Here is a 71,211-nt window from a genome sequence, read left to right on the forward strand (position 1 = left end):
CTGGGCTTGAACTCACTCATTGAGAACCACCCGCCTCTGCCTCCCAAGTGCAGAAGTAAAGATGTGCACCACCACTGCCTCGCTGGCTAAAACATACATCTTTAATCCCAGTAGTTGGAAGGCTGAGGCAGGAGGATCTTATATTTGAGACTAACCTGGGCTACACAGTGGGATTTTTGTCTCAAAAACAAAGAAAAAAATTGCAAAAGAGCTGAGGAAGTGCTCAGTTGGTAGAGTGCTTGCCTGAACAGAAAGCCCTGAGTTCTGTCCCCAGCAGGACATAAAGCAGGTGTGGTAGCCCTCCCCTATAATCGCAGTACTAGGGAGATGGAGAAAGGATGGGAAACTCAAGACTGCATATTGAGGTGCAAGCCAGCTGAGCTATGTGAGACCTTGTCTCAAAACAATAAATAAGTAAAGTTAAAAACAAAGAAAACACCGGCGGTGGTGGGTGGCTCACGCCTGTAATCCCATCACTCAGGAGGCAGAGGCAGGCGGATCTCTGAATTTGAGGCCAGCCTGGTCTACAAAGAGAGTCCAGGACTGCCAGGGCTACACAGAGAAACCCTGTCTTGAAAATCAAAACAAAACAAAACAAAAAAAGACTTGAGAGTAGAGAGCAGTGGATGGGGGAAGGGGTGCTTGATGGACAGGTGAGAGAGGTAGACAGGACTACCAGGCAGGGGCACAGCATAGAGGCAGGCGGAGAAATGAAGAAAAGCTAGGCGTTCGTTGAGAGGCGTGTTCCGTGGTGGGAGGGAGAAGTTGGATTGGAATTGGAGAGGTGGACCCGATAAGGTCAGAAGGAAGTTGTCAGGTTTATGTCAGGCATCCGGAAGCCTCAAGGAAAAGTGAGCAGGGTGGGGCACAGTGACAGTCACCATTTTGGAGGATCAAGGATGTTTGTTTGGCGAGTGACTCACGGGTAAGAACGGGGTAAGAACATCTTTTGCTGTTTTTAGAGACAGGGTTTCACTTTTTCACTTTGTAGCTCAGGCTGGCCTGGAACTTGCTATGTCGACCAGGCTGGCCTGGAACTCAGAGATCTGCCTGCCTCCACCTCGCTAGTGCTGGGATTAAATGAGCCAATACTGCCTAGCTGAGTGCTGGGATTTAAGAAGGTAGGCACCACCGCTCCCAGCTTGTTTCCGGTCCTTAAATTCCCAGGTGTGATTCTAATTCGAGAGTGCTGGTCTCCAGAAGTTACAAAAGAGAACAAACCTGGACTCCTGATAGAGGAAGGAGCGGTCCACGCGCTTTCTTTCATTGCCTGAGAACCCAAGGTTCTTCATTTGCGTGGCAGATGTAAAGTGTGGTCTTCCAAGCGTCTGACAGGGCCTGGGGATGGCCAGGGTGGTGGGGTGATGGTCCGACAGGGCGGGGAGGGGCATTAATTGAGGACTATATACTGGGCAGAAATGTGTTTCCCTCAGAACCTCTTCACAGATGCAGAAACTCGGGCTCCTGCAGATATGACACTTGCCCAAGCATCTCTGGAGAGTGCCTGGTCTGCTCTACTTGATTGGGAAGCCAGGGTCATCCATCAGACATCTTGTCCGCGTTCACTGGGGAGAGCTCACTGGCCCCTCTCCGGGGGTCCCTTGTACGGAGTGACAGTGAGCCTGTTCCGGAGGGGCAGGCAGAGTCCTGGCTGTCTTGGTGGGTGAGTGCGGGGCAGGCTGGGCTCCAGCCACGTAAAGAGTGGGGACAGAGGCTGGTGTGTGTCCGCCAGAGCTGCGGCGGGTGCCGCCCGCACTTTGGAGGGTGCGGGGTCCGGGGGAGAGTTTGCGCGGGGGGCGGGGGGAGGAAATGCGTGGGGCGCCCTCGCTCGGCCGCACAGGTGTGCCGGGTGCCATGGAGACGGCGCCGCGCCAGCCCCCTCCTTCCCTCTGGCCCCGGAGGAGCTGGGCTGGCGGCAGAGTCCGGTGGACCGCTCAACTGCGAGGGCGCTGCACCCCGGACCCCAGGGAGTAAGCGCCCCCATCACGCCCGCCAGCAACCGAAAAGAGGGACGAGGGTAGGCCCCCCAGACCACTTTGCCCCAGCTCACCTACCCGAACGTGCCCGCCTCCATTGAAGAGTGTCCCGAAGCAGACAGTATGGAAGGTGAGTGACACTGGAGTCGGGGGTCAGGGTGGGGTGGGCTATAGACCCAGGAGCGGGGCCAGGGGTGGGGGTGGTTAGGCAAGAAGAAGAAAGAGGCATTGACTATTGACTACCTTGGCGGCCAGAGACCCAGCGTGTGTGTGTGTGTGTGTGTGTGTGTGTGTGTGTGTGTGTGTGTGTGTGTGTGTGACAGAGAGACAGGCAAACAGACAGACACACAACACACAGATGCAAATATCCTGAGAGAGGGACAGAGATAGATCTGAGGGTGCCTCTGTGTTCACGGGTTTCAGAGAGGGGAAAGACCTGTGTGTGTGAGAGAGAGACAGAGACACTGAGAGAGACAGACAGAGAGACTGATAGAATGATGTGGGGGTGCCTCTGTGCCCAGGGTGTGTGGGGCGTGTGAAGAGGCGCTGACATCTCTGTGTCCATGGTGTATGTGTGTGCATATACCATGGATACCATCTCTCAGCCGGAAACGAGGGGTTTTTGTGACCAGGTGAGGATAGTTTAGGTACTAGCTTTAGAGAACTGTTGCCAACTTAGCTGGCCGGCTGGGCCAGGGAGAGGAATGGAATCCGAGAGGAGGTGGTCTCCGTGATGCCCCTAGGAAAGGACCCAAACTCCCAGCCTAGGAGGAAGGATAGCCCAAGGCTTAGGAAACTTCTGGCTTCGGCTGCACCAGGCGAGGGTCCAGACCCCTCTCGGTCCACGTGAACAAAGGGAGCTATATTTAGTTTAAGAAACTAGAGGCCTCAGAGCTGGTCCACTGGCTTGCTGGGTGTCTCTGAGATGGTGTCGAAGCCTTTCTGTACCAATGACCACCCAGCCGAGTGAATAGAGGAACTTAGACGCAGTAGGGGCCTCTCAGGCTGGGGTGGGGGAATGAGACAGGATGTATTGAACAGACTCATACCAGTCATGGAGAGCTGTTGAAAGTGAGTAACTGCGAGGGTCACCGTCAGAAATACAAAAGGGGGTTTTAATAGGAAAGCTTGTGAGGTGCACTGGCAGCCTTCCAGTGAGCTCGGGTTTGAAAAGCACACATGGACAGGAGATGCCGGGAGGGATGCGCAATCCAGAAGGAAGCTGGAAGACTGGTGGGAGCTGTGAGAATGATCGTTCTCAAAGCGCTGAACCCTCAGTGAGCAGAGAGAGCAGAGTGTTCTGACAAGTCTCCTCAGGGGTAGGGGCTTGCGGCAGGGGACAAACAGTTTTGCTTCTGCCTCAGCTGAGCAGAAGACCAAAACCCCAGAAGGGTGTAGTGGAAAGAAAGCACTGAGCCACCTGCCAGTGAGCTCACCCTTCCAAACCTGGACGCATAACATCCCAGGGACCTAAAGGCAGTTGCAGATATAATCGCTGCTGGAGAGGAAATTACAGCAAATGAACGAAAAGAAAAGAAAAAGCCCTGAAGATGGGCACATGTCCTGATTTCCAAAAAGTGCGAAAAGATAATTTCTGAAACCCACTAAACTGCAAAATGAAATTCTGACCTCTTAGTGTGCCAGAGAAAATTATTGAACGCGGAGTGAACGTTTGAGAGAACACGGCTCGGGTGCCGCTTTGCAGAGAAAGCCATCCCACGCTCCTACAAAGACCCAAGTATGACCGTGTTCACTTAGACACTGGAGACTGAATTAACTGAAAGATAAGGCACACTGGCAGTGATGTACTTTAAAGAAGACACTTAGGGGCCTGGGTGGGCTGAATGATCCAAGAGTGAAGATGTGAGTTCAGTCCCCAGCATGGGAAGAAGGAGAGGTAGACCGACTGTTCAGGACTGTATTTATTGACATGGAGATGTGTCATCGACAGTGGACTGATTATGCTATGTGAATCTATATTAAGAAGACATTAAATGAGTATTAAAAGGCAGATTTAGAATGCATGCAGAATAATCCCTTCATGCAGTTACGTAGTTTTATTACTGGCTATCTATCTATCTAATCTATCTATCTATCTATCTATCTATCTATCTATCCATCCATCTATCATCTATCTATGAATGAAACTCATATCCAATGATGAATCTGATGAGAGTCACTAGTGTCTCCTTTGGATTCTCTGGTTTCAGAGGCATCCCCTAAGACAAGGATTTAGGAATAGAGAGCTCATTTGGGAACTGCCTCAGAGAAGCAGAGGTGAGAGAGCAAAAAGAAAAAAGGAGGAGGGCTGGGAGTGTAGGCCAGGTGGAAGAGTACTTACCTAACATTCAGGAAGCCCTGGGTTCTATCCCCGGCAACTCATAAAGTGGACTTGCTAGTGACTAGCTGTAATTAATAGCTATAACCCCAGCACTTGCAGGGCAGAGGCTACATAGCAGGTTCAAGGCCAGCCTGGACTACAGGAGAAGGAGCTCCGGCTGCTGCTTGTCCCTCTCTGCTGGTTGAAGGTTAGTCTGCTTTATAAATCTGAGTTGTTTCTGCTTTGGCTTCAAAAAGCAAAGCAGAGAGAGATCCTGGGTACAGACAGGATGGGACCACTGGCTATTCAGCTGACGTTCCAGTTGACGTCTCCAGGGTAAGGGGTTATAGTAGAAAGCAAGCAAACACATTATACCTGCAGGTGTACCCCAGGGCGTTCCCATTTAGAGCTGGGGCTGGAACTCAGCAGGCAGGCAGTTGCCTGGCATGCCTCATGCTCGGGGTTTGAGCTCTAGCTCAGCAAAACACACACTGAGTTCCAGAAAGAAAGAAAGAAAAAATAAAAAAGAATCTAGTGTTCATTAGGGGCCTATGTAAGAGCAAAGTACTCTAAATTTCCTGTCTCGGGCTAGGTTTTTGGGAGGTAAACAGATGAATTATAGCACTTTTACGTGAACTTTCATGCAACACTTAGCATTGATAAGAGGACTTCAGGGTGACAGCAAGAGGCGTCATTAAAGCTTGACAGCAATCTCTGGGTGCCGGAAGGAAGGAGGGAAAGAAAAAGCATGCCTATCACATCTGCAGCTAGGGGCTCAAACAGCCTGAAGGAAACACACTCAGGATTTAAGGACCTGGGCAAATGGCTCAGTGGGTAAAGGGCTATGGCACAAGCCTGCACTCTTGAGTTCAGACTCTCCTCACCCACCACCCACGTCAAAGCCAGAGCAGGAGGTGTCTGTAATCTCAGTGCCTGGAGGAGGGAGGGAGGGAGGCAGGAAAGGGAAGCCATGGTGTGGTGATGCATGCCTTTATTCACAGCACTGAGGAAACAAAAACAGGCAGATCTCTGGTTCCAGTCCAGCCTTATCTACATACATAGCAAGTGCCAAACCAGCCAAGGCTACACAATGAAATTCTGTCTCAAAAATAAAAGAAAATTGATAGCTAAAGGAAGATACCCAAAGTTGAACTCTCATCTCCAAGTGTGTGTGTATAGAGGGTAGAAAGAGAATTTTTTTAATGTATTGTGTCTGTGTGTGTGTGTCTCTCTGTGTGTGTGCATGCTTGTACACGTGGGATGCATGTCATAGCTGTATGTGGAGGTCAAAGGACAACTTTGCCAAGTTAGTTCTCACTGTCCACTTCTTCTTTATTCCTTCCTTTCCTTTTTTTGTTTTGTTTTTTTTTTTTAAGAGGGTTTCTCTGTGTAGCGCTGACTCCTAGACTCACTTTGCAGACCAGGCTGGCCTCAAACTCGCAGCAATCTGCCTGCCTCTGTCTCCCTGAGTGCTGGGATTACAGGCGTGCGCCACCTGGTTGCTTTTTCTTTCTTTTTAACAGTCTCTCTCTATAAAGCCCTGGCTGTCCTAGAACTTGCTGTGTAGAGCAGGGTGGCCTCACACTCACAGAGATCTGCCTGCTTCTGTTCCCCAAGCACTGGGATTAAGGGTGTGGACGGCCACAGTTCGCTCTCACTGTCCTCCTTTACCCGGGTTCCAGAGATCAACTCAGGTTGCCAGAGTTCTGTGCAAATGCCTTTACCAGCTTTCAAGCCTCAGAGGTGGAATTCTTGAGTAGCCAGATCAGAACTGTGCTGAGGAAGGGCACTCTGGGGCCTCAGAACCCTCCTACCAACCCCTGAAGACAGATACTGCAACTTGGAGAGCCTCTGCCTCAGTCCTGGAGGATGCATGAAAGGCTGCTCCCACCCCAGAACAGTGGCTTTTCCTGGCAGACCGTGGCAGCCTTCACAGCTAGCCTGAATGAGTTGAGATACTGAGGGCTGTAGTTCAGTTGTTAGAGTGCTCACATAGCATTCAGGAAGACCTGGGTTCAGTCCCCAGCACTGACTAAAACTGGGCTGCACAGCACATACCCACAATCCCAGCACTAGGAGCAGGAAGATCAGAAGTTCAAGGTTATTTCTTCACTGCACATAGAGTTTGAAGCTAACCTGGGCAACATGAGACTGTCAGAGACGGACAGAGAGACAGACAGACACATACACACACACACACTATTTTCACTTTGCCAATTGTCTTGGCTCCAAAACAAACCAGCAAACAACTCAGAAAGGTCTGGGCTCTGGGTGCCTGGGGGGTCCTGTGTCGGCAGCTGTTCAGTGCTGAGTGAGGGAACAGAAAACTGAGCATTTTGTCAGTGGAACATGGTTAGTCTCCACCAGTTCTTCTCTGACACAAACATGAAAGACGCAAGTTCAACCTCTGCTCCTCTAGTCTTTTGCTGCTCTCATTAGCAACAGAGATGGTGCTGGGAGTTAAGGTCTGGCCTCTTTTGAAATGCAAATGCTTCGGGGACTCAGCCTGGAGAACTGTCCTGAGTCATTTCCTCAACCAGAGAACAAGTTTATTGAAGTCATTTTTTTTTTCCCCAAGACAGGGTTTCTTTGTGTAGCCCTGGCTCTCCTGGAACTCATTTTGTAGACTAGGCTGGCCTCGAACTCACATAGAACCGCCTGCTTCTGCCTTCCCCTGGTGCTAGGACTAAGGGCATGCACCACCATGCTCTGCTTGTGTTCCCTCTCTCTTAAGTGGGACATACTGTAGCTTCTATGATGAGATGTTCTCTATGCTTTGTTTTTGGGGTTTTGTTTGTTTGCTTTTATATGTGTGTTTTTTACTTTGGGGGAGTTGCAAGGGATATGAGGGGATAGGGAGATGAGTGGGACTCAGGTGCATGATGTGAAACTCACAAAGAATCAATAAAAAGTTAAAAAAAAAATATATTTACAGAGTTCCAGGACAGCCAAGGCTATACAGAGAAACCCTGTCTCAAACCCCTTGCTCCACCCCAAAAAAATCAAGCCACATTTAATTATGTGTGTCTATGCATGGGTATCTACATATAAGGGCAAGTTCCCCCCACCTGGGGCCAAAAGAGAGTGTCAGATTCCCTGCAGCTGCAGCTCCAGACAGCTGTGACACACACACACACACACACACACACACACACACACACACACACACACACCACACAACCCCGTGTGGGTGCTGGGAGCCCAACTCACACTTCTGCCCTCTGCTGAGCCCATCGAAGATCCTAAACAAGATCCAGCTGACAAGTGAGAGAAGAAACCCACTTGGGACAGGGGCACTGAAGCTCTGGGTGCTGGAGTGTGGTGCAGGAGAATAGATCCCAAAAAGCTAGGCTGTCTTCATTGCTCCTTAGCTGAGCCCAGGGTAGCTCTGCTCCTGCTTCTGACCAGGCTGTGCTTTCTTTTGTATGCTTTGAAACAAGGTTTCCTGTAGCCCAGACTGGCCTCAAACTCACTATGTAGCTGAGGATGACCTTGAGCTCTGGACCCTCCTACCTTCACCTACACTGTGAGATTACAGGGATGAACCCACATACCTGCCTCCCGGTGATATTAAACGATTCTTATAGTATTCATGATATCAGACATACTCGGGCATCAGAGGCCCTCTCCTAATTAATCAGGGAGTCCTGATTGGACACTGGAGGGCTCTACGGGTAGCCTAATGGACTCAAAGAGGACAAGAAACCGGGAGATGGCAGAGCTGGAGCAAAGGCTCAAACTCACAACATGTCCCCCAGCTCATCTGATGGATCATGAGTCCGGAGGGGCAAAATCAGTGTAGCACCCTGGATTCTGAGACCAAATCTCTTTGGCTTTGAGCTTTGATGTTCCTGTGAAATAAAAGAATTTTTCTTTCTTGGTCAGAGGTAGTTTGATCCTGCATAAGATACGTGTCAAAAACTGGCAGAGTGATGCACACCTGTAATTCCAGCACTTAAGATTCGGAGGAAGAAGGATCAAGGGCAGCCAGGTGGCATGAGAGCAGCAACATTCACTCACCATCTCTGTGTCCTAGGCCACCCACTAGACAGCACTAGTGTTTGAAGCAGAACAAGGCACAGCTCCAGCCCTAAGATGTGTCCAGTGTAGAGGAAGGACGCAGCCTTCTCTATGGAGCTGCACTAGGAAGTGGACTAGGGTAAGCAGTGTGGCTGGCGTTGAGAGATTGAGCAGGCTGACCCAGACGCAGCGGTCACCACAGAGTCTAGACAGGAAACTGGAGCATGCTCAGCCTGACCTAGAGCAGCACGGAGGATGGCAACCTCTGTCCCCTTTAAGTCTCTTCCACTTCCACGGACCTTATGAAAAAAGAAGTTATTTTATATGACTGTCTGCATGTATGTGTGCCTGGTGCCCACGGACGCCAGAAGAGGACAACAGATGCCCTGGAACTAGAGTTGCAGATGCTTGTGAACCCACTTGTGCATGTGCTGGGAACCAAACCCAGATCCACACTGAGAACAGCAAGTGCTCCTAACCACTGAGATACGCACTTTCTAAAGTTTGGAGCGCCTTTCAATGGGCTGAGGGAATATGCTTAATCTGTCAGATATGAGCAACTCAGGTTCCAGAAGTAAAGGACTTGAAAGGATATAAATGTTGATGGGTGAAACAGCACGAGTGCACACACACACACCAAGGAGTTTGTTTGTTTTTTGTCTTTTTTTTGGGTGGGGGGCAGAAACAAGGAATGAAAAGCCAGGTTAGCCAGGTGGTGGTGGCACACACCTTTAATCTCAGAACTCAGGAGTCAGGGGCCAGAGGATCTCCGAGTTCGAGACCAGCCTGATCTACAGGGATAGTTCAAGGACTGTAAGGGCTACACAAAGAAGCCTGCAGGTTTAGCTTTGTCGCCAAACCTACTTTATTTAGGGTTCTTAAGCACCTTTCCCTTCCTTCCAAACTCCCTGTACCCCCAACCTTAGGTAGGAGATTAATTAGTAGGGAAAAGGGCTGTAGACCTCTTTTATCTTCTTCCTGATGATCAGGGTCATGGATCCTTAGGGGATTACCAGACTTAGTTTTCCGGACACCAGCAGTCTAGTCCAAGGGCCAACATGAAGCAGTAAAAGCCAAAAGACTCAGTTGGGTTGCCTGGAGAAGCTCTCTGGAACGCTTCTCTCTGCAAAACCAAGTGTCAGAGCACAAATATCAGCGCAGCGATATTGATCCAAAAAGCCATGGCTCGCTCTGCCTGGGCCTCTATGTATGTCCTCTCCTCAAAGTCCACCCACGGATATTCTCAACTGGCCAAAGTCACGCCCCTTGCACATGAGAGGTCACAGCAAAACATCACGTGCCCTCTTACAAGCCAGCCTGGGCAAAACATCATGTGCCCAGTTTGCAGCAGAACATCACATGACAAAACTCTGTCTAGAAAGAAACCAGAAATTTCCGCTTCAGAAACCCTGTCTTAGAAAAGCAACACCAAAAACAAAAGAAAAAATGGAAGGAAAGGAAGGGAGGAAGGAAGAAAAGAAAGAAGGAAGGAAGATCCGGTGTTTTTAGCCAGAAAGCAGGGAAGAAACAGCTGCTTGAGAGTTCTGCCAAGCCCATTTCAGAAGGAGTGGGTTCATTATTCAGTTGAACCACTAGATGGGGACTGGGCTCTGGGAAAGTGTGTACCCAGGGGACCCAAGGTAAGCCCTTTCTTATATAACTTTTCGGGAGGGTCAGGTGTCCTAGAATGACATATGGCTTTGCTATGGGGAAATGCATGATTTGGGGGCACTGGAACTTGGGAAAGCTGGCTCACTTGCTCTCACTTAACCAAGATGGACAAGGGATTGCAAAGACCGGAAGTGAGGAACTGGATTGCAGCGGGGAGAGCTGGAGAATGTGGGCTTGGGAGAGCAGCGGAATTATAACACACCCTCTTGCCAGCGGCTCTTGACTTCCTTGAGAACAGTTCCAAGCAAACTGCTCCTCACTGTGGCCCTCTGTGCTTCCTGCCAGGCAGTGAATGCCATCAAGAAGCAAGCCATAGCTGGGCAGTGGTGGCACATGCAGAGGCAGGCAGCTCTCTGTGAGTTCGAGGCCAGCCTGGTCTACACAGGTAGTTTCAGGCCAGCCAGAGCTACATAGTGAGACCCTGACTTAAACAAACAAACAATAAAAAGAAGCAAGTCTGAAGGGTGTAGTTGGCAGAGAGCCCACCTAGCCTGCTTAGAACCCTGGGTTTGATTTTCCACCCCCCCCCCCCCCCCCCCCCCATAAACCGGGCAGGTAGAACATCAAGTTTAAAAGTTCAAGGCCATCCTTGACCACATAGGGGTTCAAGGCTAGCCTGGCTACTTCACAAAGCAACTATGAGCTGGTGACTTATTTAGGGTCTCTATTGCTGCAACAAAATACCATGACCTAAAAGCAGGTTGGGGGAAGGAAAGGGTTTATTTAGAGTATACTTCTGCACTGTAGTCCATCATGAAGGGAGCCGGAACAGGAATCGGGCAGGATGCTGGAGGCAGGAGCTGATACAGAGGCTGTGGAAGAGGTCTGCTTACTGGGTTACTCCTCAAGATTTGCTCAGCCTGCTTTCTTATAGAAACCAGGGCCACCAAGCTAGGGATGACACCACCCACAATGGGCTGGGCCCTCCCCCATCAATCACTAGCTAAGAAAATACTTTACGGCAGGATCTTATGAAGGCATTTTCTCAATCAAGGTTCCCTCATTTCAGATAACTGTAACACAGTTACAGCTGGTGAAGGGCTTTGCTACCAGACCTAATGCCCTGTAGTGGATTCCCCAAACCTACACAGTGGAAGGAGAGAGCTGTTGTCTGACCTCCAGAAGTGCACACAGCACTGGAGTATATACACACTAACTAAACATAAGAAGCATTTTTAGTTAGCTGTAAGTTATAGTCCCAAGCCACCTCTTCAAACCAGGCTGCCGTCCCCAAGTCCTCTTACAATGGATGAGTGACAGTCACTGGCTACCAGCTCCTAGGCCAAGTTCTTTGACCCCTAAAAAGTGCCCTTACCTGTTGAGAGGCAGTGGGTTGTGAAGACAGAAACAACAAGGCCTACTCTGCTCTTCCTGCCCTGTCCCTATCTTTGGAGTGCTGAATTTGGACTCTGCAGACCCCTCCTCAGAGGCCCAGGATGACCCTCCTCAGTCCCCTTTTCTTAGCCAAGATGCTGAGGTTACAAGCAACAGACGCCGGTGCCAGCTAACTTGACCAATTAGAAACCTGTAGGAAGGGGCTTGAGTGGTCATCCAGTGGACAGAAAAGCTGGGTTTGCTAGGACCCACAGTCAGAGCCAAAGCAGCCAACCAACCAACCAACCAACCTTTCATTGGCTGTCATTTGGCTAGGGTTGGGTGCACACTTTCGGTTGACAGTCCCTCAAATGCTACCTGTAGGGAGAAGGGCTGGCTGCTCCAGGGAAAACTCGCTGCTCCAGGAAGAGAGGGGGTTAACGAATACAGAGTGGCCAGCGCCGCCTGTGCTCACTGCTCCCCTGAAAGTGAGTGCTCTGTTTAGTGAGGATCCAACACATTCAAAGGCCATAATTGCCTTCTGGACAGGAATCATTTCATGCCGGATCAAGAGAAAGCCCCAGAAAGCCTTAGAAAGCCTCTGCAAGAATGCATCAAAATACATCAAAGGCATGACCCCTGAATGTTTAAGCTTGGCACTGAAGGGCAAAGTCAGTGACTCTCAAATCACTAGGGACTCATCAGCGGAGCTTTTAAAGAGAGAGAGTATTCCCAAATGCCATCTCCAGATCTGGGTCCTCAGGGAGTAAAGGGGATGTAAAATCAGGGTGATTGTGCTGTGAGTAGGAAAGCCACTGACACCAGTATTTTATCCCATGCTGCCATTTCCCTGAGATCAGAAAAGTCAACGTGAAAAGTTAAATGAGCGCCCCCTCCCAAATCATCAGAGGAAATACTACCCCGATGGACAAATACCGTCATTAAAAAAAAAATATCATTCGCAATTTGCATAAACACACTTTATACGGAGTAGAGATACACAGTTCACGTTTATACTGTTTTGTGATAATCGGAACCCGAGGTCAGTGTTTCCCCCATGCCACCAGACCGTCTACACATCATGAAAAACTGAAGTAGAGGCAAAGGCCGGTTGTGCCTCCATCTGAAGTCTCCCTGACTGGTGCGCCGCCCCGCTGTGCGCAGCCGCACTCCAAGCTGCTGGAGCACCGCTGTCTTTGCCAGTCTGGCTGATGGAAAGGTTATACCGAGTTATTTTTAAAGGGCATCTCTCACATTGCCAATGAGTTTGAACTTTTTGTTTCGTGTGGCTATTAGCCATCTGCCCTGTGCTGTCTCTCTGCCTTTGGCAGCCGATAGCGTGGCGTTCTTCGGGATTCCAGGGTCGGGGTCCACCAGTCGGCTCACAGAGGGTTGTATTGAATGGGTATGGGGCCCGAACTCCTATGTGTTACCAGGACAAACCAGAAGGTGGCGCCAACGATCCTGTCGCGAACTCCGGAGCACACCTAGACCTGCATTTTGCTTCTTGTTCACAGGTCTTTGAGGCTTGCAGGCGGGCACGCTGAAAGTATTAAACACGCTTACAGCCAATGTATGACCTAGTATTCTCCAAACTGCTGCTTCTAGGCTGCCATTAGAGTACCCCGCACCAATGTGAACTTGACCTGTCTTTTGCAGTAAGAGGAATCTCTGGTTCCCAGAAGTGACATAATCAACCCTAAGCCATAGTCAGGAAATGCTTTGCTTTTTTGTTTTGGCAGTGCCCCCTGTGCACAATGCGCAATTAATTACTCTACCATCGAACACACCCCTAGCTAATGCTTTAAAATCTAAAACAGATGGCTGTAAGCTCGGACTCTGTGATAGAGCCCTTGCCTAGCAAGTCTGAGGCCCTGGGTTCAATCCCTGGCACTGAAAAAAAAAAAAAAAAGGAAATAAAAAGTTATGGTTGGCGAGATGGTTCTATAGGAAAGTGCTTGCTGCAAGCAGGAGGGGGACCAGACCCCTAGAATCCACATCAAAAAGCCAGGGGTTGTGGCATACTGTGACTCAAACCTGTATATCCCCTCAGTGCTGGGGAGCCAAGGACAGGAGGCTGCCTGGGATTGCTGGTCAGCCAGTCCTGCCAAATTGGCAAGCGTAGGGTTCAGTGCAAGCAGATAACAATGGATGAGGACACCTGGCATTGAGCACTGGCCTTCTAACTCAGTGGCTAAGAGCACCTGATATTCTTGCAGAGGACCCTGACCCAGTTCCTAACCCCACATCTTAGGCAGGTCACTACCACCTGTAACTGCAGCTCCAGGGGACCTGGCACCCTCTTCTGGCCTCCTCAGGCACCAGGCACACACGTGGTACACACAAACACGAGCAAGCTCAATACTTGTACACATAAAACAAAAACAAAGCTTTTCTTGAGATGAATAAGTAATAAAAAATTGTTGATCCCCTCCCCCCTCCCATCAGGGTTTCTGATTCTCTGGGTCAGAGATCAGGCAAGAGGCTCTCTGAGGAGTTTTATGTGATGGGGATGCTAGTAGCTAAGAGCCGCACTTTGAGAGACACTGTGCTCCTACCTGTCTAGCCCAGCTTCTGATGGCACAGGTGTGACCTAAGCTCGTTAGGGTACCCTAGAGGCAGCCATCATTATATCCTGAAGCCCCTGGGAAAGCCGTCCAATCGGGGAATGTAATTGGGTTGGGCAGATGAGAAGTTCACAGGCTGTAATAAGGGCAGCTGGCAGATCCCAGAAAATCAAAGTAAAGGGTGTTAATGAGGTTCTGGAAACTGGCATGGGGCTGAGGCTGGTGGAGGGCCAGGGCTCCAGGTCAGATGAAATGGATAGGAATAGGAGTGTGTTCCTCTGGGGCTATGCAGGACAGGGAGCTGGGCTAAGTCTTGAAATGGATGCCTAAGCGTTTAGAGCTAGAGAGGGACAAGGTCACTCCAGATACCTCACAGAGACAGACTTTGGATAATGAGCTTGTTTGAGATCTGAGCAAAGGAAGCAGGGTCAGCAGGCTAGAATCCAGTCTGAAAGGTATCTGGCAACTTTTTCTACCTGTTTATTTATCCCATAATTATTGACTGTTTATTGAATCATTTACTACGACCTGGCACTGACAAGATACCAGGGACGCTGCCACCACTAAGACAGGGGAGAACCCTACAATCTAGGAGATGACTCTTAACACTCTTAAGGAGAAAAGACAGTAATCTTAAAAAAAAAAAAAAGATTTATTTATTTACTATGTATACAATGTTCTTTCTGCATGTAACACCTGCAAGCCAGAAGAGGACACCAAATCTCATTACAGATGGTTGTGAGCCACCTTGTGGTTGCTGAGAATTGAACTCAGGACCTCTGGAAGAGCAGACAGTGCTCTTAACCTCTGAGCCATCTCTCCAGCCCCGACAGTAAATCTTAAATTATTGGCAGATTCAAGCACACAAACAAGACCCAATGAGAGGTGTGGTCAGACACCTACTTTAAACAGAGTCAACAGATTCAATTCTCTAGGAAGACATTAGAGTTGAGATGGGAAGGAGGCACAGAGCAAAGGCCCCGGGGTTGGAAAATGCAAGAAAGGATGTGGATCTGTTCAAGACCAGGGAGAGGTCAACAGGAGTAAGAGCCTCCTGTGTGTTGCAGGCTGAGTGAAAGAGAGCTGAGCCTAGTGCTGCAGGCTTGGAATGTGGGGGCAGGAAGATCAAGAGTTCAAGGCAAAGAACTAGAGAGATGGATGGCTCAGTGGTTAAGAGCACTTACTGCTTGTGTTAGATTCCCAGCACCCACATGGCGGCTCACAGCCATCTGTGACTCCTGTTCCAGGTGATTTGACACCCTTTTCTGGACTCTGGGGGAACTGTATGCATATAGTACACATACACAAATGCAATCAAAACAGTCATGCACGTTAACTTAAAATAATAAATCTTAAAAAAAAAAAACTGGGTGCAGTAGTTCATGCCTGTAATCCCAGCACTCAGGGAGGCAGAGGCAGGTGGATGTCTGAGAGTTTGAGGCTAGCCTAGTCTACAAAGTGGAGAGTCAAGGCAGAAGAAGAAGAAGAAGAAGAAGAAGAAGAAGAAGAAGAAGAAGAAGAAGAAGAAGAAAAGAAGGAGGAGAAGAAAGAAGGGTTCAACCCCAGTCTCAGCTACATGGTGTGTTCATGGCCATCATCGGTGACACGAGACACCAAAATAAATAAATAAATAGAGGTCACACCAGGAGGTGGTGACACATGGTTTTGGGAGGCAGAGGCAGGGTGACCTCTGAGCTTGAGGATAGCCTGGTCTACATAGTGAGTTCCAGGACAGCCAGGGCTACCCAGGGAAACCCTGTTTCAAAAAACAAACAACAAACAAAAACAAAAAAGACAGAAGAGAGAGCTCAAGGGAGACCAGCAAGCAGACACACCCTCGCCACACCTTCAGCTGCAACTGCAGACTCCAAGAAGGTCAGGACACAGAGAGTGGCTTCAGGAAATGAGACCATGACAGAGCAGTCTGCAACACCTAGCCTGCCGGAAAACTCACAGACAAGCCATGTCATCTTTAGGACAAATGAGTAGCAGGCGTTGCTGGGTGACAGTCAAGAGACAGCGAAACCTGTGAACTGAGAGGCAGAGGAGTGACACTAACCAAGTGTGGTCAATATTTTATCTAAACTTTTACTTATTATGTGTATGTGTGGTGCATATGTGTGGACATATTACAACATGTGAGCAGAGGTCAGAGGACAACGTGTGCGGGTTTTCCTTCTACCAGGTGGGATCCAGGGATCAAACTCAGGTCATCAGGTTTGGCATCAGGCACCTTACCTGTGGAGCCATCTCCATGGCCTGGTTTTGTGAAAAGGTTTCATGTAGTCCAGGCTGGCCTCAAACTCAATATATAGCCAAGGATGACCTTCAACCTCTTCCCCTCCTGACTCTAGAGTTCCAGGTTTGCGGGTGTACACTGGGGATAGAACCTGGGGCTTTGCAGATGTTAGTCAAGCTTTTTACAAACTGAGGTACATCCCTAGCTCCTGGACCACGAGTTTAAAACAAACAAACAAACAAACAAACAAACAAACAAACCTCCTTTATTTTAAAGATACAAAACTATTTTTCAATGACAAGAAATGTTGGCTGACACTTGCTTCAGAATAACTGGAAAGGAGAGTCAGTGGTTGTTGAAGGTGGACAGTAGTTATGTGGGAGTCCTTTTTACCATTCCATTTCTAATGGTTTGTTAAACTTTATACTCCCACGTCTGCTCACCATCATAGCTTCTCTTGTAGGTATCTGATTTTTTTTCTATATTATAGTAAAGGTGTTTGAGCACCGTTGGAGCCCTTGAGAGGCCTGAGTGGGGGGGAGTGCCACCCCCTCTCATTTCTTCTCCGTCAGTAGGCCCTCACTCCTGCCACCTCCTCCTACAGCCCTCCCTGTCCCCTGGTGCACTAGTCTGCTGCGCCCTGGCTTCTCCTGCTCCCGGGCGCCTCATCGCCAGTGGCTGAGCTCTGGGCTCCTCAGAGATACTTCATGCTCCAGAATGGGCCCCAGTCAGTCCCAGAGGAAGACATGAGGAGAATTTTTGAGACAACACCATGACTCACCACAGCTAATGACTTCCCAGAAGAGCGATGGTTGGACACTGGGTTGCTTTCTCCAAAGCAGAACTAGGGAAACTCATCCTTTGCCTGATGCTCATGAGGAACATGCAGGGTCTCTCCATGCATACTCACTGCAGAATGCTGTTGCAGCCAGCAGAGTCGTTGGTGAAAAGAGAAAGAACAGGTTGCTCCCATTGCCTAGAAAGCTAGACCCATGGAAAAGGGTCTTAGTCCATTTTTCTATTGCTATAATAAAATCTCTAAGGTTGAGTCCTTTATAAAGAGTAGTAATTTAGCTCCTGACTCTGGAAGTCCAAATGCCCGGCCCATCTGGTCAGGGCCTTTCCCCTGCGTCCTAGCATGGTGGCAGCATTGCAGGAGTGTTGCATAGCTAACTAGAGCAGGCACAGGGGTTGGAGAGAGGCCTCAGCCATTACGTGCACTTGCTGCTCTTGCAGAGGATAGTTCAATTCCCAGCACCCATGTCCCACAACTCACGTATAACTCTTGTTCCAGAGGAATCTGGTGTCCTCTTCTGGCCTCCAAGGGTATTTACACACACACACACACACACACACACACACACACAGAGAGAGAGAGAGAGAGAGAGAGAGAGAATTATTTTACTTATTTATTTTATTTCATGTGCATTGGTGTTTTGCCTGCATGCATGTCTGTGGGAGGGGAAAGGACCCTCTGAAACTGGAGTCACATGGTAGGTGTGAGCTGCCATGGGGTTGCTGAGACTTGAAACTGGGTCCTCTAGAAGAGCAGCCAGTGCTCTTAACTGCTGAACCATCTCTCCAGCCCCACTCTTTTTTTGCATTGGTGTTTGGCCTGCATGTATGTCTGTGAGTGTCAAATCTTGCAGTTACAAACAGTTATGAGCTGTCATGTGGGTGCTGGGAATTGAACCTGGGTCCTCTGGAAGAGCATTCAGTGCTCCTAACTCTGAGCTGGGCCATGGCACCACAAGCCACCTTTAATCTCAGCCCTTGCGTGGCAGAGGCAGGTGGATCTCTGAGTTGGAGGCCAGCCTGGTCTACAGAGTGAGTTTCAGGACAATCAGAGCTGCACAGAGAAACCCTGTCTCAAAAAAACAAAACAAAACAAATATCAAGACATAAGGCTCCATTGAAAGTACAATAAGGAATGGCCCTACAGGAAAAGAGCTGTGTCTGCTGATAGCATTGGGCCAGGCAGGAAGGAAGCCAGGAAGCAAGTACTGACTCTTCCTCCCTTGCCATCTCCTTCAGGGCCTCCTGTTAGCTGAGTCTACCCGGAAACCGATGTGATGGGGTCCCATAGGAGTTAGACTCTTGGGCCTGGGGATGTAGCTCAGTCGGCAGTGTGCCTAACACGCACAAAGCCTCGGGTTCTGTCATGTAAACTGGGCATGCTGACACACATACTCTCAGCACTCAGGAGGTAGAGGCAGGGGGATGAGAACTTGGGGTCACCCGTGCCTACCTGGTGAATTTAAAGCCAGCTTGACACATAAGATCTTGTCTCCCACACACGCTAAAAGGGGGCTTCCGATCCCCAAAAGATGAACTGAAGGCAGGTGGAAGGTGTTGACGGAGAATAACAGCGCGGCTGGAGAACCAGTGTTGAGCAGTGTTGAGTGTGTGCGGGGGCAAATGGACATAATGGCGAGAGAATGGCTGAATGATTAAGAGCGCTTGCTGCTCTTGCTGAGAACCCCAGTATGGTCCCTGGTACCCACACTGACTCACACCCACCCTTAGCTCTACCTCTAGCGAAGCCAACGCCCTCTTCTGACTTCCACGGGCAGCGGGCACACGCACAGCACGTCTACATGTGCACACACATAAATGTGTGCAGGAAAAACACAAATCTAAAAATTTTTAAAAACGAGGAAATCCTCACTGTGTCCAGTTGTCTTTGGAACAGTGGACATCAGTGGGTAGCCTCAGGGGACCCAAAGGAACACGAACTTTTTCTTCCTTTTCTGTGAGGGTCTCATTTGACTGAGGATGGTCTCAAAATCTCTAAGTAGATGAGGATGACCTCGAACTTCTGATCCTCTGGCCTCCACCTCCCAAGTGCTTGGACGAAAAGCATGTACCACTCTACCTACTTTATGTGGTGCTGAGGATCAGCGCAGAGCTTCCTGCGTGGCAGGCGGCACTCTGAGCTACGTCCCAGCCAAGGGTCGGCTTCTTGGTGGGGAAAGCTCATTCAGTCCTGTGCTCCTTTGGTCCCAGGGGAGCCCTCACAGCCTCGCAACGGCAGCTGGCCCTTAAGTGAGAACGGGAGTGACGCTGACACTGCCCTGGCTGCCGGCCTCACCTTCTCCTCCTACTACCAGCACTCCTCGCCTGTGGCAGCCGTGCTCATCGTGGCCTATGTGCTCATTTTCCTCCTCTGCGTGGTGGGCAATACCCTGGTCTGCTCCATCGTGCTCAAGAACCGGCACATGCGCACTGTCACCAACATGTTCATCCTCAACCTGGCTGTCAGCGACCTGCTGGTGGGCATATTCTGCATGCCCACCACCCTTGTGGACAACCTCATCACTGGTGAGTATGACCCCGGGCAGCAGGAAGGTCTTCACCCTTCGCTTCCACTTCCCAGCTAATGACAGAGGCTGGAGAGATGGCTCAGTGGTTAAGAGCACTGGCTGCTCTTCCTGAGGAGCCGGGTTCAGTTTCCATGCACCCACATGGCAGCTTACAACTGTCCGTGACTCCAGTTCCAGGTGATCGGACACCCTCCTACAGACGTACATGCAGGCAAACTACCAATGCACATAAGTAAAAAATTAAAAAAAAAAAAATGGAGATTGCTGAGCTGGCCTTTTGGCCAAGGAGCCATTGTCTCAAACTCTGACAGTTGGGGATGAGAAAGTAACCCAAGAACAACAAGTCTAATAGGCTAATAATTATCTTTGTGCCAGGCATGATGGGACGTATGATCTGTATGTTATCTTAATTAATCCCAGAATTATCCAATCAGGCATGCTTTGTTATTATCCTCATTTCACGGGTGAGGAAACAAACTCAGAGCAGTTAACTCGGACTGGTCTGTAATTACTTAACTTGTCAGTGTCAAGGCCAGTGTTCTCACACTCCTTTGTCTAATCACATCTGCTCTGGCTGCACTCTTGGACAGAGCTCTCATGGGCAGAGGTAGACGGGGTAGAAATAGGAGGTGGGTGACTTTCTTCTGCATGAAGACCTGGAAATTCATTTCCTTCATATCTTCTCCTACGGAAGGTAGTCTTGTCCTATCGGTCATGAGCTCCCAGTGGCTGGGAGGGTCTGTGTAGGGACTGGCTGGCCGCTGAGCCGAGATTGGATAGGAGGTCTTTAAATCAAACTAGACCATCTGCCTCTAAATTCCTGCAGCTGTCAGAATGTCACACAGACATCTTTGATGAGCAGCATTTCTTGCCTTAACATCTGAGTTTTTGAGACTCCAGGCAGGGAGTCACCAGCTTCCCACACTGCGGATCCCCCTAGAGGTCAGAGGGGAAGATTCCTCAGTTCTCAGGGTGAGTATGACCCCGGGCAGCAGGAAGGTCTTCACCCTTCGCTTCCACTTCCCAGCTAATGACCGAGGCTGGAGAGATGGCTCAGTGGTTAAGAGTGCATATGGCTCTCCAGAGGACCTGAGTTGACTTCTTGTCCTACAACTGACTGTAACTCCAGCTCTAAGAGATCTGACACCTCTGGCCTCTATGTGCACCTGCACTCACATGCACATGCCTAAACACAGATACACATGTATACATGCACACACACATATACATATACATGATTAATCTTTTTTTTTTTTTTAAGTCATGAAAAATGGGCAACATCGATGGCCTAGAACTGTGATGTCTTTGTTGTTAGGTACTTTTAATGTGAGTGTTTTGCCTATTTTAATAATTTTTATTTATTTGTTTTTTTTGAAACAGGGATTGTGTGTGTAGCCCTGGCTGCCCTGGAACTAGCTTTGTAGACCAGGATGGTCTCAAATTCAGAGATCTGCCTGCCTCTGCCTCCCAAGCGCTATGCCACTATGGCCCAACCATTACATTTTTTTTTAACCTTACTTTATTTGTATAGGTATTTTGCTTACATGCATATATGTACACCCCATGTGTCTTCAGACCCCCTTGAGCTGGAGTTACAGATGGTTCTGAGTCACCATATGGGAACTGGGAACTGAATACAGGTCTTCTACAAGATCAACAAGTGTTCGTAGCCATGGAGCCATCTCTTCAGCCCCCTGAAACAATTTTAGACTTAAAGAAAAATAGCAAAGCTCCTAAAGTAAAGCTTTCTATGCCTGCCCTTGCTCTGAATAATGACACAGAGACTTATATTTATTTATTATAAGCTTTAGGTACAATAGGTGGGCAGGGACCAGGTGGTGGTGGCACATGCCTGTCATCCCAGCACTCAGGAAGGCAGAGGCAGGTAGATCTCTATGAGTTCAAGGACAGCCTGGTCTACAAAGTGAGTCCAGGACAGCCAAGGCTACACAGAGAAACCTTGTCTTGCAAAACAACAATAACAAAACAAAAACCAAAGACAAAAATCCCCAAATCAAACCAAAAAAAATAGCCGGACACATTCTGATCTATTCTAACCTGACAACACTGGCCTGGCCTACGTCCTAGCGATGTGGCCCATTACTGCCATCTTAGTCTTGCCTTGGCACCTGTCCCCACCTGAGACATGTCCCCCTTCTGGGGATGGAAGTCCCACCTTTTCCTCTCCTGCCCAGCTATTGGCTATTCAGCTCTTTATTTGACCAATCAGAAGGTGATGAGATTAATATTTACAAAGTGCTAAGGCAAGAGATGCTTAACAATACCAAAGTCTGTACTCTGTTCTGGGGAACAGAAATCAACATTTGAATACACAGTGCATGAAAACATCTTCCTGCTAAAGCTAGCATAGAATCCTTGTATGTTCTTCAATCACCTTCCCCAAAAACCATAATGGAAAGGAGAAAGCTTCTACCTGCCATTAAGTCATCTGTGGAGCTTCCTTGACTTTTGCTAGTTTCCCATAAATGTTTCTAGGCATTTGAACCAGAATTCCAAGAAACAAAACTGAAATGCTCAAATCTTGAATGGTGGAGCCAAGTGTGATGATCTGTAATGAGACTGAGACAGGAGGATCACCAGTTTGAGGCCAGCCTGGGCTACACAGTGAAACCTCAAACAGAAAGCAAACATCAACCACAAGGTCATCGCAATAACAGCAACAACACAGACCACTCCAAAGGCCACTGTAACAATAACAGGCAACAATAGCAGGCGGTTTTTGAAGCATAAACACTCAGGTATACAAACAATGAGATGACATTTGTGATGCTATAACACGCCTGAACAGTGGATTATGTTCATAATGGGTCCATATTGGAGGCTTGCAATTGTATGAATCCAGCTTTATAGCTGTAGACATCTGGAATACCATGGCTGTCTTAGTCACTGTTCTGTTGCTGTGAAGGGACACTGAGGCCAAGGCAACTCTTATGTCAGAAAGCATTTAGGTGGGGCTTGTTTACAGTTTCCGAGTCCATTATCATAGTGGCAGGGAGCATGGCAACACACACATTGCTAAGAGCTGCATCCTGGCATAGATAGTGAGAAGAGAACTGAGCCTGGCATGGCTTTTTAAAACTTCAAAGCCCACCCTCCAGCAAGGCCACACCTCCTAATCCTTCTAATCCTTTCAAAAGGGTTCATGCCTTGGTAACTAAGCATTCAAATATATGAGCCTATAGGGGCCATTCTTATTCAAGCCACCACATTGGCAGAGACAACCCAAGGCTTTTGGGTGACTGTCAGATTTCACCCTGTGGTTCAAGCTAGTCTGGAATTGGCTGTGCAACCAGGCTGGTCTGGCCAGTAGGATTCTCTCAATGCTGCCTTCTGAGCTCTGGGACGGCAGCTGTGTGCTACCGCACCTGTCTCTGAAGACATTTGATGGGCTCAGTCAAAAAATTTGACAGGCCCCTTCTATATAGAGTTATAGACAGTAGCTCCAACAGGGAAGATCTTGAGAAACTTTATTTCTCACAAATGAAGACATAGAAACAAAGACATCTCTTTATTGATGATATTTCAACATTTGTAGTAGACACAGATAAAGTCAATGTGGCAACAAAAGAAAACACACACAAAATAAATCAGGGCTGTCTAAAAGTCTTTGTATAATTTATGTCTCCAGTGTCCAAAATGATTTGGAAGTGAAAATTGCAGCAACAACATCTTTCCAGGTTTCCAGGTACTCTGCCTTTCTGCCATGACGCAAGCATCCTGGGATAGTCTGGGCACACTGAAACCCCTTCCCTAGAACCCAGTTTGAAACCTCCATCCTACAGCTGTCCCCCTCCACGGAATGAGAGGTTTTCAATTTTGGGTTTAAGGCTTTCAGTATTTTGGAGTTGACCATTTCTGGAATGTTGCTTTGGGGCGTTTAGACTCAGTCTCTATGCCATTCTGGGTTAAGACTGGTACCACTCGTCTAGCCCAAGGTCAGACCGATGAGCTCACACTGCTTTTAATCGTTTCCTTCCTTCCTTTCCCAGACCTCAGTGCGAGAGACTGAAATTAGGCATCACTCATGCTAGGCAAGTACTTTATCACTGAACTACATCCTCAGTCCTCTTTCAAAGGAAAAAAAAAAAGATTTATGAGGTTAGAGACATGGCTCTGGGGGTAAGAGCACTTGCTGTTCTTGCAGAGCACCCAGGTTTGGTTTTCAGGCCCCTTATGGTGGCTCACACCCCTCAGTGAACTCAATCCCAAAGGTTCTGACCTTGTCCAGTTCAGAGGGCTCCAGGCATGCACAGCGCGCACATATATACATGGAAGCAGACATTCATACGCTTCAAAGACATGTTTATTGATTTACTAATTTATGTGTGTGCGTGTATGTGCACACATGAGTGTGTGTTTGCCCACCACATATGTGTAGGTGCCCACAGAGGTCAGAGTCGAATCCCACACTCCTGTGTGGGACTTACAGGTGGTTGTGAGCTGCCATGTGGGTGCTGGGAATTGAACCCCAATCCTCTGCAAGAACAACTAGGGCTCTAAACCAGTGTGCCACCTCTCCAAACCCCTACTTCTTTTTAATTTTTACTTTTACACGTGTATGCACACCCATGCATGCATATATGTGTACATTTTCTTGTGTGTGTGTGAGTGTGTGCATAGGTGTGGAGGCCTGAACTTGAAATCTTCCTCCTTCAACCACCTGTGTAGCTGGAATACAAGTCTGTGCCACCAGGCTCAGCTCATTGAAGTGTTTTCTTTGCTCCAGCCAGTCTGCTACAGGTTCTGGGTCATGATGTCTTCACGTTTGGAAGCTGCTGGTTTCATTATTTGCAATATAGGCATGTCTGATGTTTTCTCTGATGCCAGGACGCATACAGCTTGGGTCCTGGGACCCTGAACTAGGGGTGTTGAGGTGACTAGGGCAGCTGTAAAGCAACCACTTCCCCCTTTCTTTAAAGGACAGAGGCACATAAAGCTGGGGTCAGATTGGGTTCTCTAGCACTACAGATGCAACCCAGAACCTTAGGTTCACAGGGGGAAGGGTTAGCTAGTCTCAGTTGGTGGTCTCTGTAGGTGAGTAGACTCAGGCTGTAAACATCTGGGAAGAAGTTGCTCGTCTTTTCATACTTTGGTCAATCATTCATAAACATTCATACCCTGGAGCCAGACGTGGTGGCTCATGCATTTAATCCTAGCACTCATGAGGCAGAGACAAGTGGGTCATTGAGTTCGAAGCCAGCCTGGTTTATAGAGCAAGCTACAGGACAGCCAGGACTAAACAGAGAAACCCAGTCTTAAGAAAGAAAAAAAAGAAAGAGAGAGAGAGAGAGAGAAGAAAGGAAGGAAGGAAGGAAGGAAGGAAGGAAGGAAGGAAGGAAGGAAGGAAGGAAGGAAGGAAGGAAGAAAGAGACCCAATCATATTTTGACTCTGGAGGAATGCGCTGTCATTCTTCTTGAGCCTGGCCCATATGGGTAATGGCTGTGCCCACACCAACAATATACATTTACTGAGAATGTCACTCACTCCGTGCTGTCTCTGCTCCCTACACTTGATTAGATTCAGTTTAGCTGTTCAGGGGAGAGCAACACAGATAGGTGCAGAAGGCTTGATTCCTGAGGTAACTGCTGTCTCTCAGCTGTGAAGGAAGCGCTTCTCCCTTTCTAATTATGAAGTTCCCTAGCAGATGATTCTCCGAGACTATGCAAATATCAGGCTCATTATATTTTTGCAGCAACTTCAGAGTGCCTTGACAGTTGCTTGACTGCCCACAACAGTGCTTCCATCCTGTTTCCTCTTAATGGCATTCACATCCTCTGTCCTTAACTAATTGGATCTCTGCTTCATGGCTTTTAATCCAACATTATTACTTATTTTGTTGCATAAACTGCTCTAGGTTTGGCTATTAGAAGCTCACTGTACCTGGCTTCTGTGTCCTTCCCATATGCTACCATGTTTGGAGTATTTCTTTATAGCCTAGTTCCACAGAATAATCTGGATCACCTCATGTTTTTCATGTATCAGTGCTGGATTCAACTAGTTTTTTAGGAAGCCTTGTTTTTCATTGGAGTATAATCTTCATTTTTATTTGTGCATGGAAGTGTTTTGATTGCACATACGTACATGTACCGTGTGCATGGCTGATGCCCACAGAAGTCAGAATTGGGCATCAGAGTTATAGATGGTTGTGAGCCACCATATGGGTGCTGGGAACCGAACCAGAGTTCTCTACAAGAGCAACATGGTCCTAGCTGCTGAGCCATCCCCATAGGCTAAGGAATATAATATTAACAAACGAAGGTCTGACTTCTAGGTGTGCTTTTCAATGTTGGGGGTCCTGATTCTAGGCTCCGTGAAGGGGCAGATCTGGGAAATGAATACATATTGCTTTAGAGTTCTTTGGCACATGCCTTTTTATTTTATTTTATTTTGTTTTGTTTTATTTTTTTATTTTTATTTTTTTTTGAGACAAGAGTTCACCATGTAGCCCTGGCTGGCCTGTAGCTCACTATGTAGCTCAGGCTAACCTGGAACTCACAGAGATCTGTCCACCTCTGTTTCCCATGTGCTGAGATTAAAGGTGTGCACCCAGCACACCTGGCTAGCTCTTTACTCCTGTGTCTAGCCACTGCCTGCATTTCAGAAACTATGGCCCATACTCATACTTCAGATTCCGATCCAACATCAGAAATTTTAACTTACATTCTCCTTCCTTGTTTTTTGTTGTTTGTTTCAAGACAGGGTTTCTCTGTGTAACCTTGGCTGTCCTGGACTACACAATGGCTTTGTAGGCCAGTCTCACAGAGCTATGCCTGCCTCTGCCTCCCTGATGCCACCGAGCCCAGCTTTCCTCCTTCCTTATTTGTAGCTTTGTTCTCAATGGGGGAAAAATGTTTATCCATAGCATGTTGACTTATTTGTCTGGTCCACTTCAGTATATGTGATGATATTATACATGATAACCATAATAGGATAATGATACTGTGAGGAAGGAATGGCCTCACTCCTGGGCGGAACAATAGGATTCACATACAAGGCAGGGCTAGACGGACCTAAAAATCAGAGACAATCAACTGTCAGCTAATGGCCATCTTCCCAAAAGCAGTGTCCATATTGGTGGAATGGTTGGCTCTTCGTTCACTTTTTCACATAGACCTAATGACCCCTCCTGGCCCTTTTGGGGGGCACTGGCTTACGTGGCTGGTGCTGGGCGTCTTGTAGGGAGGCATCTCTCACCCTGTGGGGACCTCTGTCGTTACAGGTTGGCCTTTTGACAGTGCCACATGCAAGATGAGTGGCTTGGTGCAGGGCATGTCAGTATCTGCCTCAGTTTTCACGCTGGTGGCCATCGCCGTGGAAAGGTGAGACATGTCCCTGGGTGACCTGGGGCTGGCACTGAGAGAGCTGATAGCTCTGACACTGGGCTAGCTGGACGGCCGTAGGGAAGGCCCGCTGAGCATACCACTCTATCCCTTTCTAGAAGACACAGACCGCTCCTGACATGGTCTCATAGTAATATCTGGGGTCTGCGAAGAGCTCAAGCCAGTCTGCCCCCTAGGCATCAGGAACCCTACCTCTCCTTTGTCTGAGCCCTGGCAGTCAGCTAGAGGAGCCTGTCTGTAGACAGGCTGGAGAGGAAAGGTCTCTTTCTGTTCCTTTATCCCATCTCCTAATCGCTGGTTCCTGGAAGTCCTGGTATTACTCAGTCTACCATTCCATCACTTCGGTCACTGAGAAGATTCTAGATTAAGCACGGTTCTGTACATGTGGCCAAGGTGTGGGACGCAGCCCTGGGTCAGTGAGGCTTTGGACCAGTGCCTAAGCTTCCCTTCCCAGAACACACAGTTGTGACTCCCCCCTGGCTCCGTACTATCTTCAGTGCGGTGAGGACTCCTGATTGGGAGCCTTCTCCCAGGGACTAGGAGGTAGGTAGACCAGCTGGAGATGGCTTTTGTCCTCGTCACCAACCCACTGTGTGATGTTGGGCCACTTATTCAGCTACTTGGAAAGGAACTGTCTCAGTAAAATGGTAAATGCCCTACCGAGAGGCTGGAGACTTCAAATGGCTGTGTTTGAAAAGTTCATAGACAGTTCTTAGCCCACAGTTCAAACACAAGCTGCTACCACGATTTCTTCCACACACCCACATCCTCCTCCTGGTCCCTCTCTCCAACACCAGCTCTTTTCAGCTCTGCCCTTTCTGGAATCTAATGACCCCCTCTCCTTTCCACCTCTGTGCCCCATCAAACTCTATTTTTACTGGTTTTGTTAGGCTGGCCTTGAACTCTTCATTATGCAGTCAAGGATGACTCTAAAAATCTGATCCTCTTTACTGCCTTATCCTGGGCTCACAGACATATGCCACTGTGCCCCATTTTACCTGGTGCTGGGGACTGAACTTGGGGCTTTGTGCATGCTAGGTAAGGGCCCCCTGAACCCCAACCTCTGTGAGGTAAGCAGCTGGCATGATGGGGCTGGGTCCCCTCTCCACAAAGCTATTTGTGTTATGTGAGCTCTCCCCTCCTCTGACTCCTTTTTCTTGCCTTTTTAGTTGCGAGTCTTAGTTGTTAATGACAGAACCATCTCTTCAGCCCTCAACCTTTGTTTTCTTATCACTGTTGAAAGACATGAGAATGTAAAACCTCTCCCAGTCATACTTAAGTTTATCAAGCTCCGCCCCCTCCAGGTAACCTTTCCAAACCATTTCCTGAGTTCATAGGCTATAGTATAGCTCATGGGCTGAATTCATAGTTCATAGTACTATAGGCCTCTGGAGCCACCTGTTCTCTGGAGAGGTGAGCATGTCTGATACTATGTAGCCAGAAGGACAAGGTCATACAGGCTGAGGAAGTGAGGCTTGAATAGACCATGGGAAAGGGGTGTAAGTGCTTTCAGGTTGGGACGATAGAGTTGGCAGGAGGGCAGGACACAGGTGAGAGAAGAAGAAAGGGCCTCTGGGCAATGTCAGTACCACACCTGTGTTCAAAGCAGCCATGCGGACTTGTAAGAGACCCATCTTCCACTCTTCCACTCAAACTATTGAGCCTGACCCCACAGTCCTCAGGAGGGGTATTTCTACTTGCTGGCACAGGTGGATGAGGGAGGCATTCTGGGAAGGAGCGATCCTTTGTTTGTTTGAGACAGGGTGTCTGTCAAATAGCCCAGGCTGACCTCAAACTCTCTAGCCAAGAATAACCTTGACCTTCTGATCCTCCTGCTTCTGCTGCCCAAGCAGTTTTTGGGTTTGTTGTTGTTTTGCTTTTTTGTTTTTGTTTGTTGTTTTTCTTCAGTCTTAAGCATTCAGAACACCTGTAGAGTGGTGTGGTGGGGTATCATCTTCATTACCGCATAGATCAGGGTTCCTTTTTTCTTTCTTTCTCTCTTCTTTTTTCTCTCTTCTTTCTTTCTTTTCTTTTTTTGAGGCAGGGTTTCTCTGTGTAGCCTTGGCTATCCTTTGTAGATCAGGCTGTCCTAGAACTCACAGAGATCTGCCTGCCTCTGCCTCCCCAAGAGCTGGGATCGCAGGCATGCGCCACCAGGCCCAGCTGATTATGGGCCCCATTTTGAAGATAAGGAAACCAAGGTCCAGAAAGCCCTTTGAGCAACTGACTTTTCTAGTCATCCATTCCTGTCTTGATCTAAACCCATTCTAGGACACTTGTCTGACACCCACTTTCGAGAGCATGTAGTTAATCAATGGCCTTTGAACCACTACAGAGGACAGCCTCTACCTCCTTCACCTCCACCAGCGGCTCCCAACCCTGGCTGCTTAGAAAAGAAGGTGCTGAAACCCCTTAACTCCTTTCCAGAATAATTATAATGGAGAGGGGTTTCATTCATTCATTCATTCATTCAGCATTTTGCCTGCATGTGTGCCTATACACCAGAAGAGGGCACACATGTAGATCTCACTATAGATGGTTATGAGCCACCATGGGGTTGCTGGGAATTGAATTCAGGACCTTTGGAAGAACGGCCAATGTTCTTAACCTGTGAGCCAGTCAGGATTTAGCAAATATGTTTTTCTTACATCAGTATAATGGTTAAGATGACCCAGGGACGGCCTGTCACCTATGCTCCACCACAGATCCTCCCAGCTCCTGAGCTTTTCAGGGGAACCCATAAGGCTAGAGATTATATCTGTTACATTTGTGCTGTGCTGCTTCGGGGGATAAAGGTGCTGTCACCAAACCTATTGACTTGAGTTCAGTCCCTAGGGCCACATGGTAGAAGGAAAGAAGTGACTGCTGACAGTTGTCTTTTGTGTGGAGAATGAAAGGGACAGAGGGAGAAAGGGAGAGGGTGAGTACTAAATAAATGTGTTTTTTTGTAAATAATTTATTTAATTGTATGTGCATTAGTGTGGAGGTGTCAGATCCCTTGGAATTGGTGTTTCAGACAGTTGTGAGCTGCTGTGCTGCTGTGTGTGTGTGTGTGTGTGTGTGTGTGTATGTGTGTGTGTGTGTATGTGTGTGTGTGTTGGGAATTGAACCCAGGTCCTTTAGAAAAAGTAGACAGTGCTCTTTAACCACTGAGCCATCTCTCCAGCCCCCAATAAATGTTTTTTTAAAAAGCATTTGTGTATTCACCTAGCCAGGCTTCCCAAGTACAGAATGTTCACCACAGATTAGGAGTGGTGCCTGCTACTGAATGAAAACCAATCAATCAATCAATCAATCAATCAATCAATCAATCAACAAAGGACATGGCTGCTCCTAGGTATGGTGGAGGAGAAAGTTTAGCATAGATATGTGGCTGAGCATAGCCAGAGGCAGACAGATTTGGGAGTCCAGGGTGGTCATGACCCTGAACCATGTAGGGAGAGGAGAGCCAAGCACAGCAGCCAGTAGGCCAAAGTATAAAAGAAAGGGTAGGTAAGCAAAATGTCCGGATTATATAGGGAAGAGCCTCTGGGGGAAGGGCAGCCCAGCCCCGGGGCTGGAGACTTCAGGGTAGAAAGCCGGATATGCCAGCCATACCCTGTAACAGCTAGGGACTGAGGGATGCTGGGAGAACCTGGAGACCAGGTCCGCTTTGGTACGTTAAATGGACACTTCAACTGCTTTTCCTAAGTTTGAATCTTAACACTACCATCTAAGCTGTCTTAAAATAGCCTCTAGTTCGCCGTTATCTTCCACCTCACCTATTTTAAATCCAGCCTTGCTCTTAGAGCAATTTAGTGAAGTGAGCTGCCTCCCTCGCAAATGACAAACCAATTTACTTGATTAACCTCAGTAGTGTCTGAGCTGTCGCCGGATGCTGCCTCAAGTGTAGTGATGAATGTCAGGTATCCTCTTCCAGCGGCACCGGATGCTGCCTCAAGTACGGTGATGAATGTCAGGTGTCCTTTTCCAGCAGCCCCTAGCCAGGTCAGCTCTGGCCGTTGTGCCTCCGGGCACCCTCCCAGAGCCCTCTGCCTCTCTTCCCGCCCCCCCCCCCCCCCGCGCTGCAGGTTCCGCTGCATCGTGCACCCTTTCCGTGAGAAGCTGACCCTCCGGAAGGCGCTGCTCACCATCGCGGTGATCTGGGCGCTGGCGCTGCTCATCATGTGTCCGTCGGCGGTCACTCTGACCGTCACCCGAGAGGAGCATCACTTCATGCTGGACGCTCGCAACCGCTCCTACCCGCTCTACTCCTGCTGGGAGGCCTGGCCCGAGAAGGGCATGCGTAAGGTCTACACCGCCGTGCTCTTCGCGCACATCTACCTGGCGCCCCTGGCGCTCATCGTGGTGATGTACGCGCGCATCGCGCGCAAGCTGTGCCAGGCCCCGGGCCCGGTGCGCGACGCGGAGGAGGCGGTGGCCGAGGGTGGCCGCGCGTCGCGCCGCAGGGCCCGCGTGGTGCACATGCTCGTCATGGTGGCTCTCTTCTTCACGTTGTCCTGGCTGCCGCTCTGGGCGCTGCTGCTGCTCATCGACTATGGGCAGCTGAGCGAGCCGCAGCTGCACCTGCTGTCCGTCTACGCCTTCCCCCTGGCACACTGGCTGGCCTTCTTCCACAGCAGCGCCAACCCCATCATCTACGGCTACTTCAACGAGAACTTCCGCCGCGGCTTTCAGGCTGCCTTCCGTGCGCAGCTCTGCCGACCGCCCTGGGCTGCCCACAAGCAAGCCTACTCCGAGCGGCCCGGCCGACTCCTGCGCAGGCGGGTGGCAGTGGATGTGCAACCCAGCGACTCGGGCCTGCCATCCGAGTCTGGCCCCAGCAGCGGGGTCCCAGGGCCTGGCCGTCTGCCGTTGCGCAATGGGCGCGTGGCCCACCAGGATGGGCCCCCGGAAGGGCCTGGCTGCAACCACATGCCCCTCACCATCCCAGCCTGGAACATCTGAGGTGGTCCCGAGAGGGCGGGTCTGGTGGGCCTGTGGCCCTGACTCTAAAACGTGATCCTTGGACAAAATAGCAGTATTAGAAGAGGGTGCTAAGATGCCTCCTTGATGAAAAACTAGATGGTGGGTAGCTGCCAGTGATGGCCAATCGGGCAGCCCTCAACCTTCCAAACCCTTTCTGCTCTGGAGCTGTATATGGACAACTCCTTCTCGTCAACATCTCAGAACCCTTCTCTGCAGAGACTCTGAGGCCCAGGGAGAGGGGACAAGGTCTCTCCGATGGAAATCCCCCTTGACCCACACTCTAGTGAGAGTCTATTGTATCCACATTTCCAGTGGTCTCCCTAGGGCCCTCTGAGGCGGAGCTCAAGAAAACGTTGTCACCCTAACTAGGTGGCTGGGAAGAGGTGACCTCTGCGCTTACACACCGAGTCCCTGTGATGGGGTCCCCTGTGCTGTGTTGCTGAGGCAGCTCCCCCTCGGCCCTTTCCTGGGAAAAGTCAAGCTTTCCCCCTGCTAGCTCTGAGTGTTGGCTTTATTCCAGGAAGCGTTCAGGGCAACACCCACTTCACAAGGTCACAACTGAGCTGCTGCAAGAAGAACCCTAGGGAGCCTGTTTAGACTCAGGCTCAAGGCTCTGGGTAGTGCCAGATGGAGGCTCCTCTCCCCGACCTCCACCACCACAGCCAGGCAGAGCTTCCAGCACCACCAACAGCTCGTGGGTGGCAGGCAAGGGGAAAAGGAAGCCAGCGCGCAATGCCAACTCTGCCTTCCGGAAAGATTTCACCCCGCCTGTGAGCACAAGCTTTCTCGTAGCCTTTCCTTCATGCTTCCTGGGAAGGAGAAGTTGCTCAGTCGCTGTGGGGAAAGCCCCGAAGGCCACACACAAACCCTTCCACAGTGTGTGACTTGTGAGCCCTAAAAGCAAAGGAGATCCCACATGCACCCCAGCAATCACCTTGACAGACTGGAGCTAGGAAATGGGTTGCTGTTGCTGATTTCTCCTGCAGTCTCAGTAATCTGCGCTACACCTGACACTTTCTCCTCACCCTGTGACCACAGTTGCTAGAAATTTAAGGAATTAAAAACAAAAACAAAACCTTCCTAGGATTCAGGGCTCTGAACTCTTACTGTTTCCTGATGGAAACACACACTGATGGGCCATTTACTGTTCCTGGGTCCATCGGGAGCAATGGCCACAGTGGCAGAGAAACTGCCTCGCAGTTGTACATGTTCAGGTGTGTCTCTGGACACTGTCATCTGATTCATAAAATGTTCTTGTCATTTCACAAAGTGACTGAAGCCCTGTAGGGCCAGGGTCCCAGAGCCACAGGCAGCAGCGTTACGAGAGGCTTGTCTTTGGACAGCTTGAACTGTGCCCTGCCTTTCAAAGAGGGTGGAGGCAGGCATGGCGGGGTGGAGAGCTGGAAACTCCCTGCCAAATGATAAAAAGCAACGCCCACAGAATGAACTGGAGTACCGAGGTTGGGGCAGGAAAACGGTTTCATTGTGTTGGCCTTGTGACTTCCCGCCCGAGATGTTCTGAGCAAATCCTAGGCTGAGGAAGCTGCAGATGCCAGGGTCGGAAGGCCAGGAGTGGTCTGTGTAGGTAGACAAGCTGTTGCCTGAGCTGGTGCTCTGTATGGTCCTCACTGCCGGTGTTGCGTTCATATCATGTGTATGGACACAGTGGCCTGAGAACTGGCCTGAGAACTGGGAAGACTTGTGACTCCAGGCTCTAAAAATAGGCCAGATCAAGAGCCATATCAACCCCGTCCCTGCGGCCCCTGGGGGCTGTGGGAGTTGCAGCCTGCTCTCTGCCCTGGGGTGTCAAAATTCACGGCTCTCCTCAGAAATCCCGTCCACCAAGGCCTCTGCTCTATTTTCCCCAAACTCCCGGCTTTGAGAATGCATGACTGCCCCGGTGCAGCACTCTTGACACTGTGGCATTCCCTGCATTCCCTTGTTCTTGGCATCGCTTGAGTAAGAGCGGAGGCAACCCCTGCCTGCCCACAGATTTGGGCTGAATGCTAACAGACAAGCAGGCAGCATGTGTATGCAGGGAGTTTGTTTCTTTGTACATGTGTTAAAATACACCCAATGTACAATTTGTCCCCTTAGCCATTTGAAGTATACATTTCAAGGACACTGAGTATTCGTGCTGCTGTGTAACTGTCCACTCACCCTTTCTAGCTCGACATTATCCCAAATGGAAACTGTGGACCCACTGATACCAACTCCCCAATCCCTGTTCCTCCCAGCTCCTAGTAGCCACCATTCTTTCTCTCTGAATTTCAAAGTTCTGTCATTCCCTACAAATGAAACTACTCAGTATTTTTCCTGAAACTACTCAGTATTTTCTGCCTCAGCTTTGACAAGTCCTATGCGTGTTTGGAGGTGTTAGATAATAAAACCAAGTTGTGAAAATAGTGCCTGTGTGAACCCTGAGGACGGAGACCCCAACGCTTCTCTCAACTTGGTATTTAGGGGTGACAGACCCAGTGCTCAACCCAGCTGCTCTGCGCTCCCTCCTCTGTGTTCCTTCTTGGCTAGAGAAAACAATCGTGTGTTCTGTCCATAGGATGTTGTATGATGCTGTTTTTATAACTGTAGCTCTGTCAGTCTCTGTGTCCTGACACTTGGGCCTGAGTGCGCCTTGTGTGGTCACCGAACTCTAACACCATGGAGGAAGACGTCTCTGGAGCAGACATGTTCCATCTGTGCCCTGTTAGGTCTCCTGAGGTGATCTGTCCTTTCAAGGGTGGAAAGTTTGGAGATGAACTGAGCCTGTGATGGGGAAGAGAGCCAGGGGCCTGTGGACACCGAGAACCCAACCCAGAGGGGCTCTTAGAGGGATGCTGTGTCCTTCCGTGCCATGTGCCACAAGAGCAGTCATTCTCCAAATGGGTCTCCACAGATGAATGGGCTCTTGACTTCCCTAAGACCATACGAACACATCTGACCAATGTGAGGGAAGGCGGTGCCCACTAGGGCCCACAAACCACAGACTGGCCAGCCTTGGACCGCCAACTTTCTGTAGAGGCCTGGAGGATTCATGGGCTGACTCCGGTTGGAATGGAAGGTAGAATTGGCAAAGGAATCCGGGAGCCCCCTATCATTAACCTACTGTGTATTTATCCTGAGTCCAGGTGCCAGCAAGCCTGGGGCTAGAAGGACAAAGCATTGCTCTTAGGTTCTGGGCCTCTTTGCATCCTTTTCCTTAGCTCACCTCTCAGAAGTGCCACTGAGAAAAGATAGATGAGAAAGAGGTGACCAGCAGCTTCATCACAAGCAAACAATGTTGAGGCAAAACAGATTCCTTGTTGAATAGCCCAATTATAGCTGGCTGCTTCTCTCTTCACAAACATGCCCCTGCAGAAGCATGGTGGAAGTTTCACAAAATACAGATAAGCAAAGAAGAAAAGGCAAAATGCTTCAACTATATGGGAGATACACATTCATTTTGTGAGCATAGATACATACATGTTAAATTTCTGTAGCACCCTATGGAGGGATAGCATAAGCTAAAATTCACCCATCTACTGTGACCATTCAGCAATTGTATATTTGTTTCACCAAGGATATTTTCATTCTTCCAAAATGCTCCCTCATGTCAATGTATGCCCTTCTCCCCTGACCCCAGAATACCCTCCATCTGGTTTCAGAAGGTTATGAATATGGACTTAGACGGTGGATAGCATTTTTGAGTCTGTCTCCTCTTGTTTGACAGGATGACTCTGAGGTTTGCTCACGTCACAGCATTTCTTAGTTTGTTCCTTTTTGTTGCTGAGTAGTACTCCATTGTGGTGACCAGCATTTGGGTTAACAGTTTGATTATCACGTGTGAGGCTGCTATGCTCAATCCCTCACAAGCCCTTCCGTGCACACATATTCTCAGTTCTCTTGGTGAATAGGGTGCTGGGATGTGCGGTGAGTATATACTTCTGTCTTCTAGCAGTGGTACATTCTAGCACTATATTTTGTTCTCACCAGCACTGAGCTGCAGTTGTTCTGTGTTTTTGCCAACACTTAAGATTATTGTTCTTTCTAAAGTTCTCCTGATGACTAGTGATATTGGGTATCTTTTCATGTGTCTACTGGCCATCCTTTTATTTTAACCAATTATTGTATAAGTTAATGTTGTTGTGGCAACTGAAGGCAGGGAAAGGTGGTTCTAGCTCACAGTTTACAGGTGCAATTCAATGTGGTGGGAAGGTGCGGCAGCAAGAGGGGTCCAGCTATGGGGACAGGACCATGAGGCTGCGATCCCTAACCATGCATGCAGCTGCCTACATTTGGGATGCCCAGAGGTGTTGTCTACCAAGTGATTCCAAATACAGTCAAGTTGACAAAGGTTAACTGTCACAATTATTATTAGCCTGGCCTTGAACTCACTAAATTGCACAGGCCTGTCATCAAAAATAGCCTCAAATTCTAGCACTCAGGAGGCAGAAGAATCTCTGTGTGTTTTGGGCCAGCCTGGTCTACACAGTGAGGTCCAGGCCAGCCAGGGCTACATGGTGAGACCATGGCTAAAATAAAATAAATGTGTTTATGCAAAACAAAAGGCTAGTTTTGGAGGGTTGGGAATGCCTCTCTAAGGAGGTAACATTTCAAAAGAGACCTTTATAGAGAGAAGAAGCTACATGGCAAGCTGGCCGGTGTGGAAAGACAGAGCCAGGCAAAGCAAGCAACATCTGGAAAGGCCATGAGACAGGCAAGGCATAGATGAATAAGCAAAATGCTTTTAGCAATTACATTTCCGGTCAACTCAAAAATATTTTATTCAGTGCCTGTTAAATCACAAGCATGGGCCAATGAGAAGGTTTGGTGGGTAAAAGAGATTGTTACCCAAGCCTGGTAACCTGAAACCTGCCATAAAAGGAGATAAGTGATTCCATACCGTTGGCCTCTGACCTCCACAAATACATAAATGCACCTATACAAATCCACACCAACACATGCACACACAGACGCAGGCATGCACGTACGCATGCTGGTACCCCAGGATTGGTAAGCAAGTGCTTTTTGTCTGTTGCCTCTCAATGGAGCACAAGCTGAGGCTTAAGTCATGGTCTTTTCTCCCCCTGGCTGCAGTGACCTAGCTTTCCTATATTTGAGAAATTGAGGTTCAGAACTAAACCAAGAGGCTTGATGGAGGTTTCCTATAATCCTAAAAATAAGCCCAGCCAGCCACAGGCTCCAGGCTGCTGCTTTGCTCTCAGGCCACATTTCCATCACTTTCAGAGGCTTCCAAAGATTTGAGATGGAGGGAACAACAGCTGCCCAAGGTGCAAACACAGCCCGATCCAACACCACACCAAGCCCTCCAGGGAGCCCCCCCCCCCCCCCCCCCCCCCGCCCTGCGGTCACGGAAGGAGAGAGACGGCTCCTGGCCTGGTTGTCACATCCTGCCCTTTGTTTGTGTTTGTGTTTGTGGTCCCTTGTCACGACCTTTGAATCTGGCCGCCAACAAATGTTGCAGTTGTCATGTGCAAGCAACCAAATAAACATGGGTGGAAAAACCCAAGCTTAGCGACTTGGAGATGTGAGTTTATCTGCCGCATGGCCAGTGGAAGTATTAAATCACCCTGTGTTTGAGGGGTTTTCACTACCCCTACCCCCCAGTACCTCACTGCCTTCCCTTCTGCACAGAGGTCACAGTAACCAGACACTGAGAAGCCTTCATTGCTGTTCTGGCTCCCCAGGAAGGACCCCTTGTTTGTCCAGTGGTCCCTCAAGCCCACATGCATCCATCATAATCACCTCCTTTATTTTCTCCTTTTTAGGTCTTTGGAAAATGATCCTGGCACCGCTGCCATAATTTGTAGAAAATAACTTGTGAAAGAATTTGAATGTCTCATTTTTAAATTCCGTTTCCTCAGTAGGTTCTCTCCTTTTGTGTCTTCATCACAAAAAAAGAAAAGTCTCCAGGCAAAGCCGCCAGCTCTTTCAAGAAGATGGAGAATAAGAATAGGTGATGGGGCCTCTCAGCCTCAGGAACACCATTTTGATGGAACCAAAAGGAGTGGTGTGGAGTGGTGGCCCTTGCTGTGACATCTACATAGCCTCTAAGAGGAGAAACCCAAACAAAATAGCAGCTTTTGTAGACTACTATCCAGTGGGTTTATTTCATTTTAGTTTTTAAGATTTAAAAACAAAAAAAGCTAAGTATGGTGATGCACACATTTAATTCCAGTACCTGGGGGAGGAGGGAAACCAAGGCAGGCAATTTAAAAGTATGTATATGTGTGTCTTTGGAGGGAATTTACATGTGGGAGTAGTGAGAGACCAAAAGATTAAAAATTAGCAGCTATTATGTAAGGCCTGAACTAGGTGGGTGGAGAAGTCCAGGAATGCCCTGCGGGGAAGAACCGTCTTTTGCATTCTTTCCCCACCCACTAGAGATACAGTTGCTAGGAAGCTGGCCCATCCCCCTAGGGAGGGGCACCGGATCATTAATGGTCTGGGGACCTTCCTATAGCCAGTCAATTCAAAATGTAGCATTTTGACCAATAGATGCTTGCCAGGCAGGAATTGCCCCTGCCTTGGGCATGCTGGGAGGGACCAGAATTTTTTAAATCACCCAACTAGCCCGAGCACTGCACGCTCGGCTCCCACCGCTTCGGTGGTGGTGTGTGGGCCCAAGCTGCAGCTTGTAATTTACAATAAAAAGAACCTCATGTATTTACAGCGGAGTCTGTTTATTCCCCGTCTTTTGAGGTTCGTGAACTGGGCAGAACAGTAGCTCACTGATGCCAGAAGATGTTGGATTTTCTGGAGGGGGTACTGAGAACTGAACTGGAGTCTGATGCAAGAGTAGCAGGCACTCTTAGGCCAGGTGGTGGTGGGTGGCACACGCCTTTAGTCCTAGCACTCAGGAAGCAGAGGCAGGTGGATCTTTGTGAGTTTGAGTCTAGCCTGGTCAACCAGGTCAGCCAGGGCTACACAGAGAAACCCTATCTCAAAAACAAAAATAAACAAAAAAAGAGTAGTAGGCACTCATAGCTGTAGAGCCATCTCTCCACCTATTTTGTCTTTTAGACAGGGTCCAGTTTAGTCTAGGCTGGCCTCAAACTGGCTGTGTAGCCAAGTATGACCTTGAATACTGCCTTCACCTCCCCAATAATAGGCTGGTGGGTGTGCATCACCATGCCTGATTTCAGGCAAAGTCTTATTTTTAAATATTTTACTACTTAATTTTCTTTTATTATTTATGTACATACCTATGTGTCTTGTGAGTGTATGGCATTGTGCGTGGGTGATGGTGGAGGCCAGAGGAGGGAATGGGATCCCCACCTCAACAGCTGGGGTTAGGAGCAGTTGTAAGCTACCTGGTGTGAAGTGCTGGGAATCAAACTCAGGTTTTCTGGAAGAACAGCAGGTGTTCTTAACCACTGAGCCCCTGTGCAATGTTTTAAGTTATCTTTGTAGTATGGTGTCTAATGGCAGCAGGAGCACCAGGAAGTCAAAGCCTCTTTGAAATCAAGGAACCTTAACTGAAGGCTAGAGTTCTTGAGGGGGATCTAATATTACCCAGAGAGGATGGGAAACTGTAAGAGCTGGCAGAGCCAGAGCAGAGCTGCACACTCAGAACATATGCCCTAGCTTAGTCGATGGGCCCTGAATCCTGAGGTCAAGCAGAACCCTGGGCTGCATCCCTTTTGGAGGAAGTTTGTCAATGGGGTGGGCTTTGTGGTTTTAAAAGCCCATGTCAGGTCCAGTCTGTCTGTCTGTCTCTCTCTCTACCTGCTGCCTAGGGATCAAGATGTAAGGCTCTCAGCTACTGCTCCAGCTCCATGCCTGTCTGCTTTCCACCATGATCATCATGGACTAACCTCTAAAACAGAAAGCAAGGCCCTAATTAAACGCTTTCCTTTATAAGAATTGTGTTGGGGGCTGGAGAGATGGCTCAGTGGTTAAGAGCACTGGCTGCTCTTCCATAGGACCTGGGTTTAATTCCTAGCACACACATGCAGCTCACAGCTGTTTGTAACTCCAGTCCTAGAGGATCTAATACCCTTACACAAATACACAAGCACGAAAACACCAATGCACATAAAAAAGAAAAAAAAGAAAATGAAAACCTACCAGAAAGCCCCTTTGAACACACACACACACACACACACACACACACACACACACACACACACACCATAAAGGGGAATGGGGAGTCAGGTAAATGTGAGAGGATACAGTGGGAAGGCATCCCTAGGAAACTTTTTGTTTTTGTTTTTCAAGACAGGTTTTCTCTATGTAGCTCTTGTTGTCCTGGAACTCATTTTATAGAGCAGACTGGTTTCAAACCCACAGAGATCCACCTGCCTCTGCAAAACATCACTGCACATAAAATAAAAATAAAAATAAAGAGTTGTGTTGGGTTGGTGCTGGAGAGATGGCTCAGCAGTTCAGAGCACTATCTGCTCTTCCAAAGGTTCTCAGTTCAATTCCCAGTAACTACATGGTAGCTCACAACCATCTATAATGAGATCTGGTGATCTCTTCTGGTATGTAGGTACACATGCAGGCAAAGTAGTGCATAAATAATAAATAAATACATCTAAAAAAAAGGGGGTTGTCTTGGCCATGGCGTCTCTTTCACAGCAATAGAACAGTAATTAGGACAAGACAGCTTAGACAGAACATTTTAGCAGGGGTCATGCAAAAACTTAGTATCTATTATGGGGGGGAGTCATGAACTCCCTATGTTCCTGCAAAGGCAGAAGAGAAAAAATAATTACAACACGGTACAGTCCTTCCTGCAATGGGGTTCCATATGGTTGGCCAAAGAGCTTAGGGGACAGCTACGGGGAATCAGAGATGGATTCCAGAAGCAGCCAAAAGTTAGCTTGGAGGACTGAGCTAGACAAACACATGGGGAGGAGGGTGTGAAGCCGGGAGGTGAAAACTCAGTGATGTGAAACTTCCTGCCTGTCTCCCCTCCCACAACCTATTCAACTCTGCCATTTCTTTTCTTAGGGGATTTCTTTAGGAGCTGCTCTGAAGGGGCTTCTTTGGTTCTCTCTTCCATCGCCTTCTCCCTCTTCCTCTATGCTCTCTTAGTCTCACTCTCAGTGAAGCTATCCTCCAGGTTTTAAAGGTTAAACCTCCCCTTCCCGTGAAGGTCATTTTGTTGTTTTTCATACACTGTACGATTTTTTGTCTAACACTTTCTTCCTCTCACTTCAAGACCCAATCATGGCCTTGCCTTGAGTACTTTCCTTTTAATAAACTTCATTTCTGAGGGGAACTGTTTGTCATCTTTCTTTTCCTAGAATAACCTCTGCTGCGTTATTGTTTGTCATTATAGCTAACATCAGTGATATCAGTAATTCAGAACATAGTTGTTCTGGCAAGAGATCACATTCAAAGACCTTCTAGGTCTGTGTGATCCAGCTGAAATACAGACTTTAATTCACAAGACAGAGGCAATCCTGGTAGAAAACAAGTTTCAGCTAAAGAAAAGCTTAGAGCCAGGCATGCTGGTACTTGCCTTTAATCCCAAGCAACAAAGGTAAAGATAGTTTGTAGAAGCACCCATATTTGAAAGTGATATCTAACTGAGTAACAGAAAATGTAACAAATCAGAAGATTTGACAGAATAGGACACACCCAACTCTCATGAGAAGAGAGAGGAAAGGGAAGCTACTTAAGGGGCAATTCAGAAAGAGAGGAGTCAGATTTACTGGGAAAAAAATAGAGGGACAGGTTGCAGAGAGAAAACTCAGGTGAAGACCAAATGAGCCAGAGAATGAGAAGGAGCCAGGAGGTTAGAACAGATTGCTGGAGTTAGTTTGAAGCCAAGCAGAGCGATTCAGAGGCCAAGATAAAAGCCAGATTGAATAAATCAGCTGGAAGAGGAGTTTGAGTCAGAACAGATTAGTTGAACCAGGCAGCCCAGAGCTTGGGGAGAACAAAAATGGGTAAGTCTCAGAGGCTGAAAACATTTTAGGCCTAGGTTAGATTGTATGGAGGCTAGAAGCTTCCCAGACTAAACCTAGGTTAGCAGACAGAGGCAGTAATCCTCCTCCGAGACAACAATTACCTCAGGAAAGTAAAAGTTCCTTTTACAGAGTAGTGTATTTGCTTGTGTGTGTGTGTGTGTGTGTGTGTGTGTGTGTGCACATGGAGAAAGGCAGACAGAGCAAATGAATGTAAATATGTCTCCTGTCATGGCTTTCCCTAAGAGCGGGAAGCAGCTGCCCTCAGTGGCCCAGACTGAGCTAGGTACCCATTCTGGAGCCATCTTCTCACCATGGGAATGCCATGTTATATGTTCCTTTCCAGAAGAGACCCTCCTTTCTTCTCCTTTGGTTCATGGTCAATCAAGGATAGGAGAACAGGACTGATTTAGTCAAACCAAGGCTCATTCTGGGGTCCTACATCATACCGGCCTCAGACCTAATCATCTGGGGAAGGGGCAGATGCTGTGGAGAAGACAAACCCACAAGCATCATCAGGGTCAAGGTTCTTCCGTTTGAATCTTAAATGATATTACCCACAGGCTCCTCTTCTCCAGTGTGAAAGGTCATGGTTAGTAAATTCCACAGCCATGCCCAAGTGAAGAAGGGAGGGAGGGCCTCTTCTGGTGTGGCTCTCTTGGAAGCAAGAGAACCTTTCCCAGAAGCCTCTCTCACAACTCCCCTTATATTGCTTTGAGTCATATAACCACAACCAAACCAGACATTAGCGAGAGGAACAGAGACCTTGTGATTAAACTAGACTCATCAGGACCCTCCCCTGGTGTTGGCACCAAGTTCCCTGAAACACAAGGATGTGCAGGGTCAGATGGATGCAGGTCCCAAGAACAACAGCCTTGATAGGAAAGAGGAAAGGACTAATGAATGGGTGTTGGATAGGGCCACTGGGATGAACCCAGAGAACCCCGTCAGCTGCATGGGTGGGTACAGCCTTGCTGAGGCAGAAGAGAGACGGTAAATGCATTCTCAGACTAATAAACACTCATGAGCCACCCAAGCAGGGAATCCAGCTGTGTACAGGGGTGACTGTCCCCTTCTAAAAACTGCTGTGGTTCTGGGTTGGTCCCCTGCACTTTGCCCTTCTCATTCCCTATAAGTCCTCTAGGTCAGAGGTCGTGACCCCTCTGTGGGTTGAAAGACCCTCTATAGGGCCTAAGACCGTCAGAAAGTGCAGATATTTACATTATTGATTCACAGCAGTAGCAAAATAACAGTTACAAGGTAGCAACAACAAGAATTTCACAGCTGGGGGTCAGCACGCATCAGGTACTGCGTTAAAGGGTTGCAGCGTAGGGAAGGCCGAGAACCACTGCTCTAGGTGGCCTCATCTTTCTCGACTCCCACTGCTTGCGACCATGGCTACAGCAAGCCTTTCTCCTCTGAGTTCCAGGCCCATTTCTCACCACCCAACTTGGGACCTCCTGCCCTCCTGATGCCTTTGCCTCTATAAAGTCTTGACCATAGTCATTGGTAATTCTGGATAATGGTCTGTTTTATAATAACCGACAATGAAAATGCAACTTCAGGTTACCTTCTCTGACTCTTTTGCTGTCCTGAATCTGTTTTGTCTAGTCTACAATCCCCTGTATTTGTCTGTGAGTGCATGTGTGTGTGTGTGTGTGTGTGTGTGTGTGCGTGTGTGTGTGTGTGTGTATAAGAGGTGCTGAGAGCTACCTCTGTATAATAGCTTTTTTGGACCCAGTCTGGTGTTGTGTGGTCTTAAATCTCCTCAACTGGGAGGCAGAGGCAGGAAGATCTCTGAAACTTTGTGGCCAGCCCCATCTATGTAGAGAATGTCAGGCCAACCTTGTTTTAACAACAACAACAAATACCTTCCTCAATAGCCTGTCAAGAGTATCCAAGATTGCATTGTTTCCCAGTATTCCTGCTTGTTCCTGTAACATCATTGTCCTACAGTATTGCTGCACATGCATATACTTCCCTACTGCCTTGACATTGAACCTGATGCATGAACTTCAGTCAATGGAAAGTGGGCAGTTGTCAATATGGCTGAAAGCATTAAAAGCCACTATGTACTTACTTGGGGGGGCACATGCCTTTAATCCCAGCACTCAGAAGGCAGAGGTCTCTATGAACTCAAGAATATATATATATATATATGCTCTACCTTTTTCTCCTCTTCCTACCACAAGACCAAAAAGACATGGTCTTTTAGTCTCCTGTCAGGACTGAAGACTAGAAGAAACAAGGAGCCAAACCAAATCCTGCACTTGACATGTACTCTGAGAGAGAGATGAGCCCTTTGCTCTCTGCAACAAAATCAAGAGTGTGGTGGGTTTGGTGGGAGGAAAGTTGTCTGTTATGAGAACAACATATCTCTTACAACATCTTTTGTAAATGGACTAACACGGGCTGTGGGTACAGCTTGGTTGATGAAGAGTTTGTCTAGCATGCACAAAGCCCTCAGCGTTACCGAACAAAACACATAAGGGTGTGGTGGGATGCATCTGTGATCTCATCACTTGAGCGGGAGTGGGAGGAACAGAGGTTCAGATTCCTTCTCTGACACAGTGAGTTAGTCCACAGCCAGCCTGGACTCCAGGAGATCTTGACTCAAAAAAACTAAAATTAAGTTTTTAAAAAGAACAAAAAGAAAAATAGACTACTTGAATAATGGTACCAGGAAGAAAACACTGTGTCATTCATTTGAGGACCTTCAGCCACTTGGGAATCAAAATAATCAAGTAACTTACAGTTTGAGCTACTTGACATTTTGCTACTGTGTCTTGGCTGCTTAAGATGCATGTGACAGGACTGATTGATTGATTGTTTGATTGTTTGATTGATTGATTGATTGATTGATTTTTCTAATGTAGGATCTCTCTGTGTAGCCCTGGCTGGCCTGAAACTCACTTTGTAGACCAAGTTGGCCTTGAACTCACAGAGATCAATGTGCCTCTCCCTCTGGAGTGCTGAGATTAGAGGTGTGGGCCACCATGCCAGGCAGGATTCTTTTTATAAGCAAGAAATGAGCTTTAAAATGAATTGACTAAATGAGCAGGGGATGGGAAGAGAGAGAATCCAAAAGTCTGGTCATGAGACATAATTGTCACTTGCCTTTAACAAAGAAAGGCTGGAAATTGAGAAATGCATTGAATAATAAAAAAAAGACTAGGTAGAAGTTGGTTCTGGGACAGACCCATGGAGGAACTAATTTAGGAACCTTAGATCTTTCCTTAGTAATTAGGCCTGGAGGGAACAGAATTACAGATACAATGACTGGCATGCAGGGCTGTCTGGAACCACAGAGGCTAGCCATGATCTCAAGAGTGTTGTGCAACCGACAAGCACCAGCTTGGGTGAAAGGGCACCATGGCTGCTTCAGAACAATCTTTGGGTTAAGTCTTTGTGGGCAGGAAAAGGGCTGACAGCTCCCCAGCTCCCAATGGTGCATGGTTAAAATAAAAGGACCGTTCAGGATGGGAAAGCCAAGAGCCTTGAAAAATGATACCAGAGGGCATCAGAGTAGAGACTGAAACAAGTGATGCTTCCTACCCGCCCCCAACTACAAGCCCAAGGTTCAGGGGTGTTTGGGTGTCACCCACTCTTTAGTTTTTGAAGGTCAGTACTATTAATCCCTATGGTTATTCTGCTTTGTTTGTTTGTTTATGAGACTAAGTCTTAGGTAGCTTAGGCTGGCCTTAACTCAGTAAGTAGCAGAGAATAGCCCAGAACTTCTCAACCTCCTTCTACTTCCTAAGCGCTGATGAAGAGCTTAAGATAGCCTGAATATATAACTCCATTTTGAAATAAAGATCTTGACTGGGAACTGAATTCAGGTACCAGGAAATATCACAGAATGTACACCTGGCAGAAAACAAAGTTAACTCTCCTAGCAACAGCCTCCAGGAAATATAACAGAATAAATGCTTCATAGAAAATAGAGACAAACTCCCTGGGAATAATCAATGGGAATCGGTTGAGAATCGGGTGGGAAAATTCTCCCCAATGTTTCAGATATGGTTTGGAAAAATAGCCATTGTGATTATATGCCTTAGCCATTGTGATTATGTACCTCAGAAAAGGTCACCCCGCCCTGATAAACTTCACCCAATTCTGTAACGCCAAGGCTTGTGCCCCCCTGCTTGCTGCCATGGAAACCCCCGGCTCACAGACTTTCCCTTTAAAAATCCTGTTCACTCAGAGCTCGGGGTCCCACTTCTCTACTGCTGCGCCAGTGAGATTTGGGTCCCGAGTTCGATCGCTCTCGTAATAAAGCTCTCTTGCAATTGCATCCAGTCGTCCCCTGGTGGTCTCTGAGGGTTCTGTGAACCTGGCATAACACTGAGAGGTGATTCCCTGTAGGCATGTGTTGCCAAGTCTGGCGCTCAATCTTTGTTCAAAATTTGCACATAGGACTAGATAGAGCATGCATACCACTTGCTTATTTTTATGTTCATAAGTCTCTGGATTAGAGGGGCATATTTGGATATGATGCTACAAGCAGAAGGAGAGACTACACATTCTCCCTGGCGGTGAGAGGAGGATGACCACATGTGACTAAGACACTAATGATAGAAAGTATTACTGTTTCCCAGTGTCTTTCTTCACACACATGCTTGCCTATTTGTAGTACCCCATTAAGGACCAAGTTTCCACACACACTGACATCAGACATTATCACAGGGCTTTGTTGATGACATGCAAGCAGAAATGACATAATATGCATGTATAAAAAACATTTATGGGGCTGAAGAGATGGCTCTGCAGTTAAGAAGACTGGCTGCTCTTCCAGAGGTCCTGAGTTCAATTCCCAGCAACCACATGATGGCTCATGACCATTTGTAACAGTAATGGGATCTGATGCCCTCTTCTGACTTGCATTAAAACAGAGCTCTTACATACATAAAACACATAAATAAATCTTTAGAAAAAACATTTATATGTCAATGGTATATGTTAGCGATATTGCACATAAAGATACCATTTTGTACTTGTTGTTTGGAGACAAAGTTTCACTCTGTAGCCCCAGATGGACTTAAGCTTTTTGGGATCCTCCTATATCAGCCTCAGCCTCCCCAGTTTTTTTTTCCCCAAAAACCTGAGGTGCTCACCCTGCAGTAATAGCTCACATTATTCAGCATGATGTCTTCCAGGCTTATGCATGCTGTGCTATGTGTCAGGATTTCACTTTTGTCCAGGCTATCAATCTATTTTAGTCAAGATGCTTTTGACTTTATGTAATAGAAACCTTCAACTGAAACCAAGTTTTACCATTTGAACTGCAAGGAGTTTAATTATGTAATAAAATGAGCCGTTCAGAGGCCAAGAAGCTCCAGAGCTGTTAAGTCTTGCAGCTTCAAGATATAGACATCATCATAGGACCTGGGGTAGTATCCCATCATGCTTTGTTGCTGATCTCTTTGAGCTGGCTCAGCTCCCAGGCTGATGTCTCACAGGACTTAGCAGCGTCAGCCACTTGGATTCATCAGCTTTTGCTGGATTCTGCTATGATAATATCCTCCAAATTTCTACAGCTTGAAACAAACACTTAGAACTGTATACACATTTTAAGATAAGGAAACACTTTTCCATGAACACATTAATGGTCTTTCATCCCAGTAAAAACAAACAAACAAACAAAAAACTGTGATGTTTGCAAGTTACTGCAGTTGTTAGGGCCAGAACCCAGGCCCTGAACTAAATAGACAAAGTAATACTTAATAAAAGAAAAAAGGAGCCGGGTAGTGGTGCACACCTTCAAATCCCAGCACACAGGAGGCAGAGGCAGGTGATCTCTGTGATGTTGAAGCCAGCCTGGTCTACAGAGCTAGTGCCAAGACAGCCAAGGCTGCACAGAGAAACCCTGTTTTACCCTCCTCTACCCATAAAAACAAGAAAGAAAGGAAGGCAGGAAGACAGAGAAAGAAAGAAAGAAAGAAAGAAAGAAAGAAAGAAAGAAAGAAAGAAAGAAAGAAAGAAAGAAAGAAGGAAAGAAGGAAAGAAGGAAAGAAATGAAGATCATTCAACTAGGGAGAGGAACAAAAAGGACTCCTGTCTCCTCTCCTTCCCCAGGTTCATCTTCTGGGTCCTGACATGAAGTTCAGATTTAAATAGAAGGGAAGAGGTATGTTCAGCTAAACAGTCCTGGCCAAGGTGTGATCCTGCTCATCATCCTTGTCTCTGGGCCAGTCACTCCTGTGAGGCAGTCTGACAAGTTGTCAGAACAGTGTGATGCCTCTTTCTTAGAGACAAGTTCACCTGGCTGTACCAGGCCTCAGACTTTTCTTCTTTCAGCATGAGACCATAGGGAAATTCCAATTTGGGTAGGAGGGAGAGCAGTTATTTCAAAAGTCTGATAACCAACAGGCAGTACACAAATGTCTCTTTAGAATATCTTCAGTCCTGCTGACACAGTTACATGAATGCAAACACGAAATCATTGGCAACCATGGCCTGCTTCACTCATTTTCAACTCCTTCCCTGGAGATGGAGTCAGGGCTGGATGCCTGGGAGCAAAGATCTGCATAGAGAATGCTCCTCAGTGCGGTCTGTAGATGAGGCTTCTGGCATCTTCCTCTTCCACCAACCATCCAAGCTCTCAGCTACTCAGAGAGTTTCTTCTTTTCTCTGTTGAGGCAGGATCTTACACTATAGCCCAGGCTGGCCTCAAACTCACTCTGAAGTACAGGTTTGCCTTGAACTCCAGGAAATTATCCTGTCTCAGCCTCCTGAATGCTGGGACAGAATTTCTTTTTAAAGCAATTCAGAGTCAGTCCTGATAGAACAGGCCAGCTATTCTGGAGCCTGAGGCCAAATGATGAAAAGTTCAAGGCCTACCTTGGCTATGGAATAAATGGAAGGTCAGCCTGAGTAACTCAGTAAAGATCCTGCCTCAAAGTAAAAAGTAAGAGGGCCAGGGATAAAACTTAGTAGCCAAGTCCAGTGGCACACACCTGTAATCCCAGCACTCAGGGAGGCAGAGGAAGGTAGATCTCTGTGAGTTCAAGGCCAGCCTGGTCTACAAAGTGAGTCCAGGACAGCCAAGGCTACACAGAGAAATCCTGTCTCGAAAAACCAAACCAAACTAAAGCAAACCAAAGTAAACCAAAGCAAACCAAAAACAAACAAACAAAACCTTAATGCTTAAAGTTTTGCCCAGTACAAATGAAGGCCTACATTCAGCTACCAGAACTACTAAAAACAAAGTAAGTAAATAACCCCAATTTGGTTCAGATAATTTTCCCACTAAACCTCTCCTCTTGTCTGTGTGCATGTGTGTATGTATGTTTGGAGGTCAGAGTTTGATATAAAGTGTCTTCCTCTGTTGCTTTTCCAACTTCTTTGAGACAGGATTGCTAAGCTTGGATGTCACTGATTTGTCTAGATGGGCTGGCTGTCAAGCCTCAGGGATCCTCTCATCTCCCTCCCAGCACTTAGATTACTGGTACATACTGCCAATGTGACTTTCTAGGTAGGTGCAGGGGATCCGAACTCAGGTCCTCTTGCTTGTGTGGTACACTGACTGATACATCTCCCTGCATCCTGAATTTTTTTTTTTTTGGAGGGGGGGTCTGTTGTGAAAGGACTGGATCAGCATAGGACTCACCAAGACCAAGTTCTCAGCACAAAGGTGATTTATTTGCACCAGAGAGACAAAAGTCACGGGATAAGAGACAAAGACAGGAGATGAGGGGTTGGAGAGATGGCTCAGCAGTTAAAAGCTCTGGCTGTTTTTCCAGGGGTCCCGAGTTCAATTCCAAGCAACCACATAGTAGTGATAATGTGATAAAAGCCCTCTTCTGGCATGCAGGTACAGATAGAGTGCTCATACATAGAACAGAAAAATAAAATCTTTTGAGAAAAAGAGAGTAGATGAAGGAGAAGGTGGGGCGGGGTCGTGCATAGGGATGGGGGAAGGAATATTCATCCCAGAGGGACAAAGGACTGCCTCTAAATAGAGAGCAGACAGACCTGGACCATAGGCAAATGGCAGTTTATAAAGGGAAAAGGGAAAACCCAGTGATAGAATGAAGTGTTTAATTTTGATTAGACAGATTAATTAGGATAGACAAAGAGAGACTTTTGATTGCTGGACTTCAATACTTTGATAGCTGGACTTTGGTGGTCAGCATCAGGAGGAAAAAGGGGCCAAATAAGGGAACAGACCTTGGTGACGAGCTTTAGGAATGTAATCTATGGTTTATAAGGGAGGGGGAAGGGCAAGGGAGGCCAGTACCTTGTTTCCACCTGCTAGAACCCTCCATGATATATTTCAAGCTGGATTTCTGCTTCAAACCAGCTATAACCAAGAATGACCTTGAATTTCCTATCCTTCTGTCTCCATGTTCTAGTGCTAGGATTTATGGGCCTGTGCTGCCAAGCCCGGCTCTATGTGGTCCTGGGGACTGAACCTCAGGCTTTGCTGTATTTCAGGCAAGCACTCTACTAATTGAGCTCTATGTCCAGCACAAATTTCTAATCTTTTTTGTCTTGTTTTGCTTTCCAAGACAGGGTTTCCCTGTGTAGCCCTGTCTCTTCTGAAACTCGCTTGGTAGACCAGGCTGGCCTTGAACTCAGAGATCTGCTTGCTTCTGCCTCCCAAATGCTGGGAACTTATTCTCTTAACCAATGAGTCATCTCCCCCCCTACCATGACCCAGCTTCTTAAAAAAAAATTATGTTTATTTTCACTCAGGACGCAGAGGTAGGCAGATCTCTGAGTTCCAGGGTAGCCTGATCTACAGAGCAAGTTTTAGAATCATCAGAGGATACACAGGGAAACCCTGTATGAAAAAGCAAACAAAAACCCAACAACAAAAAACCACCACCACCAACAAAACCCCAAAGCCCAACAAGACCACAAAAATAAAACCCAAGACAACAAAAAAGTATGTATGCTTTTTATGTGTGTGTGTGTGTGTGTGTGTGTGTGTGTGTGTGTGTGTGTATTGCATGGGTCCTAGTTGAATGAGAAATGAAATGAAAATGAAAATGGAAAAGAAATAAAAAGGAAAGTACATGACTCTTCCTAGGTCTGATGGAGAAGAACGTTTATTGCAGATAAAAGGGAGAGCATAGCCAGAGGCAGACCCATCTGGAACAGTTCCGAGGGGTCATAACCCTAAGCCATGTGAGGAGAGGGGGGTGGGGAAATGGGAGGGTGGGGGTACACCTGAGGAAGGGAGAGGGGGGAGAAGGGAACCATGTGCAGCAGGTAGGAGGCCCAAAGAGGATGGTTAACCAAAACAGTTGGATTATAATAGGGAAGGGCAACTAGGGGGAAGGGCAGCACAGCCCCTGGTCTGGAGAAGTTTAGGGTAGAGGACAGATATGCCAGCCAGGAGGACCCTATAACACATTGGGATAGAGGGAGAACCTGGCCATGGTCAAATAGGCACCTCAGTTTGTCCCAGGGTTTGAGACTTAACACTGGTGACCAGAGGCCATACTGAATGACAGAGGGTTGTCAACTGCCTTGTGAGTGCTGGGAAATGAACTGTGGGTCCTCTGGGAGAGCACAACAGGCTTTGAACTGCTGAGACCTCTACAGGCCTCTCCAGCAGTGTTTTCAGACAGGGTCTTACTAGAACATGGAGGCTAGCCTGTGGCCTGTGTCAGCCTCCCAAGTGCTGGGATTATCTGAGCATGCCATCAAGCCTGGCTGAACAAGGTCCTCAAGGCCTATGGGGCTCATTACTCTTGCTAGCTAGGAGAAAAAGTTACAGTGCACAGGGCTGGGCGGCTTACTATAGTGAGTGCTGATTGGCTCTCTGAATATATTCAATGGATCAGAGATAGAGTGTTAAGTCCAGAGGTCAGGGAGACATTATCACCTTACCTGGCTCTGAGGGAAAGTGCATGGAGGCTATTATTATTGTGTCATTTCTGTCCGTTCAGTCAAAGGTGAGACTCAGGGTTTACCCAAAAGAACTGGTTCTGTCTGCTCAAAGACCAAAAAACCCCCCAAAACCAAAGGGACTCACTCCATCAGAGTTCTTAACACATTCCCAGGTGGGGCCTACTTATTATTCACTGTGCAGAGAATCTCGCTGCTTTTGTGCCTACCCTGAATCACCAACCAGGCTATTACTCTACTATTTTTCTTCCTGCCTGCATGTTCTGAAACAGTGTGGTGTTGTGGACAAAAGTTAGTGAGTCACAGTCTTCAGAAAATTAATGGATGCCAGCAGGGTGAGCAGTTGGGAGGAGGGCTGGGGAGGAATACAAAGTAATGAGAAATTTATCTTTACCTTTTTTTTTTTTTTGAGACAAGGTCTCATGTAATCCAGACTGGCCAAGGATGACCTTGGAATCATAATCTTTCTGCCCAGCTGTGTGTGTGTAGGGAGCACATGTATATATCACTATGTCAATATAAGAATTAATTTTTCTTAGGTTTTCACCTAATACATGGTTTATCCATCCCATTTTTATAAAACAGACATTGTTTCGAAAATAGTTTAAAGAAAACTGTCTTTAAGATACACTGGCTGCTCTTCCAGAGGTCCTGAGTTCAATTCCCAGCAACCACATGGTGGCTCACAACCATCTATAATAAGATCCAGTGTCTTCTTCTGGCGTGCAAGTGTATATGCAGATAGAACATAGTATACATAATAAGTAAATAAAATATATATTAAAAAAAGCTACATAGTTAAACAATATTTTAAAAGAAATTCTTCCTATCATTTTTAAAAGTAAAATTAGCTATTTAAAAAAATATGGATAATTTCCTGGGTTATAACTAGATTTGTTTTATTTTGAGATAGTCTCATACTGTAGCATGGGTGGCCTGGAAATGATTATATATTTTAGGCTGGTCTCAGAGTTCAGCCTCCTGAGGTCTGGGGTTACTTGTGTGAGCCACTATACCTGGCTACGATAAATACATGTATTTAACCACTGCTTCCCACTTTGAGGGAAGGTGTTCTGTGTAACTCTGAGGTGGTAAAGTAGGAAAACAAGCTCCAAGAAGCTAGTCCTGAGGGAAAATGTCCTTCCGGGGTTCTGAGCACACTCGTGCGCCTTCCCAGCGCCTCACTCTCAAGTCCCACCGGATCTGGGGTGGGTTGTTAAGGATCTGGGTGCGGAGAGAAATCTTCACGAGGGTAATCGGCTTCAGAACCCATCCAACAACCTAGATGAGAAACTGTGACAGGGAAATTAGTAAAAACAAATTTGCCTCAGGTCAACCGCTGGAAAGCGGAAGCTACCTCACACTTGGCTGGTAGCTCTAAGGCGGGCCAAGTCACAACCTATACTTTTCAGCCAAACTCTCAGCTTTAGCAAAGACTGCCTGGGGCCGGGCAATGGTAGAGCAAGCCCTTAATCCCAGCACTTGGCAGGCAGAGGCAGGTGTACATCTATGAGTCCGAGGCCAGCCTGGTCTACAGAGAGAGTTCTAGGACAGCCAGGGTTACACAGAGAAAGTCTGTTTCGAAATATCAAAAAAAAAAAAAAAAGACTGTGAAGCAGGTCGCTTATCAAGGCCTTCAGAGATAAGGAACTGCTCTGCAGGATGTGATTGGAGTCAAAGGTGAGCGCCCCGAGTGCGTCTGGAGAATAACTTGCACTCCGGCCCTGCAGGGGCCGAGTTGGTCACTGACAGCTTCCAGAGGGCAGCTGGCTCGGGCCACGTGGCCCAGGCGGCGAGCCAGGGGCAGCCCCGGGGGCGGGGCGAGAGGAGGCGCGCCGGGCAGAGTGCGCCTGCGCGGGTGGGCGGGGCGGGGGCAGGGTGCAAGGCGAGTCCACCTCGTTAAAGGCTCGGCGCGGGCGACCGGCGGGTGAGCTCGCGGTGCGCAGGCGCGGGTTTTCTCCTGTGTCTCCGCGGCTCCACATCTGCGCTGCGTGCTTGAGCGGCGGCGGCGGCGGCGCATCACCGACACCATGAGCGGCTTCACCAGCGAGGAGCGCGCTGCGCCCTTCACCCTCGAGTACCGCGTCTTCCTCAGTGAGTGGCGGTGGCGCGCGGCCCGGCCCCCCATTCATTCCAGACTTCTCGGAACGAGCGGGCGGGCGGGCGCGTCCCCTTTCCTCGGGCGGGCGGGCTGGCGGGCCGCGGGGCCGCCGAGGGCCGCCATCCCAGTGCCCCCCGCGAGCGCTCCCTCCACACATCGAACTTGGGCCACGTGGGAAAGGAAACCCCTGAGTCACCCTCAGAGGTGCCCGGAGGCGATGCAGTCCCCGTAAGAGGATTGTCCTCAGAGCCTCGCCGGCGGGAGGGCTGCGGTTTCCTCACGACCTTAATTCGGCTCCGAGCGGGAGCGTCCTCTCCCCGGTGTTGTAGAGATGGGAAACCGAGGCCCAGGTCTTGCCGGCTGTAGCCTCGCGCGCGGCGAGCCTGCTCGGAAACGGAAAGCGCTGCCGCCCCAGGCAGACAGGTGACGGCCAGCTGAGGAGCTGGAGTGAGGAGAGCCAGGTTCTTAACCCGGGTGCAGGGACCGGAGTCCGGGCGTACTAGTTACCCCCGCCTCTCGCCCCCGCCCTGCACTCCTAAAGGTGGAGTCGCTCTGCCTCCCACGTCGCGCCACCTTCTTCCTAGTAGATACTGGAAAGCTACCTGGGGTTTTTCTTAGCCCGGTCCCCAGCTGCTAGGTGTGCGTTTATGGTGCTGACGGAGGCTTTCCATACTGTCAGCAAAGGCCCTGCCAGCTTGTGAACCTCTTTATGCTTATTCGGAAGGGCTGGACAAGGGTATCTAAGGAAAGGGTGATAGACACATTCCTAGAAGAACGAACACAGTGCCTAGCAATTCTAAGTCTGATTTGGAGAGAAAAGGACACTGAACTCCTAAGCTTAGACATCTAATCAAGATTAAACTACCATCGGAAATCCAGGAAGGGTGGGCCTCTTTTCAGTTAACTGCAGAATTAAACAGTGAGGGCAGTATGTTGGAATGTTGGTCTGGAAATAGTGTTGGGTCCAGAATTTGTCAGTGTCCTTTAGGGTGACCTGGATCACTGGGAATTATCTTCAAGCTATATGTGTAGAACAAATACACTGTTTTTAATTTAGATAATGTATTGGCCGTGAGTACGTGGTGGTTGGTGGAGAACTACACCAGAGTTTATCAAGTGGGCTGTCTGGAACTGAAATACTAATAATTTAGTACCACTATGTAATTGAACTAGTCCTCGTTCTTTGGGCTTCTTAAAAATGATAAGTTTCTTAGTACTTTTCCTCTGCCCCCCTCCCTTTTTGAGGGTGGTCATGGGGTGGGGCCACAGAGTTTTCCTGTTTAGCCCAACCTGGTCTCAAACTTGAGATCCTCCTGCTTCTGCTTCAACCTCCCAAGTACTAGGCCCAGGCACCACACCTGACAACATCCATTCTTAATAGAAATATTTTTCCTTTTCTTAATAATGTTACACTTTTCCAGTCTTTTTAAAACAGATAAAAGTCCAGTCTGAGGTGAGAACAGCTATGCTACAGCCCTACACAGAATGATACACTTAAAACATTATGAAACTGCTGGGCAATGGTGGTGTACACTTTTAATCCCAGAATTCCTGAAGGCAGTTTCAGTGGATCTCTTAGTTTGAGACCAGCATGATCTACAGAGAGAGTTCCAGAACAGCCAGGACTAAACAGAGAAATGCTTTAACCCCAGAATGCTGGGATTAATGCCCTGCACCAGCACACCCCACTTTATTTTTTTTTTAAGTCAGGGGCTTAAGGAGCCCATGCTGACCTCAAAGTCATTATACGGCCAAAGGATGACCTTGAATTCCTGATCCTCCTGCTTCTGCCTCTCCAAAGCTCAGATCATAGGCATGTGCCACCAAATTGGGCTAAAATTACTTTTCAGGTATGATAGTTTTAGAATATAGAACTTGTGAAGATGCCATTGTGACTAAATCATTCTTAAGGAAAGTAACATTGAAGCAGGTCTGAAGTGTCACTTAAAACAGCATGAATTTCTAAGGTAATAAGTTGGTTGGTCTGTTTCCTTTCCTGCAGATATTTCACCAAAGTTCTGTTAACAGTTAACTGTAATAAGATCAGCCAAAAGCAATTAGATGATCTTTTGTATAGTAAGCCCTGCAAGGTTGGAGGTGGGAGGAATACAATTAAGCCCTAGCTTTCATAATAGGAAGTAGTACCTCCTGTAAACAGAAAGAGCATATAGGATGAAAACCTGATCCTGCAGAGGGGTTAGGGATTGCAAAATATGCTCTAGCTGTTTTGAAGCAGAGTCTCTGTAGCCTTGGCTGGTAGAGAACAGCTTGCTATGTAGACCAAGTTGATTTCAAAGTCACAGAGCTCCTTCTATCCGCCTTCTGGATGCTGTTTTTGTTTTGTTTGAAATTTTTGAGACAGGATCTCATGTAGCCTATCCTTACTATGTGAACAAGCATGACCTTGAACTCCCGATCTTCCCAATTGCTGGGTTTACAGGCATACAGCTACCAAGCTGAGCTGGAGAGTTGTTTTCTCTGTTTGTTTGTTTGTTTTTTTTTTCCCTCTCCTTCAGTATGAGGAGGATTGACCACAAGCGAGGCAATTGTTTTACCACTGACCTGTAGCCTCAGCCCCTTGGTTTTATGGTATAGGAATAAAATCTTTCTGTGAGAAAGTGGTATTTCATGCATTGGGAAATGTAACCCGTCATAACAGCTTTTCTTATTTATTTTGCAGAAAATGAGAAAGGACAGTATATTTCTCCATTTCATGATATTCCAATTTATGCAGATAAGGTAAGAATATCTGTCATTCAAATATGGTCTTTCTCTAGCTGGAGTTCTTTCCCTCTTGAGCCAGGGCATCTTTACATATTCCTGGCTGTCCTGTTAACGTTATACATCCCACAAGCCTTGAACTCAAAGATCTGCCTTTCTCTGCCTCCAAGTGCTGGGATTAAAGGTATGCCACGGTGGCTGGCAAACATGGTCTCTTCACTTCAGTTAGATTCTTAGTTGTATATAATGAATTTTCTTACATCTCAATAAACTTAAAATGCCTCGTGTGCTGTCAGCTAAATTTGAGTAAATAAGTCAGTATTGAACCAGATCATTGGATTAAAGAAGCAGCTGTAAATTGGGGAAGGAATAGAAGCATAAGTTTTTAAGCTCCCTGCGTTGTAGTTGTCACTGGTATGTGTGTTTGAACTGAAGCCTTTCTATTCATTAATAGTTTAAAATAAACCAGGTAGCACAGCATTTTGATTGTGGGATGTTTATTAAACAGTAAAAGTAAACTCAGTGAGTACAAGAAAACTCAGTACTTTTAGTAGGTTAGTGAGTTTGCAAACAGTGTTAAGAAAGGTAAATACAGAGAGCTCTGAAAAAAATGTCTGTTCTTTATGCCCCAGTGAGCTGCAGAAATCTAACTTAGCACAGACTGGTGTGGTTTACCACAAATTGGTAAGAATCCTTACTTTCCTAGGAAAAGTCTGCAGCTTTATATACATATTTATTGCCCTTGGTGGTACATTACCAATTTTTCTTTTCAGTGCTAAGCGTCATATATAAGCCTCATACCTATTGAACAAATTCTTTTTTGCTTGCCTTTATTCCCAGTCCACATTTTCAGTTTTTGCTGGCCACAGTGGTTCATGCCTATAATCTCAGCCTGACACAGGATGATTGCCTCTATTCTAGACCAACCGGGGTCAGTTAAAAACCCCACAGGTTTTCTCTTTATATTGCAGTGAGAGAAGTTTTTATTGCAGAGGAACTTGACACATGAGAATGCTCTGGTTGCTTTTACATCTTGCAGCTTTTTCTTTAGTATGTTTGATTCACACTAAAGTGAAAGCTTTTTGAATTGTAAAAGTTGCACAGGCTGTTGAACTTCATTTTATTTATTTGTTTTTTTATTTATTGGGGGCAGTGGTGTGTATGTGTGTAGATCAGAAGACAACATGCAGGAGCTGGTTCTTCTCCCATGTTGGTTTCGAGACTCAAACCCAGGTTGTCAGACTTGATGACCAGCACCTTTGCCCACTTGGTCTTCTCTTGGGCCCTCATTGATACACAAACTATGTGGGTTCTGGAGTAGCCCATAATAACATGTGGAGTAATATTGTCAGGTCAAAATCTTCACCTCATGCTCATAGCATTACTGTTCTCTTAGCTAGAAACAGATCTGTAGGGCTGGTGAGATAGGTAAAAAAAACCACTTGCCCTGGAAGGAGAGAACTGACTTCTGACCTCTATACATGTCTATACGTGTGTGTGTGTGTGTGTGTGTGTGTGTGTGTGTGTGTACGCATGTACGTGTGTACACACGAGCACACATGCTTTTGTGTGCATGCACTAGCGACACACATCATGTACACACAATAACTTTAAAGTTAGAGAGATAAATGGATATATACATTAATTTGTATTTCTACTAGGAAGTATGCTCTAGTTCTGGTGACTAGGAAGTTCTGGACTCTAGGAAGAAATCCAGTTTGTAGGTAGCTTCAGAGGATCCTGTCTGACTCATCCCTCACTTTGGCGGCTGTGGAGCAAATAGAGCCAATTATGTACTGCAGTTACAGGAAGGACCTCTAATTGGATTTGCCCTCCTATGGGAGCCTCATAGCTGTATTTACTCAAGTTCTCTCATCTGTTACTTATGGTTTCCTGAAAGTTGGTATGACTTGCTGAGTCTTCCTATTGAACTGTCTTGTTTGGTTGGCTTGAATTATCTATGTATGGTTTAATGGTATGCACACTACATTGCAGTGTGCCTCACAGTACCTCAGGACATTCTGAGTGATGAAGATGTAGGAAACAGGGAGTTGGGGTTTCCTGACAGAATGTCCCATTGCACATGGGTGTGCCAAGGAGGGAAGTCTCTTGATACAGAGCTGGGTTTCTATGTTCACAAGTAGTTGGGCAGTGTTTTAGCCAAGGGTTACCATAGTTGAGGTATAGCAGTTTCAAGACTCTTCAAAATAGGAAATGAAGATGACATTTTGAATCCTGTAAAGCATCGTTTCTCAGACAGTGAAATATAACTCTATAACTGTTGTGTCTGATGTAATCCCCCTTTTCCCCCAGGCAGGGTTTCACTATGTAGCCCTGGATGTCCTATAGACCAGGCTGGCCTTGAACTCGGAGATCTTCCTGCCTGTGCCTCCCAAGTGCTGGGATTAAAAGTGTGTACCACCATCACCCCAGTGTATTTCTTAAGATCTTTTTTTATAAGAGTATAGACTCTGTGACAACTGGATTTCACCAGTGTTCAGAATATAAGAATCTTCCAGTTTTGGATTACTGCCCAAGAAGGCAGAAAATGTTCTTTTGTTTTTTAAGGAGATTATTTCATTGAGGGTGTCTATGACAGATCTTATTTTGGATTACAACAAAAAACAACCTGACCTGTTACAGAAGAGTATAATTTTTTTGTTTTTTAGCTTTAAAAATTTTTTTGTGTGCGTGTGCATGTGGACTGCCACATGCACAGGTGGCAGTCCAAGAACAACTTTGTGGTGTTAGTTCTCTCCTTCCACCCTTGTATGGGTTCCAGGGGTCCAACTCAGGATGCCAGCTTGTGCAGTAAGTGCCCTTAGCTGATGCGGCACCCCATTGTCTCTTTCTGACCCCCAAATTCTAAGCGTACGTGAGTCTGTCTTTGTATGTGGCTGTAGGTTGTGAGGGTGTGCCATTAACAAATAAGAGGATACTTTTAATGACTCAGTGCCTCCATAGAAAAATGTCCGAGGACTTAGAGATTTTATTCCACATCAGAACCTTTCAGTCTGGACAATATTGAGTTTAGTTTTTGTATTGGTTAATCAATCCAGCTAGATCAGGAAATTCTTGTGAATCAGGTATCCTGTTTGGATTCTGTCCAAATTTCGTAGACAGTAATAAAGGGAAAGGCAGGGACTTACTGGGTTTTTTGTTGTTAATTACAGAAAAAAAATTTGTGTGTGTGTGTTTGTCAGATCTACTTTGGGTTCAAATATAAAAGCAGTTGTCACTAAGAGCATCAGATATAATAGAAAACAAACTCCGAACAATGTAAAACTCAACCTAGTATAAACAATATGGAACATTGGGTAGATAAAGATCAGTTTGATTCTGGTTTTGGTTTTGGTTTTGAATTTTATTTCCTCTTGTTACTGAGAGTTGAACATGTGTTATATTGTGATGGGCACATACTCTACCATTAAGTGATATCTGCAGCTTTCCTTTTATTTTTGAGACATGATCTTATTAAGCAAATTAAGTAACATTAACTAATTTTGTAATGAGGGGCAGACTTTTATTTCACCATCTTCTGACAAAGCCTCAAGTAGCTAGGCTTAGAAGCAATTTGATAAGGCCTAGTGAAAGTTGACCTTAAACTACTGGTACCCTTGGTTTAGGTCCCTGGGTTTCTATTTACCCCCACCAGGATTATAGGCATATGCCACACCCAGCCAAGGTCCAAACCTTAAAATCAAGTTGGCTATCATGACTTGATACTGTAATTTTAGAAGTTTGGGGTTTCTCTGGGTTGTGTCTTTAGTGCTTGTGTTAAATACTAGTATACAGACTGTACTTCTCTGTTTTCCAGGCTCCTCGTGGGGCATGTATCAATATGGAGCTGTCTCTTTCCTTCTGTTGAAAAAAGAAAAGTTAAGCTTTTAATCAGATGGACTGATGCTTAAATGCTTAGGCATTATAAATCATAGGCAAGTTTGACAACTGAAAACACAAAGTCTTGCTAGATTTCTAAAGAAGAGAAAATAGAAGCTATGGTTAGAATCTCTAAATGCAATCATCCTGCGGCATTTCTGGAGCTGAGACAGAGCTTGTTCTTAGCGCTGCGGATGAAGCTGTTTCTTCCCTATACTACTATCTCTGACTACAGGATTGAGTTTGACTGGCCTAAGTGAAAACTTGAATCACAAGACAAAGGCATCTGGCCTCCCTAAACTGAACACTCAAAAGAGTCTCAGATTTCAGAGCATTTTGAATTACTGGGTTAGACATGTTCACCCAGTAAAGCCTATGCAAATATATCAAAGTCTAAAACTGAAGTCTGAAACATTTATGGTCCTGACCATTTTTATGATTACTTATGTAAGTTTGTGTCTGAAGGAAATGTCCACACTGAGGTGCAAGTGAACAGGTCAGAAGACAGTTTGTAGGAGCCAGTTTTTTTTTTTTTTTTTCCCACGATGTGGTTCCAAGAATTGAACTTAAGTTGTCATACTTGCTGGAAAGTACTTTTATCTAATGAGCCATCTCACCAGTCCTGATCCAAACATTACTGGAAATTTGCTGTGTGTATTTAGTTTGGGGGTGTGTGTGTGTGTGTGTGTGTGTGTGTTTTAATTCTCTGACTCTTAACACAATTTGTTGAGCAACAGTCTTCTGGTTGGTATATATCAATCACATTTTATTTGGTTGAATTACATTTTTTTAAAACAAGTCTAGCTGGGCATAGTGGTGCATGCCTGTAATCCCAGCACTCAGGAAGGCAGAGACAGGAAGATCTCTGAGTTTGAGGTTAGCCTGGTCTCAAGTGAGACCAGGATAGCCAAGGCTACACAGAGAAACCCTGTCTGGAACAAAAATTAAAAAGAAAAAAGAAAACAAGTCTATTTAGTACTCAGCAAAACTAGCAGCAGGTGTGGCAGTCACCCAAGAATCACCTACTCTAACTCTAAACTGCAATTCCAGATGAGTAAGAGATACTACAATGTCAGCCTTGGCCATGATATTTTCTTAGGTATACTCTGTCACTTAATCAACAAAATATTTTTTTGAAATTATTTTTTTATTTTAATTTTTAAAAATGTATGTGAGTGTTTGCCTGCATGTATGTCTGTGCACTGTGTGTGTGCCTGATGCCTGCCTGGAGGTCAGAAGATCCCCTGAGACTGGAGTTACAGATGGTTGTGAGCCATCATGTGGGTGCTAGGGCATCTAACCTAGGTTCTTTGGAAGAGTGGCCAGTGCTTTTACGGAGCTCTGTTTCTAGTCTTCTATTTACTTTTAATGACTTAGGGCATATCCTTCTATAACATAATCTCAGAGACTGAAGAGTAAGGTGCAGACCTTTAATCATGGCACTTAGGGAAAGAGGTAGGTGGATTGCTGTGAGTTCGAGGCCAGGCAAGTCCAGGACAGCCAAGGCTACACAGAGAAACCCTGTCTTGAAAAACCAAAACCAAAACCAAACCAAACCAACCAGCCAACCACCCCCCCCCAAAAAAAAAAAAAAAAAAAAAAACCTTGTCAGTAAGGGAAAGTATTTCCAGAAAAGGTGAAGTCTGCTTCCTTTTAAAAAATGCCATTAGCAGGCTGAGTGTACTGGCTCATTCCTGTAATACCCGCACTTGGGAGGCTGAGATTGAGTGTAAAGCTGGGACTACATAGCAAAACCCATTCTTAAATCAAGACAAGTGCTGTTATTGGGCAGGAGCATTTTCTGATCTGATAAAGCTGTCAGGCTTTGGAAGTGAGGAGGGGCAGTATTTATTTTTGAGGCAGGGTCTCATGTAGTCCATGCTGCCCTTGAATTTGCTCAATAGCCGAGGATGACCTCCGCTGCCTCTGCTTCCTGGGTGCTTACTGCTGCTGCCTTGATTTTTCTCCTTTTAGTCTTTCTTTCATGTTGCAACAGCGCCACCTTGTGAACCTTTGGGCTATTGGTGCTGGAAATTTAAACCCTTGGCTTTATTTCCTTTTTTGCTTTCTTTTTTGCAGCTGTCTTTTTATGCTCTAAAATGTCATCAAACTCATGATTCTCCTGTTCCTACCTCCCTACATTTGTGCTGGGGTTACAAATGTGTGCCACACTTGGCTGAAAGTTAAGCTTTTTATTAAAGAGCAATTGCAGATTGATTTGTGCACTTGTAAAAGCTTTAAACTGAAACACTTTGTGTGAAGTCTTACTTTCTGATAGAAATCACAATTTGGACAACTTGATACTCAGTTTCAGTTAAAGAGCCTTTGTCAAGTCCATATTTGACTTAAAAATGTATGCATGTAAGCTGTTGGCATCTAGGGATTTTTCCTTGTGAATGTAGGAATCCAGTTAAGATGTATTTACTCTAGAACCCCTCCCTCCACACACAGCAGTCAAAATATCAGAATGTAGTCCTATCATTAATGTCAAGCTTTTATTTCTTTTTGAAGGACTTTGGAAAATAGCTAAGTCTGAAGAACCATATCAGTAATCCAGCTGAATAATGTTGACACTGAACCTGGTTTGGGATTTGTCTTGTAGAGACTATGAAAAGAGTTGCTCTGAAACCTCCTCTGAGTAATTTATTCTAGAACACTGCAGGGAATGGCAGCAGCCTTGGATGTGACTTTAACACAGCCTTTTCCAGAGAGAAATGTTTTCACAATTGTTTAAAAACTATCCCCTCCTTTATGGAAATGTTCTTTTGAGAAACTCCCAAATAGTTTATTAGGGAAAATTTAAAACAGGAAAGAAAGTCCAAAGATTTACATATAGTGCACCTGCTACCTTGATTCTACCATAATATGTTTCTGTGTTTGCTGTCTTCACCTACCTGTCTCTGCATCTTGTTGACACTTCATTAACTTCAATTGTCTAGTAGAGTTAATAGTTTAACTTCGGAAGAAATAGAGTACAGAGCACTGAAATAAGAAGGAATGAGTTCTGCTTGTCTCACCTTCTCTGTTTTTTCAGGATGTATTCCACATGGTGGTTGAGGTTCCACGCTGGTCAAATGCAAAAATGGAGGTAAGAGAAATCCAGACATGGCATATTAGTTATCTCTAAAAGATTTATTTTTATTTAATTTGTGTGTATCTGTTTGTGCGTGTGCCACGTGTGATGAGGTACCTGCGGAGGCCTCTAGGGGGTAGGATCTGCTGCCCAGTTACAGGCAGTGGTGAACTGCCCAGAATGAACTTCTTTCCATCCTATTGCTTCAGCTTGGGACTTCGGGCATGTGTGTCCACACCCAGCTATCTCCTCCTTAGCATCTCAGCAGGAAGGGCTCACTGGACTTTTGTTTCTTTCTGATGGCAAGTGACATGGCTGCCTTTCCTTATTGATACTTACTTTATATCACTTGGGTTTTTGTTGTTGTTTCTTGAGACAGGGTCTCTCTATGTAGGTCTAGCTATTTTAGAAACTCACTACCTTACAGGATCTTCCTGTTCTGCCTCCTGATAGGTAGGATTAATTTTAGGCATTTACTACCAAGCCTAGCTCCCTTAGATTTTCTTATTTTTTTAAAATAGTAACCACACTTGCTCTCGGATATTTGAGTAATTTTAAATAGAAAGGAAAACTGAAGTTGGATATTTATTTTGTAGTTTTCCTAAAACTCTTGTTGTTTTTTTAAATTACAATTATTTATTTTTAATAGTTTATAAAGTTTACTTTGTATATGTGTGTGGGTATTCATATACCACTGCACACATGTGGAGGACAGAGGACACTTGTAGCTGTTGGCCTGCGGATCAAGCTCAAGTAGTCAGGCTTGGTGGCAAGTGGCTTTACCTGCTTAGCCATTTTGCTGGTTCTTTTTCTGTGACACTGGTATTTATTCCAACTCATATTAGTTCTTGCTTTCTGGAATTAGTAAATGTTCTTTTTCTCTTCTTGAGTATAGTTATACATAAGCAAGCTTTTATAATAGCCGATTGTGGAACCCTTAGTTCAGTTATCAGCATGTTAGAAATGAAATAAATCCTGAAAGTGGAATGAGGGGACATACATATGTAATTTGTTTCCTCAAATACTTCTTCCAGTAGTATTGTACAACCATTTAACATTTATTTCAGATTGCTACAAAGGACCCTTTAAATCCAATTAAGCAAGATGTGAAAAAAGGAAAACTCCGTTATGTTGCAAATTTGTTCCCGTATAAAGGATATATCTGGAACTACGGTGCCATCCCTCAGGTATGCCTCTTAAAAATTTACTGAAAGTGTACCTTTTTAGCTTAATAAAAATTAATTTACTTTTGATCAAAAGCTTAAATGCAGACATCATAGAGCAGAAAGGCATTGGGTAGGATAATTTTGTTTTAAACAATTTTGTTGTGGGGTTTGCTTAAATCCAACAGAACTCAAACACCAGGTCAATGCAGATAACAAAAAATTATTGTAATTACAAAAAATTAGTGCTGCTGCTACTGATCAATTAGGGTGGCAGAACAGACTCGGGAGCTCAAATTTGACCCTAGACGGATGTTATACAGCATATTTGAAGGATGAAACCATCAAGTGTTCAATCATATTTTGACATGAGGGGGTTGAGCAAGGGAGTTTCCGATCAGTCAGGATAGGAGTAGGTTCCTAGGCCTGGGAACATCAACTTAGTTTGACCCTGCTAGCAAGGTGAAATGGCTGGACTCAGACAACTGTTTCCTTACAACAGAAGCTGTTCAGCTATTGAGAAGTCCCCAGCTCCCCTAGGACCTTGAACTTAGTTTCTTCCTATGATGAAATAGAGTCTGAAAACGATACGGTAGTACTTAGAACAAGTTTCTTTTGCTTGTTACCGACAGTTTTAATGCCTCATTGAATATTTTATTTCCAAGGTTAACTAAAAGGAATTTGTTTATGTTTAAACTCAGATATTTTTGAAATGTTTCTTTTTCTATGGACTCACTGTAAACTCCCTACTGTATACATTCTTTAGAGATTTAGTAGCAAGTCTTGTGAGAGTGTGCATTAGTGGTTTAAAGCCTTGTTTTCTAGCCAGGCTTGGTGGCACACTCCTGTAATCCTAGTCTGTGGGGTATTTTTTAAAAACTTTTTATTTACATTTTTTTTTTTAAATATCTCTTTCTCCCTACTCCACCCCAATCCCTTCCAACACCCCAACAGCAGGTAGGAAAGAGAGAGTTAGGAGGAGAGGGGATGCAGTTTTCTTAGCTGTTTCCTGCTGGTTAGCGTTCTAGGGCTCCTTGGAGCCAGTCCAATCTTAATTTCAGGAGATCTCCAACTTCTTGTGTCACTGCATCAACAGCAACAGGAGCTGCAAGGTGGGAGCAGCAGCAGCCTTGTTCTTTCTTGTAGCTCCTCCTCACTCTCTGGACTCTGGCATTCTCTCTCCAGAGGCCTGGGATTTAAACTATCTGCAGCTGGCAAAGAGCTTGTCTCAGAGCCAGCATGAGACAAATAGTTTGCTGCTGTGGACTATCTGAATCAGTCCCACATCCCACACCTGGGATTAAAACAAAACTATGTTTATATCCACAACATTAGTCTGCAGGATTTGCCAATAGTCTGAGCAAACTCTGGTCTACATAGCCAGTTCTTGGGCAACCACAGATACATAGTGAGAGCTTGTCTCTGAAAAACAGCTACAGCCAGAGAGATGACTCAGCAGTTAAGGCACTTACAGAAGCTTAGCAACCTGAGTTTGATCCCAGGTCCCAGGGCAGAAGAAGAGAACTTATTCCAGATTGTCTTCTGACCTTCATATGTGTGCCATGGCACATATGTCCACACACACTAACACATACATGAAAATACAATTTTTAAGTGGAGTTAAACAACAAAAGCTTTGATTTCTAGCCAGGTATCATATACACCTGCAATCTCAGCATACCAGAGGCTGAAGCAAGATTTAAAGGCCACCAGACTGTGGTGCTACACAGACTGGTCTCCCTTTGCTTCTCTGAGACATATATCAGACCTGACCTGGACAGTTGTTTTGAAGAACAGAGCCCCTGTGCACTCTCACTGCCATTTACATGTAAGATCTTGTTCTTGAGGTCAGATTCTTTGCGGCAAGATAAATGTTGAGCTTCATTTTTCTTAAACAGCCATCCTTTTCTTTCTATCCCCAGCACATAGTAGGATCTTTTAAAATGTATACATGAAGAGTCATTAGATTTCAGGTGTTATCCCAGCACTCAGAGACAGAGCTAGGCGGATATCTGAATTCAGGAGCAGCCTGCGGCTACACAGAGAAACCCTGCCTCAAAAAAATAAAAAAGTAAAAATGACTAGTATCTGTTATTAGTAAAGGACATACATTTGATCCTGTGACACTTAACACTTGTACAATTTTTCTTGTGGGTAATGTTTTGTTCCTTATTCATCATTAGGTGAAATATTAAGTCATTGTGAAACTCTGTAAGTTATTAAAATATAGGTCAAGCTCATCAAGTTTGTTGGAGAATCAATCACCGAGTGATTTGTCTGTTGCAATTACAGCACTTTATTTTGCGCGTCAATTGATTTGGTGTTTAGCTTTGAAGTGTGGTCCCTGTGGGGAAACAGTGCTGAGCAGCTTCTTCTAGGGGCTGACTTTTACCTTCTTAGTGTTGGCACAGTCTTCCTTTATCCCCTTTCACTTTGATCTCTTTCCTCCAGCTGAATAGGGAAGCAAATTCAAGTCATAAATGTATTCTGATTAGGAATAAAAGAACCTAACAACAGCTGCCGTTTAAGCCAACACCCGCAGCACACATTGGTTCTTTGTGAGATGTTCTGTGGTGCCTCTGGCCTGCAATTTAGCAAAGAGAGAAAGCCAGTAATTTAAGCTTTTCAGCCTTGGCTCCTAGGCAGTAATGATGCTTTCAACATCAGAGGGTACCATTTCCATTCGAGGCTTACTGCCTCCTCATCTGTGTTATAGAAATGTTTTGTGAAGAGACTCCAGCTGATAGATATGGTAAGTACTGAGAACTGTTACTCAACATGCTTTTCTTTTTCAGTGCTGGAGCTCAGATCCACTTGTGCGTGCTAGGCAAGTGCTTTCCTACTGAGAATGGCATGTCCTGCCCTTAGTGTTTTTGAAGGGGTCTTGCTGGGTAGCTCAGCAAGATCTCTATGGTCTGGAACTTGAGAACTTGAGATCCTCATGCCTCATTTCCAAGTGCTGAGATTGCAGTCATGCACCATCATGCCTTGACTTGTTTGTTTGAAGTAGGATCATTTTCTAATTTTTTTTTTTTTTTGAGTTGTTGCCACACACTCTCGCTGTGTGGCCTTGGCTAGCTTAGAACTCATAGAGATCTGCCTGCTTCTGGCTCTCCACATCAAAGGCATTCTCTGTTTTGAAGTTTAAATTTAGCTTACCATTATATGAATAATAGAAGCTCCAACCTTTAATTAAAATTCTTCTGTATAGTCAAAAGTTCTTAAATGGAAATTGTAAAGGTTTCATTTGTTTCCTTCTTTCCTTCCTTCCTTCCTTCCTCTCTCTCTCTCTCTCCCTCTCTCTCTCAGACAGACTCTCTCTCTGTTTTGGAACTCATTCTGTAGACCAGGCTGACCTTGAACGCAGCAATCCAACTACCTCTGCCTTCCCCATGCTGCCATTAAAGGTGTGCGCCACCACACCCATTTTTCAAAATAGCTGATTTATTTTTTTGCAGCGAGACTGGTGGGATGTTGCTGGTTAGTGTCAATCAATTCTACTTGGTCAGGTCAGCGGAGTGTATCAGAATGCTGTGCTCTAACCCTCACTTTGTTTTAGACATGGGAAGATCCAGGACACAGTGACAAACACACTGGCTGTTGTGGTGACAATGATCCAATTGATGTTTGTGAAATTGGAAGCAAGGTAATGAAATCAAATTTTTCTTCTGTGATATTAAAATGAAATTAATGAATCATATCAAAGTTTATTCTTTGAAATTTATTGTGAATAAAATGTGAGCATTAGTGAAATAGTGAGGCCTTGATGAAGGTTTGGGATGATCAGTGAATGACTCCAGCCAAATAACCACTGACGACAGAGGTTTGGGTAGGGATTCTCTGTCTAGTGGGCTGCTCTTCTACAATTCTACAATTCAAGATCTCAAGCTCAGCAAAGCAGTAAACAACCCCAATCAATGTTGTTGCTACATTTTTGAGTCAGAATTTCTGTCTGTTACGGTTCTGGGGATTAAACTCAAGAGCCTCAGCATGCTGGGCAAGTGGAGAATTTAAAGGCAGATGACTAGCTTAATTCAGTGGCTTCTGTAAAAGATAAAGCATATTAAATAAAGGTTGTACCTAAAACAAATTATAGAGGCCTTGTTTAGCACACTCAGAGACAGCATAATAATGGATCAGTGCCCTGAACAGTGCTGCTGTTTTCTGATGGTTCATATGGGATAAAGGTCTGCAACCAGAGAAATGGCTCAGTAGTTGAGAGCACTTGCTGCTCCTGTGGAGGACCTATGTTCACTTCCTGTCACCCACATAGCAGTTCACAACTGTCTGTAACTTCAGGTCTAAAGGATCTGACTTCCTCTTTTGGCCTCTGCAGTCATAGGGCACACATGTAGTACATATACATATATGCAGGCAAAACACACACATAAAAATAAATAAGTATTTAATTTTAAATTTTTTTTAGAGAATACAGAGCAGAATGTAGTGGTACATGCCTTTAATCCAGCACTTGGGAGGCAGAGGCGGGTAGATCTCTGAGTTCGAGGCCAGCCTGGCCAACAGAAGAGTTCCAGGACAGCCAGGAACACAGAGAAACCCTGTCTTGAAAGAAAAAAGAAGAAAAGAACTGACTCTACAGAGTTGTTGTCTAGTGACCTCCACATGCATGCAATGCAATTGTATGAGTATAAACTTCTACCTCCATCACACATAATATATATTATATTTATATGTAATATATATGGCATATATTATATATGACACATATACTATATATAACATATATAATTTTATATATTGTTTTGAGACAGATTTCACTGTGTAGTCAGGGCTGTCTCTCCTTGAACTCACAGAAATCCTACCTCTCCTTCCTGAATGCTAGGTTAAAGGTGTGTGCCACTATGCTTGGCAATAAAAAGTAATTTTTTAAAAAAAAAAACAAAAGATGTTAAAAAAGACAACTTGATTCAAGTCAAGTTAGTATGCAGAAACATTTTTTGACATCTTTTTATTATCATCAAAATAAAACCTCCAGGTTTCATTCTGTAGTATTTTTTTTTTTTTTTTTTTTTTTTTTTTTTTTTTTTTTTTTTTTTTTTGTTCTGACTCTGGCTGTTTCTCAGGTGTGTGCAAGAGGTGAAATAATCAGAGTGAAAGTTCTGGGCATACTGGCTATGATCGATGAAGGCGAAACTGACTGGAAAGTCATTGCCATTAATGTGGACGATCCAGATGCTGCCAATTACAACGGTAAGGACATCTGAATGAGTGTCAGTGTAAAGCCATCCAGCCTTGTTGTTATTGTTGTTGAGACTGGGTCTTTCTCTGTAGCCTTGCTGACCTGGAACTTCTTATGTTGACCAGGCTGGCTTTGAGTTTATAGAGATCCGATTGTTTCTACCCTCCAGTTGCTGGGTAAAGGTAGTACCAGTTATGATGCTTTAAAAAAGCAATCAATGCCAGTTGGTGGTGGCACACTCCATTAATCTTAGCCTTCTGGGGGCAGAGGTAGGTGGATTGCTGTGAGTTGCAGGACAGCCAGGGCTGCACAGAGAAACACTGTCTTAAAAAAAAACCAACCAAACAAAGAAAGAAAAAGGTAATGAATGATGAGCATCCATCAAAGGAGCACATGAAATTTTGGATTGTAACCCAGAACAGATAAATACCTGTGAGACCACATAAATAAATGAACAAATAAGCAACTGAGGAAAATCTCAGTTTTTAGTAATTCCTCTTGCATGTGGAGTAGGTATTTTGTGATTTAGAATTTCTATAATATCAAGTAGTCCATTTGACTTCAAAATGTAACTCATTGGTTAGGCAACTAGCTCAGTGGCAAGTGCTTGCCCAGCTTGTAAAACGTCCTAGGTTTGATCCCAGTACTGCAAAATAAGCCAATTAATTAATTATTGTTATTATTTTGTTGTTTTTGAGGCAGGTTTTCACTGTGTAGTCCATGCTGGCTTTGAACTCACAGAGCTTCACCTCCCTCCCTAGTTGACTGCCACTCATGGTTTGTTTTTTGTGACAGGTTTCTCTGGGTAGCTGTGGCTGTAATTAATTAGAATATAGTAATCCATAAATGGATGTCAGTTGAGTCTTGTGTAATTGGAATGTGAGCCTCTGATATATAGCCTCAATTTGCCTTTTTAATATCTCATACCCTTCGTATAGAAATTTTGCTACCTGTCAAACTGGTTTGATTATATAACCCCATTCATTTATCTTCCTGGATCTAATAGCAGTTAGTCATACTTGATCCATTTTCTCTAGTTCTTAATGTCAAATCTATTCAAAGATACTGGCTGATTTTCTTTTAATTTTTAAGTGTTCTATTCTCAGCTCTATTATTATCTTGGGCTTCTTTATAATTTTCCCATATCTATATCAATGTAAACACTTGATATTTTTGTTGAATGCCTAAATAATTACGTGTGCATTATGTGGTGGGTTTATTTTCTCTCCTTAGATATTTCTGATGTTGAACGCCTGAAACCCGGCTACTTAGAAGCTACTGTTGACTGGTTTAGAAGGTATAAGGTTCCTGATGGAAAACCAGAAAATGAGTTTGCATTCAATGCAGAATTTAAAGACAAGGTAATGTATATCTTTCCAAACTAGCTTTGGAGCATTTATACTGAGACTTACAATTTAACTATGTTGTTCTCATCTGAAAATTCATGAAAGTAGGGGCCAGGGATACCTCTGGTAGAGTCCTTGCCTAGTATGCATAAGTATCTGGGCTCAACCTCTGGTACCAGCCCCAAAATTACTC

The 71,211-nt window shown here is 46.1% G+C and overlaps 2 protein-coding genes across 2 annotated transcripts in view; both read left to right on the top strand.

Moving 5' to 3' along the window:
- The first annotated feature begins 2,009 nt into the window (after positions 1-2,009).
- On the top strand, positions 2,010-34,473 carry Npffr1 (neuropeptide FF receptor 1). Its single transcript, XM_055599020.1, has 4 exons — positions 2,010-2,106; positions 19,114-19,428; positions 26,672-26,771; positions 30,863-34,473. The coding sequence occupies exons 1-4, from the start codon at positions 2,100-2,102 to the stop codon at positions 31,737-31,739; spliced, it is 1,299 nt and encodes a 432-aa protein (XP_055454995.1). The 5' UTR covers positions 2,010-2,099; the 3' UTR covers positions 31,740-34,473.
- Positions 34,474-53,449: 18,976 nt separating this feature from the next.
- Ppa1 (inorganic pyrophosphatase 1) overlaps positions 53,450-71,211 on the top strand; it is a 26,255-nt gene continuing 8,493 nt past the window's right edge. The window contains exons 1-7 of the mRNA XM_055598877.1: positions 53,450-53,629; positions 56,317-56,375; positions 63,271-63,324; positions 64,377-64,496; positions 68,032-68,118; positions 69,557-69,683; positions 70,906-71,033. Of these exons, the coding sequence (XP_055454852.1) occupies positions 53,566-53,629; positions 56,317-56,375; positions 63,271-63,324; positions 64,377-64,496; positions 68,032-68,118; positions 69,557-69,683; positions 70,906-71,033 (639 nt within the window). The 5' untranslated portion in view covers positions 53,450-53,565. The remainder of the gene's footprint in view (positions 53,630-56,316; positions 56,376-63,270; positions 63,325-64,376; positions 64,497-68,031; positions 68,119-69,556; positions 69,684-70,905; positions 71,034-71,211) is intronic.

This window comes from Psammomys obesus, unplaced genomic scaffold (genome assembly GCF_907164565.1).
Source record: "Psammomys obesus unplaced genomic scaffold, mPsaObe1.curated_primary_1811, whole genome shotgun sequence".
NCBI classification, from domain to species: Eukaryota; Metazoa; Chordata; class Mammalia; order Rodentia; family Muridae; genus Psammomys; species Psammomys obesus.

Coding starts and splice junctions, on each gene's coding strand:
- Npffr1 (XM_055599020.1), top strand. Junction 19,429..26,671: donor TGTGGACAACCTCATCACTG/GTGAGTATGACC, acceptor CTGTCGTTACAG/GTTGGCCTTTTGACAGTGCC. Junction 26,772..30,862: donor GTGGCCATCGCCGTGGAAAG/GTGAGACATGTC, acceptor CCCGCGCTGCAG/GTTCCGCTGCATCGTGCACC.